Source organism: Punica granatum, chromosome 5 (assembly GCF_007655135.1).
Source record: "Punica granatum isolate Tunisia-2019 chromosome 5, ASM765513v2, whole genome shotgun sequence".
In the NCBI taxonomy this organism is placed as follows: Eukaryota; Viridiplantae; Streptophyta; class Magnoliopsida; order Myrtales; family Lythraceae; genus Punica; species Punica granatum.
The window spans coordinates 6,330,418-6,391,365 of NC_045131.1; the positions used below are offsets into that span (position 1 = coordinate 6,330,418).

Consider the following 60,948-nt stretch of genomic DNA (forward strand, 5'->3'; position numbering starts at 1 on the left):
AATCATTAATAATTAACTTGGACTGCACATATCCAAAGCGAATATATTATGTGAAATATTATAAAATATGCAGTAGAAAGCCCTCTGAGTTCCGAGAATATGATTCTATAGTAAGTTGAGGTTTCCATTGGCGGACTTTTTTTTTGAAAGTTTGAAGCCCATAAAAAGACATAAAATATACCGTATTTATATTATATTTGGTAACAAAAATAAGTTTAACTCGAGAAAATGAAGATAAAAGTAGTTGAGAAAAATATGTGAGAGAATTTGAAGAAAAATATTAAAAAAATAATAATTGTGTTGTTGAATTGAAAAAAAAAATTTTGAAATTGAGAAAAAAAATATTGTATAGTTGAGATAATTTAATATTAATAAATTATTTTAAATAATAAATAAATAAAAATATGAAAAAAAAAGATAATAAAATAATAATTGTGTCGTTAAATTAAAAAAAAAGTTAAGTTAAATGTTATTTTTTAAAATAAACAAAATAAGAATCCAGTCGATCGCCGAGCAAGATTAATTTTAATTAATAATTTTGAAATTTTTCTTTATCTTTAGGAAAAACTACTGGACCCCACTTTCCACCCTCCACCGCCACTCACAATTGTCCTTCGCTTTCATTCTCTCACCAAAAACAACCTTCCAACTCTGAACTTTGTGCTCTCCACTCTCTCCTCTCTTATATGTTCTAATGGACATGTCCTCTGCACTGTCCAAAACCTTGCCAAAGATATTGAAAACAGCTTCACAACCCGACCACAAAAAATAAAATAAAATAAAATAAAAAAACCCTTCCTGTGCTTTCTTGCTAAATTTATTGCATATTCCTATAGCAAATATCCTCATAATTAAAATTTAATCTCATTATCAATATAGATTGGATCAAGCGGTTCGACGTTCACTCTTTTTAAACAAAATCTCGAGTTTGAATATTGTGAATGAAGAAATTTCATGCTGAAATAGTTTTATCCCCTTAATGGTCGACCCAACTCGAATTGGAGTAATCGAGACGCGATAATCTTTCGAGGACAATGATATACACCGAAAAAATGGATCTAATTTACATAAATAAAGTATTTCGAACTCGGTAGACTTCATCAAAATCAATACGTAAACTCGACAAGCATGGAGGAGTAGTACAAACAATGTTTAGATAAATTTAAGTAGCTCAACTTTTTTTTATATATATGACTGGAGTGTCTTATCTTCACCCGACTAATTTCTAAACCTCGTGCACATCATGCGACATACGAAACTAGTAAACAGAGCATTAAGTCATGGTAGGAGACTTTGAGGGAATTAGAACATGTGATCTGGTGAATACTTTGCACTCTTTCTTACTATTAGGTCAACCTCCTTGAAGTTTAAGGGACTCGGTTTTTGCTTATGGTGGTTCGATCCGGTGAACGGGACAAACATATTAGCAGCAAGTACCACAAGAGTTACCCAACGCTTAGTGGCAGTAATTCATAACTTCACACTATGATAAAAAACAGTAAATATATATGTGTATATATATATATATATATATATATTTTTTTTTTTTTCGGTAATACTTATATTTCTATATGTGCATATATAAGCGCAGAGAACTGCAACGGGAACAGGGCCTTCTTTTCCCCCCCTCTGACTCTCTCTCTCCCCACAGCTCAGAGAGATCGGTCTCTCTCCCCAACAAAGAGAAAAATAAAAATCATAATAATAAAATAATTCTTCGAAGAACAGAGCAGAGGGAGGAGAGAAAAATACAAAGATGAGGGATTCACGGCGGAGATGTGGGCCGGCGGCGAAGAAGCTGGCCCTCCTCCTGCTCGCCGCCGTTCTACTCCTCCACGGGACGCGATCGGATCCGGAGGACGAGCGGTGCCTGACAGGGCTGGCCCAGTCCCTGGAGGACCCGGGGGGACGCCTCGTGAACTGGACGAAGACCAACTTCGCCGCCCCCTGCAGCGGGTTCACCTCCTACCTCGGCGGCGCCACCTGCAACAACGGCCGCATCTACAAGCTCTCTCTCTCCAACCTCTCCCTCAGGGGCTCCATCTCCCCCACCCTCTCCAACTGCACCAACCTCCAGGCCCTCGACCTCTCCTCTAACGCCCTCACCGGCACAATCCCGCCGGACATCCAGTCCCTCGTCAACCTCGCCGTCCTCAACCTCTCCGCCAACCGGCTCTCCGGCGAGATCCCCCCGCAGCTCGCCCTTTGCGCCTACCTCAACGTCATCGATCTCCACGACAACCAGCTCTCCGGGCAGGTCCCCCCCATTTTCCGTTTCTTCCCCCTTTCTTTTTATATATATATAAAAAAAAAGAAGAAGCTAATTTCAATTCAATTTCCCCCTTTTTTCTGTCTTTATTAGTTACCTCTTCAATCCTAATTTCCCAATTCCCCCCCCCCTTTTCTACCATTTTATTATTTTCATTTATTTAGAGCATATTTTTGTTTTCCTCTCGATTTTCCTGCCCAATCCAACCTTTTCAAAAATCCAATTCTGCCCCCTGCCCTCGATCATATATGAACGAAATGTGACCAATGAGGGAAAAAAATTTCAATTTTTGCAAAAGGCCCCAAAATTCAGATCCTAACTTTTGGTTGTATAAAGTCGGAGGGAGCAGTGTCGAAAGTAACGGTTTCCTGCTCACTGCTATCATTTTCTGTCCGCCCTACATCCTCAGTCTGGCCAATGAAATAAATAAAGTTCAAATTTTTATATTCACGGTACGAAAATATCAACTTTGTGTTGTTCTTTATTCTCATTTATTGATACCATTTTCGTATCAAGGGATGGATCGAGGAGGGCAGTTAAGTCGGGAAAAGTTCATTTACATCTCGACATTTTGCTCCTTTTTGTGTGTAACCTCGTCAAATATCACGTGCGCAATGAGATTTATTGAAAGGAAACGGAATGCCATTTTACATGACGCCGACATTCGCTTCTCCTTATACTGACATGACCGAGGTTGTCTTGTATTGAGCTCTATGCTGTGCATCACATGTAAAACTGATACGATCAGTATCGATTAAATTGACCGAATTTTTTGGGTTTCTGTGCATCGGCAGATTCCGCAGCAGCTCGGTCTCCTGGTCCGGCTGTCGGCCTTCGACGTCTCGAACAACAGGCTCTCGGGCCCAATCCCGGCCTCGCTAGGGAACCGGAGTGGGAACCTGCCCCGGTTCAACGCATCCTCGTTCGAGGGCAACAAGGACCTCTACGGCTACCCGCTGCCCCAGATGAAGGGCAAAGGGCTGTCCATATTGGCCATCGTCGGGATTGGGCTGGGCAGCGGGCTGGCGAGCCTCATCCTCAGCTTCACCGGGGTCTGCATTTGGCTCAAGATCACGGACCGGAAAATAGCCCTCGAAGAAGGCAAGATCAGTCAGCTAATGCCTGACTACTGAGCCCTCATGGATTGTTGCACTGACCTTAGCTTGAGGTAAATAAATTTGGTGGGGCATTGATGATTATTGCTATTGTTCTTGAAGATTTGCAGATTTCTCAGCTGGAATTTGGAAAAAGAGGGTTGAGCTCATCTCATCATTTTTGTCTTTTTCTTTCTCCTTTTTCTTTTTCTTTTTCTTTTTCTTTTTCTTTTTCTTTTTTTTGGGGGTAAAATTACAATAGAAATGCGGGCAATTTCTAGCAATTTAGCTGTTTTTCTCCACTAATTTTGGCACTTTTCTGCCTTTTTTTTGTGTGTCATTTTCTGTATCTTTTAGGCGGCATTTGTTCCCAACGATCAACAGTGTAAATTTCCAAATACTAGGTTATATATGGAACATAGTTTATTACGGATTTCCTTTTGCTTGCACAAAAATCATGTGATGTGTTTTATTCGATTCCTCGCTCCACAACCGGATACTCATCGATGCATCCGTGAAAATGTGGTCAGATTCACCGTGTAGATTAGCGGGGTTCGTAATTTTCTATTGTGTGATCGGCGTGAATAATTTAATGCGATTTGTTCAGTTCGTGAGTTGCCAATGCCAATGCAACCACATTGGGGGACAATGAGCACACCTACCGTGTACGAACATTTGCTTTTCTGTAGATGAGAGATTTGTTTTTGGAAGAATTTATTATTATTATTTTTAGCATTATTTACTGTAGACACTAGACAGTGGTTTCTTCCAATTTTTTAAAAAATGAAAAATCGATTTTATTAATTTTGTATTTAGAAAATTATTTAAGTAGACACAGAGTTTCATTTGAAATGACTTGAAAGTAGCTGTCCCAACATTCCACCGGTTTGCTGTTGATCCATGCCTGGGATTCCTATCGGGAATCTATCGGCTTGGGCACAATTATTAATTAATGAAAATGCTTCAAAATTTTAATACATAACTTTTACTCTAATTAAAAATGTATTTTCGAAAAATTATCCACTCCCGCATTCGGGCCGTAAAACTTTCCAGTCTTTTATCAGATTAGATAAACAAGAAATTGAAATCTCATGCCGACAATTCAGATTAACGGCTAATTAATTTCCGAAGCATCTTTTTTCTCAATTGTTGCAGAGAGTTGAGAATAGTGATAAAAAAGTAATAAAGCAAATTACACAATTAGTTAATTAATTAAAGGAGTATTATTACATATATGTGGCCCCAGCCTACGGTCCATCTCATGCTTTCTCCGGCCAGGGTGCATTGTCACTGTGGCGTGGCAGAGTCTGTCTCCATAATTATGGTAACTTGGTTTTCCTTTATTTAATTTAATGACACTATGTAATCTTGTCTTGATAATTCAAAACTAAATTAAAAAGAACAGTAGATTAAGAATGATGAATGTATATCCCTAGATATACATATTGTTTGCAATTTCTTCATGAATTAACTCGCGTCGTGCGTTTTATTATCTTTATTGGTGAAATTAGGCGACGAAAGAAAACGCTTAAGAACACGTTTTATTTTATTATAAATAGAATTATTATTCATTAATGAAAGGTGGTCTTTGGCAGATGCGAGTTGGTGCGTTTGGAATCAAAATCGAATTTTACTAAACTTGACTTTATTTTTCCTTAATTTAACAACACAATCATTACTTTTTTATTTTTTTCTTCAAATTCTCTCTCATACCTTTTCTTATCTATTATTTAAATTAAATTTTTAATACTAAATTCTCTTAACTATTCAACACTTTTTACTCAATTCAACAGCACAATCATTATTTTTTATTTTTTATCTTTTTCTCCAAATTCTCTTATACATCATTTCCAATTACTTTTGTTTTCATCTCTTCAAATAAAATTAAATCAAATTTAATTTTATTACCAAATGTTGTGTGAAAAGTTTTATTTATATCGGATCCTTGGAGATGGGTGATCTGGTGGGGCACATGACATGTGGGATTAAGATGGATTTGATATACCCAAAGGTTGGAATTAGGTAGGTAGGATTAGAATTTTGATACTACTTCCTTTTTCTCCAAAAGCAAGCACGTCTCGTTAACATTCCTTAGTTTTTACAAATGTCCAAACTCAAATAAAATGAAATCAAATTTAACTTCGTTACCAAATATTATGTAAGAAGTTTTATTTATATCGGATCCTTGGAGATGGGTGAACTGATGGGACACATGATGTATGGGATTAAGATGGATTTGAGATATCCGAAGGTTGGGATTAGGTAGGTAGGATTAGAATTTTGATACTTCTTCCTTTTTCTCCGAAAGCAAGCACGTCTCGTTAACATTCCTTAGTTTTCAAAAATGTCCAAACTCAAAAGATCAAACTTTTCGGCCCGGTGGCCTTAACTAGCTTCGAACAACCTATGTCCACCAATGCAAAGGGAGCCGAAATTGCTTCAACGTCATTCAGGTGAATTGTGCCCGATGAAGCAGACCTCTCAGCACGGAGCAATCCCAACGGCAATGCTGGGATCGTTTTCTTCACCTCCATAAGGCCATTCAATTAACCACCTCTTCTTCATTCGGCGTTGCTAGGCATTTGCCTCCGGGATTTCAGAACATCTTCTTCACTTGCCTTCTGTATAATTTTATATACGATAACTCGGTCGGCCGCCAGAGCATATATACACTCAGACAGCCCACAATCACTGCTGTAAGGGGCAGATACAAGATTTTAACTAAGGGGAGGCAGGGTTCTTATTAGGATGGGGATTAGGAGCAAAAATTATCGGAGTTAAAAAGGGCCAAAATACATAATTTACGTTGAGCGACAAGATCTTAGAGGAAGCGACGACCGCCTCCCTCCTCCCTCGGTCCATCTCTGACCACTGTGGCATTGGAACCGAAAAATAGTTGGCCAATGAATGTTTTTGGTTTATGTCGTCCTTAAAGCTAGGGAATACTGTTATCTACAGACACATCTGTGGCGGGCCATGGTGAAATATAAAATTATTGGTGCCGTAGAACAGTGGGCTGTACATATACATATGTGTGTGTGTGTGTGTGTGTGTGTGTGTGAGGGTAGGCAGCAGCTGTGTGCTGATGGGGTTAAAAAGCTGATCGATTGGTCAGGAGAGATAGGAAGGTGAGATCTCTTAACAGGACTCGCACAATCTCTCCCCGCAGAATATACGGCTGGAAGAAGATGAACCAAGGAAATATACTGTTGGGCTGAGCATTACGTTCTTACTGCTTTAGGTCACATATTGGCAAAATCTTAGGAAATTACTGTATGTAACTATTTCATGGGACAATCTCAGTACTGCTGATGAATATTCCTTTGTCATAGAATTCAGCTCCGTTAAGTCCTTCCTACTCATCGAAATCATGCCGGACACCATGATCCTTTCGGTCACGACTAGTGTACATTCATGAATTTTCCTTTTTTTCCCTTTTTGAGAGTTTCACATAGGAAAAAACAGGGTGGTAAAATATGGGTGAGATCGTATTATAGGTACTAGTCCTTTTTTACTTAGAAGAGGACAAGACTTCTACACTAGTGTAGCCTCACGGCACCGGAAGAGATGATCCATTTAACACTCGATATGAAGTCCGAAAATTACGGTTCATACTGATCATTACCGTTAACTTTACGAGAAATTCAAAGTGTAAGTGAAAAAAACAGAGAGGATAATTAGACAAAATACTTTTTACGTGGATCCAATGTTCAAATCAAAGGAAAATGAAAAGGCCCCACTAACAGGTTTTGCGAGTCTAATCAACATTCATGATCTCTTCTCATGGATGGTTCGTGGTGGGCTGCAAACTGAATATATTATTCAAAAACGAAAAAAAGGAAACTTTATTTATGTGCAGGCTCAGATGACACATGCACCGAAAGAAGAAAAGGAAGTAGAAGAAGAAGAAGAAGAAGAAATAAATCAAAAGGCAATCGAAACCGAGTGTCGAGTAGTGACGTTTATCCTGATCTGTTGATTTAGAGGTCACAAGTTTGATATTTAATAGGATTATTTGTGCCGATTTTTTAGTTATTTAAGATTTATCTTTCATTGCACAAGGCCTTGAACTTCTTTTGTAATAAAAAAAATCAAAAGGTAAGGTGAGTAATATAGATTGGTTCAAATGATTCGACACTTATTTCTTTTAAGTGAAATATCTGATTCCAATTTTATAAAAATAGAAATTCACGCAGGTAGAGAATTTTATTTCATAATGAATCGATTTTTCTCGAACTAAACTAGTGGAATCCAATTGGATTCTTAATTTATAGGATGCACACTGAAAAAAAAAAAGACATGATAAAAGAAAATTGATGATGAGCTTTTTCTTTCCTTCATCAGTCATCTCATCACCCCATCGATCAATTTGGCTCATCCAAGAATTGGCATGCATGTCATCATTAGGGCATGGAGACTCCTCTCTGGGCCATTTCCCCCTCCAACATTCTTAATTATTGTGTCCTCCATTATTAGTTGATTTGATCGAGAGTTGTTCTGTTGGACTATATATGAATTTGAAATGGACCTATTTCTCTTATTTTCTTGTTAATCTATGTTACTGCCAGAAAATACTCCTTATCTTTTCGGTCTCCAAAAACTCAAAAAAATCGAGAAGAACTAGTAATTTTACTGTGAAAATTAAATCTAAAATCTCTCAATTTCTAAACGAAAACATGTGTCATTACATTTGGCTAGCATTAATAAGTTGCGTTAGATATCCTTCTGGGTTATTCTCGGCAGTTCTTTTCATTAGGTCAGAAGGGACATGTTTTCTTCATTAACATCCATCATCTACCTCCAACTAATAAAGTCGTGGGAATCATCAAAGATAAAAGAAATCGATGACCGCATCCAATGAAAATAGGACATATATTACAATGATATTTTCCGACATTATGCTCTTGATCCTCTTGCTGTTAAATTCACTATGAGATAGATTATGTCACGCATATATCATATTTAAGACGGAAAAAAAGGTGCAAAACGGGAGATATAGTAATCGTATTTCTCGTAATAATTTATATTGTACACGAAGGGTGGGTACGTACGTACCTCGTGTTATTCATGTATAGTGTATATATAAAATAATTTAGGGAAAAAAAAGGTCCTGAATATAGAACACATATACGGGTTTGTCACGATAAGATGATTCTAAAACATCATTGCAATGGAAGATCTAGCTAGATTTTACAAGCTCTAGCTTTTTTTCCTACACAAATATATTGTGATGAAATTTGAAAGTGAAAATCGCATAAAATTGATGAATTAGCAATGGATCGGGACGGCTCTCGTCTCGTTGTAATGTACATATATATCCAGCCCATTGGGCCTACACATCTTGTTCCTAAAACCCAAATGGAAAGGCCTATGAGGCTCATCAGCTCAGTAATGGATCTATCGGCCAAAACTAGCTAGGCCCGCCAACTTGTGAGAGAATGTTTACCATCTTTCTTCTCAGTTTTCCCTGCCAATGGCAACGGTAGCTCACTGTCATAAGCTCGGCTCTTCTCCAGTTGTGTAATTGTACAATGTTTGAGGTCTTCAATTAAAGACTTTGCCAACAACAACAAAAAAAGAAGAACCTTTGAATTTGTTGTGATTGCATGTATATATACCGTTGAAAACTCGAGTCCAATTTTGTACTGACCGGAGAGATACTGGATCGACCCCACTATTACTGCGTCAAGGTTGATAAACTTACATGTTAGGCTCACTCTATCAGTGCTGCTCGGAATTATAAGCCTCTAACTGAAGAGGTGCCTACCAAATTTATGGGAATCCCCAAAGTACAAATCGTCCAATCTATATGCTAAGCTATTGCAAAATTTGTTTTTAGCTGGAAAACTTGCATGCAGTCCCCACGACATGAGACGTGCTTGTTCTTTCTACGATGATGCATGTGGACAGGAATTTGTTCGACTGTCTACCTAAGAAAACTTCATTTCAAGTTTGATTCAGATCGATACTTATATATCAAGATTCAGCCGTGAAATGGTGCGAAATGATCAATTCTATGTAAATTACATCGATTGGGTTTGGAGCAAGCTTCGTTATATATTTTGCAGGTTTGGAATGTACTCCTACCAATAACAGAGGTCGAGACGAATTTGAAGTTAAAAAGTTACGTGATGATGATGATGATAATGGTTTTTTTTCCTTTTTTTTTTTCTTTTGTTCTGGTAAAGAGAGTGCAACAAAGACGATAGACTACTGGGTGCTCATGATGTGAAGGACATTTACCTTTTCATGCATGCACAAAAGCAATTTAGATCACGGCCCTAGATAAAGGTAAAACCTTTGCTTTTCCATTAATCTTTGCTTTCCATTAATCTATTTATCTATCATAATACATGCACAGGGTGCTCGATTACTGCCTGTGTGGCCATCCTTAGTTCTGATTTTTATCATCTATAATTCTTCGATTGAGTCCCAAACATGTCCTTGACCATGAGAGTTACATGTTAGTTTCTCAATTCTTGTGATGTCAACAGATATATTTCAAATATGTGAAAATAATGTTTGCGGTCATGCAATGGTTTGCGTCAATAATAATTACGAAAAAGAAAAAAGATACAAAAACAATGGAAAATACCCTAGGTAGCACACTAGAAACAGACCCTTCGAGTCTCTGCTGGGCCAGTCTCCGGTCATTTTTTTCCCTCAATCAGATCGATCGAGATATCAATGATCAATTCCAAGAGCACTATACCTTTTTTGAGTTATGAACTATGTACCTTTTTTGAGTTATGAACTCTCATGAAACATCCATTCAGTGGGCTGCAGAATTTTGGCACATTCTCCTATTGCCGACCTTCATTTTCACAACTAAAGAACGATCGAGCTCTAGTTGAATGCGCAAAAGCAAATTACATCGCGACCTTGGGATAAAGATAAAACCTTTGCTTTCAATTGATCTCTATATATCTTAATACATGCACAGGGTGCTCGATTACGGCCTGGGCCATCCTTAGTTCTGATTTTTCTCTTGAATATTTCTTCGATTGAGTCCTCGACACGTCCCTGACTATGAGAGCTACATGTTAATTTATCTGTTTCCGTGACGTCGGCAGATATATTTTGGTATATGAAAAGGATGTCTGCGATTAGGGCATTACTTGTAGAAGGATTAAGAAATGAAAAAAGGATACAAACACAACCAGAAATTTCCATGGCAGCACACTGAATATAGACCCTTTGAGTCTTTGAGGCCGGGCAAGTCTCCGGTCGTCTTTTCCATCAATCAGATCGATCAATATATCAACGGTCCATCAAGAATGGGCTGTAGAATTTTGGCACTGGCTCCTAGTACCAACCTAAATTTTCACAACTAAAGAAAGAGCGAGATTTGCTATATTGCTTCTACCTGTGAATGCAACAAATATTTTTTCGGTGTGTACCTTGGTATTCAGAAATTCAATGGGGTCTGATTAATTCAGTCGAGAGATCGAACATTAAAGATTATTCTTCCTCCCAACAAGTGTACTTTTCGAAATTTGAACTTGTATTTTTCTCCTTACAGAAGTGAGCTGAATGGAACGAATATTATCATAGGCTTTTGGGATTCAGTGGGACCACTCAGGGGCATTTGGTTTCTAAAATCTGATCATGAAATCAAAGAGGCCCTTAATTTCTTTAAACCAACCAGGCCCCAGTTGGACACGGTGTCATACTACGGACCAGTAGATCCAAAGTCCTGATTTTTGAAATCAGCGAAACTTCGTTCACCAACAAAAGAGAAGGCCTACTCTTGCAACATTTATGTATGAGTAATGAGTATGAACTACGATCATAAATGGCATTTATTCCCCACCTTCCTCAAGAGTTGTCCTCTCCTCTCAACCCCGTGTATTTGGCTATGTCCACACGATGATTCCAACCAGCAAAGCATTTTTGGTTAGTGCACGCAACTATTCCACACAAGCAACTACGCCAGCCAACAAACGTTGGTTTAGGTAGTTTGGCACATTAAGTGAGATCTCAAATTTGAATCTACTCAATGGTAAAATCCATGATTGGCAAAACTTTATCACTCAATGGATTAATCTGGCTCGAATCTAAATTAATTGGGATTCATTGAATTTTCGAATATTAAATGATGCATATTATAAATGAAAAAAAGTCAAGGTGTGGAGAGTTGTTGTAAGTTCGTGAAATTTGAATTTAGTAAACCGGTCCAGTATATCTTTTTTACAAATAGATCTATTGGATATAACTTATAAGATATGTGATTGAAACCAAGTATATCGTGTGCTAAAAGATTTTTCTCACGAAAAGTGGTAGGATTGAACTCGGTAAATGGCCGTCCAACATTTGCCATGAAAGTTACTAATTACAGAAATTCGGTTGATCCTTCATGTTACTATCACGAGACGAAATGGTCAATGATGTTCTTTTAAGGGAAAGCCATGGCCCCTGCTTTAGGTAAGTAAGACTCCATTAATGGCCGGCTGCAACTTCCCCCCTCATTCTATGATTCCCACCCTGTCCTCATTCCCCTTCCTCCTCAATTTCCCCAAAAACGATTAAAAAACCGATCTTTAATCCTTCCACTGTCACAGTCATCAAATCAATCATCCATCTTCACCCCATCAAAGAGGGCAGGATCCCAGTCCTGTCGCCAGTCAAAAGGCAGAGAAAAAAGGGGGGTTTTTTTTTTTGTGCATTTTGATGAGCCTAATTTTACCCAAAAATGCTGCGGGCGTCACCTGTCAGTACAAGCTTGGGTTCGCCCCCTTCTTCTTCCTATAAATGCCCCTCGGCTCCGACAATTTCTCTCAACCTCTACAAACCCACACATAAGTCCTTCAAATCCACTCCAACCGCCCACAGGGTAAGCTCGAGAACCGCAAGGAGTAGAGGAAGAAGAAGAAGCTCCGATCCCAGTCAGGCATCGTTCTCTTCTCTTGTCGGGTCCTACAGTTCCTGCATTTCTTGGAACAAGGGGAGGGAGATGGTTGGAGATCAGTGCTACATTGTTGGCGGGACCCTTCTCTTGGGATCCCTGCTGGGTCTGCTCTTCTACAGCGTCCTCCGTCAGGGAAGAAAGAACGGGAAGAAGGGAGAGAAGGGAGTGAACGAGACGCGCGGTCCGGAGATTCTGAGCCCCCGGAAGAGCGGCTCCGGCCCTGCCGACGTCATCATTGTCGGCGCCGGTGTCGCCGGCTCCGCCCTCGCTCACACCCTCGGCAAGGTAGGCGGATCGGACCCATTTCTCCTTCCTCTGTTTTCTTTGGGATTTGTTTGGTTTGATATTCTTTTTCTTAATCTGTAAGGAAATGTCTTTCTGGGCAATCTCCTTCATGTGGTTTAACACTACAAGTTTGTGTCTTTGCGTACGTTAGCCATGTGGTTTTGTCGTGTCTCTTCACTATGGGATCTACAGTATCGTATTGATAATTTTTGTGATGATTCATGATTCGTCCAACATTGTTTGATTGTGACATGACCGATTTGCTTGCAAAACTTTGGTGATAATCTTTCATGGGGAATGAATGCAGGATGGAAGGAGGGTTCATGTCATAGAGAGAGACTTGACCCAACCCGACCGCATCGTCGGGGAACTCTTGCAGCCCGGAGGCTACCTGAAGCTAATCGAATTGGGTCTTGAGGGTAAGCGCGAATGCAATCCCATTTTCTGAACGAACTTTTGAACTGATTGTTTAGCTCTAATGGGATGACCTATCATCATTGTCGTTATTGGCTCTTGTAGATTGCGTTGAGGAAATCGATGCCCAGAGGGTGTTTGGATATGCTCTGTTCAAGGATGGGAAGAACACTCGACTCTCCTATCCACTGGAGAAGTTCGATGCCGATGTGTCTGGAAGGAGTTTCCACCACGGGCGGTTCATTCAGAGGATGAGGCAAAAAGCCACCACTCTTCCCAAGTATAGCTCCGCTCTTCTTTACTTCGATAAATTTCTGTACTGATTTTGCTATGATGTGCATTCACCATGCGGTTCTTCAATGGGACACCGATTTTACTTTGTTCTCTCTTTTTTCGGCTTAGTGTGAGAATGGAACAAGGAACTGTTACTTCTCTGATCGAAGAGAATGGAAGTATCAAGGGAGTGCATTACAAAACCCAGTCAGGGCAAGAGGTGGACGCATACGCTCCCCTGACGATCGTATGTGATGGTTGCTTCTCGAACCTGCGCCGCTCACTTTGCAAACCCAAGGTGATGACCCATAGATTAATCCTTTTGATTCGTCTTATCGCCTTGTCAGTTTTGCATTTTCTGATTCTGAATTACTGCAAACACCACATTCCTACAGGTGGATATTCCTTCACACTTTGTTGGTCTAATCCTTGAGAACTGTCAACTTCCATACTCGAACCACGGGCATGTAATTCTAGCCGATCCTTCTCCAATCTTGTTCTACCCGATTAGCAGCACTGAGGTCCGGTGCTTGGTGGATGTGCCTGGACAGAAGTTGCCTTCCATTGGTGGTGGTGAAATGGCCAATTACCTGAAGACTGCAGTGGCTCCACAGGTATTAGATCAATTGCACTCGGTTGCAGTATGATAAGAGTTCAAGCAGTATTTGAATCTATGCTACTCGGGACTTCTAATTTACTGATCACACATCCATTTTAGGTGCCGCAAGAACTTCGGGAAGCCTTCATTGCAGCAATTGAGAAAGGCAACATAAGAACTATGCCGAACAGGAGCATGCCTGCTGATCCGCAACCCACGCCCGGAGCCCTTCTTCTAGGAGATGCTTTCAACATGCGCCATCCTTTGACGGGTGGTGGAATGACAGTGGCTCTCTCCGATATCGTCGTTCTCAGGGATCTCCTCAAGCCATTGCGCGACCTCAACGATGCGGAGGCTCTGTGCAATTATCTTGAATCCTTCTATACTTTGCGTAAGGTGAGTTGGTTTTATCTGCTGGGCATGTTATTGCTTACTAATACACATAATTTTGAAAACTGGACCAGTTTATGGTTGCTTATATTAGAAGAGAAAGTTGATGGTCATTCTTCGATACAGCCGGTGGCGTCGACAATTAATACATTGGCGGGTGCCCTGTACAAGGTTTTCTCGGCTTCTCCGGATCAAGCAAGGACGGAAATGCGCCAAGCATGTTTTGACTACTTAAGCCTCGGTGGAGTTTTCTCAAATGGGCCCATGTCCTTGCTCTCGGGTCTCAATCCCAAGCCATTGAGCTTAGTCCTCCACTTCTTCGCGGTGGCCATATATGGAGTTGGTCGCCTGCTTCTTCCTTTCCCTTCACCTAAGCGCCTCTTGATTGGGGCCAGATTAATCTCGGTGAGTGTCTAATAGTCGGTGCAAATAAGGAAGCTTCAATTCATATTCGCTCGCCCTGGATAAAATAAGAAATAGCCTATTGAATTCTCACTGATTCTTTCCCTCGTTTCTTCTGCAGAGTGCATCGAGCATCATTTTCCCGATTATAAAGGCTGAAGGGCTGAGGCAGATGTTCTTCCCCCTGACGGTTCCATCTTATTACAGAGCCGCTTCAGTCAAGAGAGAGTGAGGCACATTGAAAGAATTTCTTGATTAGTTGAGAAAATTGTGGTGATAATCAACATCTTCATTGTTTCTCTTCGACTGCAGAAGCACCCTCTGTAAAATTATTGTTTGATTCTAAATATTAGTTAGCAAAGACTGTTCATTCCTTCGTGCTTGCCAAAAGAGAAATATTCTATTACCGGTTTGGAACCCACTTTATTGTCATGTGTTCGAGAAAAGATGGCTGTCCCTACACTCTCAAGTTGCAACTGAGCGATGATCCTTTCACCCTTTGCAAGCACGGAGAACATCCGTAAAGATGCTTGCCTCTCACTGCACTTTCTGCACGATCAAGATATCCACCTCGACAACTAAGGTGGAACAACTTCTGGATCGGTGCCGGACTAAATATTCGAGAGAATAGAATACCTTGGAAGCTGTCACTTGTCCTTTTGATGGCTTCTAGCCATGGTAGGATTGCTTTGAAAAAGGGCTTTTGTCTGATAAAATGATCGGAGACTTTAACTATTATTAATATGAAGAAAAATAAAAGGGTGTAAAAATTCTTTTTGTAAAGGAGGTGTGAAATTTTCAAGGAGAGGTAATAGTACAATATAATTTAAATTGAACGGAAAAGAATCGAGACAAGTCTTGGTATCATGGTTGGGATTGACTCCAACTATGGAGACAATGGATCGAGACAGACCATTAGCAATGATTTGATGAATGTTGAAATTACCCAATTGCAGGGTTCAATAATATAGTGGTTCGAGATGAATCATTAACAATAAGGTATTCAATTTTATTTTTATTTTTTTTAATTATGAGCAAACTCACTGCCCAAACTGGAGGATAACAGAAGGAAGAATTAACTTGGAGGATGAACATGCTAATCAACTTTTACCGAGTACATTTTTTCACCCCGTACAAAAGTGTTTAACATTTCAAATCAAAGACAACAAAATGCGAAGAGAACAATTACGGAAACCGACTCTCGTAGTATGCGATCGAAGATGCATAAATATTATAAATTCGTAGACAGATTGGAAGAAAAAAGAAGAGAGAAGATCAAATCTTCTTTTGGCTGAATTTGCAGCAGATGATTCTAGAAACAAGTTGTGGTCCATGAATTCCACTTGCAGGGAAAGAAAGCATCACATTATTGAGCTTCTGTCACCACACAAGAATCATGCTTTTCCTTTTTGATGGAAATAACTTATATATGAGCGGAAGAACAAAGTACACGAGGGTATACAGAACAAGAAACGGGAGTTTGTCTCGATTTATTCCACGAATGTCTCCTGGATGGACTGGACAACCCAGGACGAATTCGAGATATCGCATCAGAGTGGAATATGACCCCACCTGTAATCCCAAGTAAAGCTCATTTGATTTTGATGTCATCTTTCCAACTTCCAAGCACTACAGCTTTAGAAGTGGGTGCTCAATGAAACTTACCACTTACAACTCGGATTCATAGCTCACAACTCCGTCTGTCAGCCGAATCTACGCAATTCCAATTTGGTTATATCATCCTTTCCTTAGAGCTAGGGCATACTTTTTTTTTTCTTTTTTTCTTTTTTTTTTTTGCAGAAAGCGGTATGACAAATGCATTGACTGCCAGATTCTATTCACCTCATAAGTTAGAAAAAAAGTACATCGATTTTGTTGTACAAACTGATGTATCACTGCCTCCATCAAATTCACTTTGCTATAATATTGCTACGTGAATCCTTATGACCCAATCCAGCTACACCCGAGTTGCTTCACCACTCCGTTTTTCTTCAAGTCTTCTCTCACATCAGCTGCTTCCTTCCACTGCCCAGCGGCTGCATATATGTTGGACAAAAGAACATATACCGATGGGTCACCTTTTTCACTTCCAAGCAGCAGCTGAGCTACAACCCTTCCCAACCTTAAATTCCCATGAGCAGCACAAGCACTGAACAAAGTCCACAACGAGCTCCGACTTCCTTTAAGATGGTCACTGCTAATTGCCCTTTCCACCTCATCAAGATATCCCGCTCGGCCAACAAGGTCAAGCAGACAGGATACATGGTCCTCCTGAGGGATGATGCCATAGGAGTTCACCATAGTGTTGAAAACCTCAGCGCCCTCGTTCAACAAACCTGAGCGGCTGCAAGCAGAAATTAAGGCTGTAAAAGTGGCCTCATCAGGTCTGCAGGAAGCTTCCTTTCTCATGTCCTCGAATAATTCCACCGCTTCTTTCCCTTTCCCATGCTGAGCCAAAGCTGAGATTGCAGAGTTCCACGATACTTTGTCTCTCTCAACCATGACGTCGAAAACTCGCAATGAATGATTAAAATCTCCACATTTTGAGTACATAGCAATCAGGGAGTTTCCTAATAATGAATGTAACGAGAAACCATTTCTAAGGATGTAGGAGTGCATCTGCCTTCCGTGTCCCAAAGAACAAATATTTGCACAAATGCTCAAAGCAATAGTTAGGGTATATACATTTGGTCTTAGTCCAGAAATCAGTAATTGTGAGAAACCCTCTAAGCCCTGGAAAAGAAACCCATTGAACATTAATCCTGAAATGAGAGTATTCCATGTGATCAAATTCTTATGAGGCATTCCCTGGAATATTTCGAGTGCCTGGTCAACATATCCATTCTTAAAGTACGAAGAAACTAATGCATTGCATACTTGTACCTTTTCAATTAGCCCATTTTTCAATAATAGTGCTCGTACCGTCTCCACAATTTCCACCGAGTCCGAGCTAGCTAGTAAGCTTCCAAAACTGTACTCATCTGGGCTAATTCCTAGCCACCTCATCTGTAAGAAGGCTGAGATTGCCGATTTACAAAGGTTCCCCCGTGCATAGCAAGATATAATTGTGTTCCAAGAGACAAGATCCTTCTCCTCCAACTGGTCGAAAATCATGTGAGCTGTGCAAAGATCTTCACAGCTCGAGTACATTGACATTGCTGCATTACTCACAGATGTGTAGCTTTCCAGTCCTCTCTTGACGGCTTGAGAATGTAGCTGCCCAGCAGATTCTTTGGACAAATCCAGGCACATGAGGGATACGAAGGTGAGCTCAGTGGGTCCCAGACACGCCTCTAGTATTTTCCGGAAAATCACCAATGCTTCCTCGCCTCTGTTCAAGCCCACAAGCCCATTGATCATGGCATTAAATGTAATCTCATCGCGAACTCCTGCTTCATTAAACACAGCACAGGCCTCCGAGTGATACTCACAGTTGAAATACAGAGTAAGCAAGGCGTTAATCACCACAACTCTGGCTAAAAGCCCGGTCTTGATGATCAAACAATGGACTTGCTTCCCGATATCAACCGTCCCCAAAGAGCACACGCTCAAGACACTAGCGAAACTGTAATTGTCATGCCCAACGCCTAATCTATGCATCTCCGAGAACATCCAAAACACCATCTCTTCGTGCCCAATCTCCGCAAAGCCCGTGATCATCGCATTCCACACGGCGAGTTCTTTCTCGGGCATTTCGTTGAACACTTGATAAGCGTAGCCCAGATGTCCCAGCTTAACACAAGCAGAGAGAAAAGTAGTCCGAGAGTACACATCTGGGTTCTCAATCTCATCGAAAACCCGTCTCACGGAATCGATATCATCGGCCCTCTCGTACAGGGAGAGGAGGGAGTTGGACACATGGAGGTAGGTCGTGAGGCCAGTGCGGACAGAGAGCGCATGGAGTTGGGCACCGAATGTGGTGTTGCGGCTGCGAGCTGTGGCGGATAGGGCGGTGGAGAGGGTGCAGTGGTCGGGCCTGAGGTGGCAGCGGGCTCGAGCAAACAGGCCGAGGCAGTCGGAGTGGCGCCGGGAGCGGGTTAGGGCGGCGAGAAGACGGTTGAGCTTGTAGAGCTGATTGGCGGGATTTTCAGTTGAAAGGATTTCAGTGAGAGACAGCATCGGAGCTTCCATCAGTTATTCATCGACCATCTATATATATATCATCAATGGTTATTATATATATATATATATATATTTATGTGTATATCAGTTTAGAGTTGCTCCAGCTGAGAACTGTGGTTCTATACGAATTATTAACAACATTTTCTTTTTTGGTGTGAACCCTACTGTCCATAAATCCAATTAAGTTTCGATTAATCCAATTGAGTAAGGTTACCATTAAATGGTGAAGCTGAATTTTCTACATTCACAAGTATTCGAATCCGATAACTTACTTAAACAAATCAAGTATCAAATCACTTGAACTAACCACATTGGTTATTGTTAACAACATTTAAATATGCAACGGAAGGGGAACCCGTTTCTCACAAATTAGAGCAAAGGTATTATTTTAAAATACCTCCTTGTTTTCTATTATTATATCTTATCAGTAGCAACCTTATATGTTAATTGCCTTCTCCTCGTAGGGGTTGGAAACTTTAATTTTTAAAAAATATATTGTAATAAATCCTTTGATGACATAAGATTTATTTATGTATAAATCAGTTTAGAGTTGCTCCAGCTGAGAGCTGTGATTTTATACGAATTATTAACAACATTTTTATATTTGATGTAAACTCTGGTGTTCAGAAATTTAATTGAGTTTCGACTAATCTAGTCGAGTAGGGTTGACTCATTAAAGGGTGAAACTAAATTTTCTGTATTTACAAAGACTAGAATCTAATACCCTACTTAAGCGGATCAAATGTCAAACCGCTTCAACCAATCATGTTGGTTATTATTAACTACATGGAACGAAAAGGAACCCGTTTCTCGCAAATTATAGCAAAGGTATTATTTTAAAATACCTCCTTTTTTCTATTATTATATCTTTTCACTATCAACCTAATATGTTAATTGCTTTCTTCTTATAGGGGTTGGAAACTTTAATTTTAAAAAAGACATCGTAATAAATCCATTGACGACATAAGATTTTAAGCTGAATGAATAATTTAATAACATTCCAGAATAAGTGACAAGTAAATCTGAGGTGACGTACTATAATTATTATCGTGAAATTCGTGCATTGTACGGGATATAACTTGAACTTGTATTCTATCCGTATAGGTTTGTATTGATTACTACACAATTATCATTAAAGGTTTAGGAGAGAAAAAATATTATGTTGGAAAGGAAAAATACAAAGCGGAACTACAATTTAGGGTTTGGAGAGAGAAATTGTTGTGTTAATGAGACAAAGCGGAATAGAATGCGGAACTGCCATTTATGGTTTATGAGAGAAAATGTGTTATGTAAAAGAGAGAGCGGGACAACAATTTAGGATTTAGAAGATAGAAAGTGTCATGTTAGAGAGATAATGTGGAATAGGCAATGAAACTAATATTTATTGTTTAAGATAAAAAAAATATCATGTTAGAGAGAGAAAATATAATAAAGAGAACAACAACTTTTAAGTTTAGGAGAGAGAGTGAGATTGAAGCTACCATTTAGGACTTAAAAAAGAGAAAGTAACATGTAAAAGAGAGAACATAATTACTATTCAAGTTTTAGGAGAGAGAAAATATTATATTAGGAAGAGAATGTGGAATAGACAAAGAAACTACCATTTATGGTTAAGAAGAGAGAGTGTCATGTTATAGAGAGAGCGTAGCTACTATTTGGAGTTTATAAGAGAGAAAATGTCATGTAAGAAATCGAATGGAACTACCATTGAGCGTTTAGGAGAGAGTTAAATAGATAACGCAATTATCTATTCCACTTTATTTTTTAGCATGACTTGTTCTCTCTCCTATACCTCGAATGATAATTTCATTATCTCTTGCATGACACTTTCTCTATGATATACCATTAAATAGTAGTTGCATTCTATATTCCAATTTCTCTCTCTAACATGATATTTTTTTTCTAGCCTAAACTTTAAATGGTAGTTTTATTATCTATTCACACATTCTCTCTCTAAAACTCAAAATGATAGTTGCTCTATATTCCTTTTTATTTTCCTCTAACATGACAATTTCTCTACATATGAAACGACATCTATAATCAATAAATATTTTGCTAGAGTATATTAGTAGTTGTAGAGACCATGTGTTGCACGTGATCGTATATGTTCGATTTTTATGCTTTTTAATATTATTAGCGTGTTTTGAAATTTATAAATCATAATTTACCATAACTAAAACTATATGTATTAGATATATATGCGTGACGTGGTAGAAAATATTTTCTATTTTTATTGAAAGATACGATAACAAATCATATATATATATATATAATTATTGTTTGATTTATTATTTTGAAAAGCAAATATGACATTGGATCTTTGAAATACAAATATGATCTATTTGTAACGATAAAATCCTACCCAAATTTAATATACATAATAGTTTATGTGACTTACAGCTAATGAAATCATACAAAATATGTAACACATCATATCTTGAACGTCTTATATAGAATATCTATATTTATTATATTTTGTGTAGATCGTGCAAATCTATTTCCATATGTTAAAAATTTTAAAATAAAAAATTCTAAAAAATGCTGAAAAATCTAGAAAAGAACAACCAATCCCACAAATTTTCAATTTTAAAAATATTTAAAATTTAAACAATTATTTTTTAAAGAAAGTTAAAATGAAAAAGATAATAAGCGGCCCCGTAAATCGGATTTGATCATACCATATATTTTAAAAGATTAAAATAAAATGATTTTTATTAAAAATTTAATATATAAAAAACTCAAAAATTCAAAAAAAATTCATTCATCAATCCGTTCGTTTTCAAGCTATCTAACCAGGCCCACCATAACTCCATTTTATATTATATATAGATTTTCTTTTCTTTTCAATAAGATACGAACCTGAGTATGATATTATGATTAGATTGCTCATTAAGAAAAATACTATGATTAGATTGATCTTCTTCTTGAAGAAGTGGGCAATATGTTAATGTTAATATAGTTAAAAGATGAGATGTAATTATAAAAGAAAATAAATTTGAACTTCTACTTGGTAATGCATTAATATAACTTAAAAATGAAATCTATGCCACCAAGATTAGTCTTGGTATTACGGTATGGCCGCATAATTTAATAAATTATTGTGATCATGGTTCGACACGGACCAAGGTATAATAATATACCCTTTTTTTTTCTTTTTATTTTTTCCAATTATAGAGACCTTTAGAGATATGGCTATAAAGTCATATACAGATTTCCTATCAGAATGAGAAAGAGGAAGAGGATCTGCCAATTGAAAACCTTAGAGATATGGCTATAAAGTCATATACAGATTTCCAATCAGAATGAGAAAGAGGAAGAGGATCTGCCAATCACAAATGCTCATTCCTGTGATCCGTCTCGTCAAAGATCTCCTCCTGCACGAGCAATCATTGTATGATCCCGGCGCCATTCTTATAGTTCACTTGGATGGTAATAAGAAACGATGTTGGAATAAGGAAAAGGGTGTAGGATTGCATACTTGGAGTAACTCTTCAATGACATCCTCGAGCGTAATGATGCCGATGGCCTCATTTCCTTCTGTTAGCTTTAGGTGCTGATCCTCATCGAGATGCAACACTTCGGAAGGCATGTCTTTCGCCCATCTCATACTCTTGGAACTTCGTTTCTGCAACTTCTTGTTAGCATCTGACTGCAACTTCTTGAGCGGCTGCTTTCTCTTCAGGCAGTTGCCGTGGCAGTTTTCCTCTCCGTGAATGTCCAACCTCACATCCCTCACTGATCGATCACGTGAAAGTTTTTCGAGTAACAAGATATGTTTCTGGGAACAAGCGTGTTGAATAAGAGTGAAGGAGCATGTTCAGGAATCGTATCGTTCTACCTTCATGCTGACGATCACCTGCACCTTGCTCTTGCTCTTTGAGCTCTTTCACAACAACGGCCATATGGCTGTGCCCTTTCTGGAACTCATTCAGTATATCATACAGTGGCATTCTATCGGAGACCCTAGCAAAATAACAGGCTCGGTTTACTTGCATAACCTCAATACTCAGGAATTTTTTGAAGCTACCATGAGAATCCTATAGGAGAATCTTGTTTCAGGAACTGAATGTTGAAGACGGATAAAAACGATTGAATTCACATCAAAGGAGAGGCAGCAGTAGTCAGCGCTACGTGCATGCGTGTATGGCAATAATTTTTTTCTGCAGAAATGATCATAGTACCTCGGGATCTTCCTGATTGTGACATTCTTTACTGGCACTTCGTCTTCCGGATGAATTGTTAATAAGTTCTTCACCTGCAGCATAAGCGGTAAATTGCAAGCGAAATTGAATATTTCAAATTAAAATAGATTATGCCAATAATGTACACATTGGTTGATCAATCATTTGTGCTAAAAGATTAAAATTCCGATTCAAAGAAGAAGAGGAGTTCTTACTAATATAAGTCCGATGATATTCGTGGGCTGCTCATAGTAGACTGGAACTCTGCTGTGCCCTTTTTCTAGAATCAACTTCATCAAATTCCTGAGGAATATGGATTTACACCGATGTAGCACTCAATCAATCAACAAGTTGTGTCCTATTACAAGCAAATAGAGTTGCAACGCCAATCATACCAATTGAGTTTGGCATTAACGTCTATTGAAAATATTTCGGAGATGGGAGTCATGGCATCTCCTGCAGTTTTGTCAGAGAGTTCAAGTGCCCCAGCAATGATAGTCGTCTCATCACGAGTCAGTTCTCCTCCTTTACCCGCCTGTAAATTCCATAACGATTCAATATATTGTGAAACCATGAAAAACTAAAGTTACTACGAAGAACTTCAGATTTTATTCGTATATTTGAACTTATAGATTATCAGAGAATCCAAGATGTGCACCTCGTCACCGTGCAAATCAACTAGTGTTTTCAACTCAGCACGACGGAATAGAGCTTCGTGTCCTGCTCCCAACAAGAAATCCAGCAGCTGCAGAATGATCATACACAGCATCCTCTTGTCCATCAGTTAATAAATCTGACTTCCAAAATGTTACGTGAAAAGTTCGATTCTCGAGTATGTGAACCTTGCTTATGGGATATGCTATGGGGAAACAGATGCAAACAAGAATTCGGACTAGTGGTGCCACTGCTGCACCAACTGCTAGGCCATGCCTTGAACAGACAGCCTGGGGTATTATCTGAATAATGAAGAAGTTTGGATCCATATCAGCAGAATCAAGCGAGGGGCACAGGCATCCGAAGTGAAAGGTAACTCGAATTGAAGAAACTGACCTCTCCAAACAGAAGTATCAGAGTGACTGAAATAAGAATCGCAACCCAAGCTGTCACCAAGCTGTCTAGAAAGATAGGAAGTGCCTGCAAGACCGACAAGCTTCGGGAAATTAATGACTTCTTGCTCCTCGACTAGAACTCGAAAACAAAGAAGAAGAAGAAGAAGAAGAAGAAGAAGAAGAAGAAGAAGACAGAAATTGTTCTTTCACTGACCTCCATAGCAGCGGCATTGCAGATCAGAAGGGTGCATAACAGCAGATGCTGTCTTTTAACAACTGGCAGCATCTTTTCTGCAGGCAAAAGCAAAGCCGCGGCTTTAAACCAAAGCAATACGAGGCCCTAAATCCGTAAATATGTCCATAAGATCACAAATATCATTCTGATGATGCAGTTTTGGCTTGTCATAATTTTAATGCTAACCTAAACGGCATGCAGAATCAAGCAATAAATCCTTCTTGTAAGCTGTTTGTAATCCATTTATTGTTCGTTTCTTGACTCTGTTTGCAGGAAACAGGACTCTTGATAGTACTTCCGCCGAATCGTATCGAATGTGTAACACTTGTTTCGAATTGATATAAATGCTTCCAATGACAGGTCACCCGATGAATGAGGACTAGTACTTCTTGACATAAACTAACACGACCTGAACTTGACTCCAAACATATTTATCCTGAATTCTGAAACTAATCTGTCACCCGAGGTCGAGCATGAACAGCCAGAACATCCACTATTACGAGCTGATTTTGATCACTCTGTTGGAATCTTACTTGTAACTCATAATCAACCAAACTCCGACCATCCACTAAGTCATCGACTAAGCTCGCAATCGGAGAACAAACAATCACTCAAAATCAATTAATAAATCTTTACCGGCATGTTTACGGTCCGAGGGGGTTCCGGATTTCGCAAGAACTTCAAGATCCACCAGGCTCATGGACATCAACCCCAACGTCAGCCCAGACATCAGACCGGCGAACCCGACCAGAAATACGATGATCCCGATGTGGATGAAGAACCCTGTGCCACAGCACCTATACTCTATTCCCATTTCACACCAATCTCTCTCCTCTCCTCCTCCTCCTCCTCCTCCTCCTCCTCCTCCTCGTTGAGTGTGTTCGAGCGAAATGAGAAGCAAATGGACTGCGAGGAAAGGTCTTCATTCCGAAGTTATTCGGGATGGGATGACAAGAGTGGAGTGGAATAATAATCGGATTCTGCGTCACTGTGTCTTTCCTTTTTGGGGGGGAGCAGAAGCTTTACTTTCGGTTGAAACGCCCCGAAAGTCTTTGCCTTTACGTTTCGCATTCGCGTCAGAGTGAGGAACAGAGCAGAGCAGAGTTGACGAAGAGAGGATTGTGCGAATGTTCAATGCACTGTCCAGTAAGTTCTTGACGATGGAAGAAGGAAGAGGAGGACAAGAGGCAGACAAAAGATTCGAGCAATCCCACGTAAATACACAACAGAAAGCCGCTTTCGGTGTGTTTATATTCGCGGGAGAAACAACGGAAATTTAAGCATGCTTACATTAATTTTTCTTATGTTGCACAATGCGCATACCCAATACTGGTTTTGCATTATTTTGCCTATGTCGATTAGTTAGTTCGAACTTCATATCATCGCGTCCCGCTACTATTATTACATTCAACCAACTCTTTCGATAAACTACATTCAACTAAAATCAAATCTATTCCTGCGCAGCACGAAAAGCAAATCTATCTAATATGTTTGGACATTTCTCCGGATCTATTACGCGAGAAACTTTAGAATTAAAGTGGGAAAACCTACATTGAATTTATCTTCTAAAAATTGGCTGTTTTGGGGGGGGTGGTTTGTGGGACCTACATTATTTTATTACATTAGAATCAAATAATTTATATTTAAACCACCGAAAAGAAATTATATTTAATATTTAGAGGAAATAAAAAATAATAATTTATTGTGAATAGTAGCATATTCATGTCTTTGACATATTGCAAGATCTCCTCAAGCTGTCCCACCGCCGACAGAGGGGCTGGTCTCTATCCTTAAAATTGGAAAATAAAAATAAATAAATAAATAATAATTTTTTTGTGTCCAACACGCGGTACCTGGGAGCCTTATACTTATTAATTTAGGATCGAACCAAGTCTTCTTCACAAGAAATATATTTCTTTCGATAGAAATTTTTTACGTTCACAAAACTAGAGGCCGATAACTTACGGAAGAAAACAAGTGTCGAATGCGAATCACTTCAACTAATCCATTTAAAGAAAGAAAAATAGAACCGGTTTTGAAATACTTGATGGTGCATTGGTCCCACAACGCGCGTTTTGGCCCCATGCACAGCTCCCATCGGACCCTCTCTCCCCTCCCTTCACAAAGCTGAAAGCACAGCATTCGCTTTATATCTTCTCTCTCTTTCTTCCTCTGTTCTTCCTTCCCTCCCCTGTGTCGCTGGAAGCAACAAAAATGCAGATCTAAGATCCACAACAAGGCCCTCGCCAATTCCCGTGAGAAGATCCATTCCCCATTTGGCAATCAATCCTCAAATGCGGGCTTCCCTCCTCCCGATCTGATACACAGGTAACAACAACTTTGGATCCTCTGCCTCGGGACAGCAACCGCCAAGATTTCTCGCTCTCCCATTCCTGCTCTTTTCTTGCTGCGGGCAGATGTTAAAATTTCATGTTCGTGTCGGATGCGTTGTCGGGTTCCGAGATTTGATGTTGTCTCGGCTCATTTCTGCGTGAAAGTTGAGATTTTGCCTCATGTTCTTCTTTTGCACGGTTGTCGAATGTTTGTCCTTGGCATGTTCTTGTTGAGCTGACAATGGATCCTTGCTCAATCCGAAACATGCTCAATATGACTTGTTTGGAAGCCTTCTCAATTAATTGTCGGCAAATGGAAGCTCAAGATGTACCGATGCATAGGATTCAGCTGCACATTTCTGGGCCACACTCTTATCTGTCGTAGCATTCTTTTACTTGATTCATCCTCATTTCGGAGGTTATCGTTTGCTTAGGTGATTAGGATGTAAGATTCACTTTAATTTTCTTCCACTTCTTAGGACTGCTTCATTGTATTGTCTCATTTCCCCGGTGCATCCAGTGATCTGCTATTTGTTATGATATTCGATGAACTATTTAATGCTCCAAATAGTACTCGTGCTGTCATAGAACGTAATATGACCCTTCATCTTAAAAAGGAATGTTGATGTTCGAGTTTTTCCGGCAATGCAACAGTTATTCTGTGTTCTAGTAATTTTCTAGTAGTAGTTAACATTAGAGAGAACAGAATTACGATAATAAAAATTATGTCTTGGAACAAAGTAACCTAGTGAAAGGGGAGTATTTTGGTATATATGCATCGATACTATAGCTTCAAAGTTCTTGAAGTCACATTTTTTGGGCTATTCATCGGGGAGGGAAAAAAAACATAAGAAAGATTCCCTGGCGCACCAGAGATGAATCAATTCATCAAAGTTTACGAGGACAAGAACGAGATGAGTAGTACAGATGTGCAATTTTTGATACTTGCATCGTCTTCACTGATTGGCTTTGTCACGTTCTTCTGTTTTCGTGTCTGTGTCTATTTATTTCTGTCCCTGGAAATGATTAACAAGTTCTTGTATTAGTTAATCCGATAGCTTACAAAAGACTAATGATCATGGCCGTGTTGCAGTATTACAAACTTGACCATACAATTGATCATGTCGAGAAGGCAAGCAGGTTCCACACGTCGGTATGCGGATAGCGGAGGCTTTCTTGGAGGATCATTGCATTCGAAGTCCCGGTCTTCTCCACTGCTATCCGTCGGCCTAGTCCTTCTTGTACTCTTCCTCTAATTACTGAAAGCGTCACTTTTAGTAGTCTGCATGGCTTGATAGCATCTGTTGCTCTCTTGATTTCTCACCTGACTTGCTTCAACTTCCAGGGAGGAGGCCTTCTTATATGCCTTGCTTACAGTGGCTCAGGTCGGTAATTTGACTTCCTTCGATGTCATTATCTGTTACAGTACAAGATTCATCGAGGATCCCAATCACGTCTTCTTTTTTCTTTCTTTTTCGGTCATGGGCTTTGCTCGATGATGCTTTACTAGGGCCTTAATATCTTGATTTATCATTCCTTTATTATGATTCTGTATGGTCAGTTCCCATCATTAATCTGATTGAAGTGATCCTTTCAAATTTCAGGCCTATTTGGAAGTACCAGATCGGTAGTTAGCAAGATCGAAGGTAAATCACTTTGCTGCAAGTTCAGACTATCTCAGCTGTGTCTCATTACTCGCCAAGCGATTTGCAGTTTGTTCTGACTGACTTGCTTTTCAGGAGACTTCTCATGCACTGCCGAGGCCATAAGAGCAATTCCTGTCCTCAAGAAAGCGTATGGTGATAGCATGCGCAAGGTCATGCACGTTGGCCCCGAGACCTGCTCGGTGGTATCCAAGTTGCTCACTGAAGAAGAGAGAGAAGCTTGGGGCGTGGAACCATACGATTTGGAAGATGCTCATGGACACTGCAAGGCCCTTGTTCGTAGAGGCATCGTTCGTGTGGCAGACATCAAGTTCCCCCTCCCCTACCGGCCAAAGTCGTTTAACCTTGTTATGGTATCCGATGCGCTTGATTATCTGTCCCCAAGATACCTCAATAAGACTCTTCCTGATCTAGCACGAGTCGCGAGTGACGGAGTCATTGTCTTTGCAGGTATAGCTGTCAGGACGCTCATGGTTTCTCATATTTTCTCTTAACTACTTTCCCAGTGACCTTCTGCCGAGAAATAGGCTATTTTCATAGTTTCCCTTTCACTTGTGCTAGGTTCTCCCGGTCAACAAAGGGCCAAGGTTGCTGAGTTATCCAAATTTGGAAGGCCGGTAAGTTCACTCATTATTAGATTTCTAAGAAACATAGATAACCGATAGTTCATTAAGGAGCTACTTCAGAGAAATAACCTTCGTATCATTGCTTACGAAGATCATAGAGAAATGAGGTCTTGCTTACAATGACAGAGTTTCCATTACCTATGCATCGTAAGGGAGTCATTTGAGGATTTACATAGTTATCGGAAAGGTTATGCTGAGAAAAGGCTAACCACGAGGCTGAATTGTTCGAGTTGGTTGCACAACATAGCTACACTTATATTTCTCGACAATATAGTGCCAAACTTTGAGGTGTAGAGTTTACACGAAATTGACTTCCATTTCCTTGTGAAGGCGAAAATGCGGAGCAGGTCCTGGTGGGGGAAGTACTTTATGCAGATGAACTCGGAAGAGAATGAGGCTGTCGCTAAGAAGTTCGAGCAAGCTTCGTCGAAGATGACATTCCAGCCAAGCTGTCAAATTTTCCACTTGAAACCATACCATTGATAGCTTACACAATTAGATTCTCGAAATCTCTCTCCCTCTCCCGTTTGAAATCATTCTGCCAAAACGACTAAGGGAACATCCTTCAATTACATCATTTTTGTTCTCAACATTGTTCACATAATATTGATTTGATTATTTGTGGAATCCGCAGTTACATTGTATCGCCCAATATCATTCGCATTTCTCTTTCATTTCCGGGTCCCTTTCTTTCTCGATTCCAGTACTTCATGATCTCCAAACTGTAAAATCTACCAGCATTCAGTGAATCGAACAGGTACTGACATCAAGAACCGTTTTGAACAGATAAGCTGATCAATTTTGATCAAAGAACAAAATCTGAACAGAACGTTCTGACTCTTCAGTTTTTCTATCTTCTGGCTTTAGGTTGATGGTAAAGGGAAAGACAGCATTTCAACAATTCTACCTGATTTATGTTGCCTCGACATGCTCTACAACAATCCAGTCTAACTTCAGGTTCCCCTCATTCTCGGACTATGAAGTCGATCATGTGTCGTTCAGTCGAAAAAATAGAAGTTCTTCCCCCGATCACAATCATTGCTCCGGTCACCAATAATCCCCACAGGAGCAGCGTCCCTCCTTGAAGCAGTGAAACCGGTGTGTGTCCCGGACAGTAATTTCTCTCTTGGTAATTTCTGAAATAAACTTGAAAGCATTGTGACAATCTCCACAAATCCTAAGGTTCTTAAGAACCAATATAGGCTCCCCTTCCTTAGTAGACATCAGCCCGAAAGCCACAGCTAGCTTCTCGCTGTGATGCCCTAACTTCATCTCCATTTCCCTTTGCCCGATATCACCACCATCCTTCACGAGGGCCCACCTCACATCCGGAACGTACCCAGCCCATTTAATTTTCTCCAACATCTCCTCCAAGTACCCATGGATCTCCTTTATCATAGGGTGTGAAGCATCCTCGGCAACAAACACGTGAGTCCGTCGGTCGACCTCGATCCAGCTGCATCCAGGCTTCTTCTTCACACCTCGGTCTCTCATGAGCCTCCGGATTGCAGCCATATCTTGCCACCTCCCAGCAGCTGCATAGATGTTTGAGAGAATCACATAGGGAGTGGCATTCAGAGGTTCTAGCTCAAGGAAGCAGAGGGCCGCCTTTAAGGCCGTGTCTACATTTCCATGGGTCCTACAGGCCCCAAGTAAAGTTGCCCACCCAACTGCATCCGGACTTAAGGGCATTATCTCGATGAGCCTCTCAGCTTGATCCAGCTTCCCAGCCCGACCCAAAAGATCGATCATGCACGAGTAGTGCTCTGGCTCAGGCTTGATTCTGAATCTCTCCTTCATCATCTCGAAATACTTTTTCCCCTCATGGACTCTTCCCGTGTGGGCGCACGCAGAGAGGACGGAGATGAAGGTTATACTAGTTGGGGTGAGGTCGCTCTCAAGCATTTGCTGGAAGAGAAGCAACGAATCCTCTCCTCTCCCATGCTGTGCATACCCACCAATCATCGAATTTAATGAGACAGTGTTGTGCTCAGGCATCCTATCGAAAACCTGCCTCGCAACATGCAAATTCCCGCACTTAGAGTACATCGTGATCAGGGAGTTATTCACTGAGACCTGGTTGGAAGGGATCTCTGACTTTATTGCTAGAGCATGGATCTGTTTTCCCTGAGAAGGGGACGAGAGGTTGGAGGATGCACTGATCACACAGACGAAACTACAATCATCAGGCCCATGCCCCGCTCGTTGCATTTCCCGGAAACAACTGAGAGCCTCCTCGGAAAAATCCTCATATTGGGAATACCCTGAGATCATCGTGTTCCAGAGAACCAAGTCTGGTCCTGGAATCTCCTCAAACAATTTTTTGCAATCCAACATCCCTCCCCCACATTTGGAGTAAAGGTCAATCAAACCGCTGCCGACATGTGAGTTCCTCTGGAAACCACTCTTGATCAGCTTGGCGTGGAACTGCTTTCCGCCCGAAAGATCCCCGACACAAGTAAATGCTGTCAACACGCTCGCTAGAGTATACATGTCAACAGACATCTCTCTCTTCAGCATTTCCTGGAACAAACTGAGCGCCTTAATTCCTTCTCGATGCTGCCCATACGCAACAATCATAGAGTTCCACGAGACCTCGTCTCTAAAGTCATCATCCATCTCGTGAAAGACGCGCTTCGCCTCATTCAAGAGCCGGTTCTTGCCGTAGTACGTGAGGAGGGCGTTGTTCACGGAGACAAAAGAATCAAGGCCACTGCAAATGGCAAAGCAATGCAGCAGCCTGATTAGCCCGACATTATTACTGGACGCGGTGACAGCAGCGGAGAGAGTGAACCCGTCGATGCCGAGACCTGACCGCCTGGCCTCGTCAAAGAGGGAGAGAGCGGGCCCGGTGTCCCCCCTATCGGCATAGGCGAATATGAGGGTGTTGTAAGAAACGATATCCGGCTCGGGAATTTGGTCGAACAGGTTGTGGGCATCGTTGATGTGGGACTCCTTAGCATATGCTGCGATGAGGGCGTTGAAGGAGAAGACATTGGGATGACGGGTGAGGTCGAAGGCGGCGCGGGCGGCGGAGAGGCGGCGGCACTTGGAGTAGAGGAGGACGAAGTGGTTGGAGAGGTAGGTGGAAGGCGGGACGAGGGACTTGAAGTAGAAGGCGTGGAGGGCTTTGCCGGTGGAGAGATCCTTGTGGGCTATGGAGGTCTTGAGGAGGTGTCGGAAGTTGTGGAGGGTCCATGAGATTTGGTTCATCAAACTGACAGAACTCTGTGTCTTGGCGGTCTCATCTGAAGTCTCGACAGGAGACAGCGGTGAAGAGACCTACGTAAAGACCAATAACGACCTCCCTTTTTTAAGGTATAGCTTAATAATTCACAATATAAAAATTGTAGGGGAATGATCGATATAAGTTAGATTCTTAAATTTCTATCTTGGATCTTGTAAAGAAAAAAAAATATCTATAATTATCAACAATGATTGATTCAAGCGATTTTACATTTGTTTCAAAATTTCATATTTGAGTCTTGTGAATAGAAAAAATATACGCAGTAATAATTTTACCTTTTAGTGGACCAAATCTAGCTCGACTGGATTAGTCGGAACTTATTGCGTTTCTGCATATCATGTTTCACTCCGAAAAAAATTATGATTGAAAAAGTTTTATCTCTTATGACCAAATAAAAAAATATGATCGGAAAATTTTTATTTCTTATAAGACAGACCTAATTAGAATTAGATTAGTTGAACTCGTTCGATTTTCTAATATTGGTGCACAGTAAAAAATAAATAAAATAAAAAAAGAGGGGAAACGATTTACATGAGGTAAAGGATACCTTGTGGCTACTTGTACTTTAGGGATCTAACTCATCTTTGAATTCGAGAAACAAGCTGAGACCATTCCTTATTACTAATGATTCATATCAAATATAATTATCATCATTGTAGCCGATATGACTCCAGCCTATAATATTAGGACTAGCTCCAATACCTAATTCCTTTTTTTTCCCAATAATTTTTTTTAACTCAAAAGTAATGAGGATCTTTGTCATCAATTAAAAACGAGTAGATGGTAAGAATGTCCAGAAAATTTTAACACGAACAGAAAACATCAGAGAGATACTCCTTTAACTCCTTCAATTCAGTAGTTACATGTGCATGTGAATGTGATGATAAGTTATATTTATATATTTTTATCAATGCCTAAAAATATCCGATGCAAATCTAACAAGTTAATCTTATATGCGTGCACCAAGTTAGGATTTATCAACAAAAACACAAAAAAGTTTTTGCCATATGTTTGATAGTTAATATGAAATAAATAAAATCTAATAGATCTGAATATACATAAAAGACAAAATCCTCGTTTTCATTTTCGGAATGCACCGCTTAATAGTATTGGGAGATTCCAAGAGTCCCAAGTAATACATGATCGAACTAAGTCAACCCACTAATTAAAGGGGTAAAACATAAAAATGTAATTAAATATTGAACTACTTAAATCAACTTTCATGGATATAAAATCATTTTATTTTATGCCAGGTTTTGTTACTTGGGAAAATTTTTTAAAAACTCCACTATATTCTTTCTTTCTTTTTTTCGTGGCAAAGTACTGTGCAATCATAAATCATTAGCGGATCAAAACAGTAGATTTTTGTTATCCTGATTTTTTTGGCCACTTTTTTTTTTGCCTGATCAATGATAAATTATAAAGCACTCAAACTATTTATGTTGGAGGAGTAATTTGTGGAGAAGTCGACAATTCAATTTTATGGTACCATAATAACTAGATCCACAATTAAAGCAAAAAGGATAAAAATTCATTCTCGAAAGGAAAAAAAAAAATACTTTTAGTCCATATGTTTAGTCACTTTTCTATTTTTATCTTATTTATATTTTCTTTTCTATTTCCATCATTTACCTTTTGTTGTTTTTTTATTTTGATCCTTTCGATACTTTCACTGTTAATTCTACTGACTTGGATTCCAATTAGATGCCTACCTAGGAGAAATTAAGACATGTCGACAATGCTAAAGTAAAAAGAAAGCCTAAATTAGCAAATGAATATTTAAAATAAATATAGAAAATAAATTTTTCTGTCATCTTCTTCCTACTCGGCTCTTCCTTATTCTTCTTCCCCAACTGATTTGTCCCTTCTCGTAGCCGACGAACATAACAAAGGACGTGAGAAGAACTTTCCTACTTCATACCGAGCAAATGGAGGATCATATCAACCACCACAGAGCAGCATCCAGTGCTCTCGCTGCTCATGGTTGTTGGTGTTGTTCTCCCTCCTCCGGCGGCATAGCCCCTTCTGTCTCCCGTCGTCAATTCTATGTTGCTCAGTTCCCCAATCAATGCTTCCTCATAGCCTTCCAATGGATCCACAACTACATATCTCTCTCCCATTCTCTTTTGAAACTCGTGAATTGGGTTTCTCCCCCATAGAATCTCGATATAATATCAGTCTGATTGTGTCTGTTGGTTCTAACCCGCTTTCTTGGCTGAAATCTAAAACTTATATGCTGATTTGTTCCAATAATTAAGCCGAATTTTATCCAAAAATTCCCCAATTTGGGTTTTGTTTTTTCAAGTCCTTTCACCATTTGTAGCAACGCACATTAGGATTTTTGAATGTAAAACCTCCCTCTCCCTTTATGGTAGTACTTAAGGGGACAGATTGAAAATGATGGTCCTTAAATGAACTAACAACAATGAGAAGATTAGGATTTATGGGACTCATATGGCAATCACTCTAGCGAAATCATCGAAGATTTGCTTTTCTTGGACATCTCGGTATTCTCTCCCCCTCCCTCTCTATCTCTCACTCTCTATTATGCTCTGCCTCTTGGACCTTCTATGCTCTTACCTCCTGCTTGCTATGGTGATTCATAGAGGCAAAGGAAAAGATGAGCAGTGGCATCCAGTTCCACGAATATCTTGCTTTTTTTTTTTCCTATAATATATTCATCTCCTGATATTTTTCTTTTATTTTCTTTGATTTGAGAAGAGGGTGTTCCAACAGGAGAAAAAAAAATAAAGATGATGGTGTGGCCTCAATGTGTCGATGAATTGGGCATTTAATCAAATGCAATGTCTGTGGCTCTAACAATTAAAGTAACGGAAGAATAAAAATAGAAATAAAATGATAGATAGAGGACAAAAATAGAAAAAAAAATGACTAAAACTATACTTTTTTCTCATAAACCACATCCACCTCTTTACACCAGAAACCAACGTGGGTTAATTCCAGTGGTTCGGTACTTGTTTCGCTTAAACAAGGTATCGGCTTCGAGTCCTTGCGATAAGAGAGTTTTACCCTTAGTAGGCCGACCCGGTTCGACTGGATTAGTCGGGACTCAATTGGGCTTTCGAGTAACAGGGTTTACACCGAAAAAAATAATAATAATAATAAAAACTACATAACAGATATAGTACAATGGCACGTTCTTGAAGGAGGGAAAAAAAGATTCTTTTCGATGAGAAAAATTTAAACTTGAAAAATCAAATATTAATCTGAAAAAATTTGCATCTAAAACCATTAATTATTTTCTCCTTTAACATTTTCACATAGAAAATTTCCATGCCATCACTCAACAAGTCCTCTCTCTTGGAACGGGAGCTGCAAAGTCCATTTCTTCCTTGAACAGCAATCCTTCGAATTCGTGGTTTTCTTGGAGACATTTGCATAGTTTGCACTTAGAAATGTCTTGAGCCTTGTTATGGAGATGGTGAGAGTCTCTTCGGAGATATTAGCAAAGCAAACCCTAAACCAGCCGGGCTCGGCGCAGTGGCATGAAGAACCTGGTGATATATTCAGCTTAACCTCATATAGGATCCGCCTCCAGAGATCCATCTCAGCCTGGAATGTGTTTGCGTGCAGCAAATGCCTCATGTCGACCCAACAAAAGAGCCCTGAGTTGCTCTCAAGGCAGCTGATCCCACAACCGTGGAGCCCCGAGACCAGCATCTTGTGCCTTTTCTTCAGCCTCTTTCGATTCTCAGAGATGTAGTTCCTTGTGAAGGTCTTGTCGGAGAGAATTGAGGCCAGGAGATGCTGAGTCTGAGAAGAAATAAGCCCGAAACTTGACATCTTTGTGGCGGCAGAGATGACAGTCTCGTTGCTTGAATATATTGCGCCAACCCGAAACCCTGGGAGGCCTAAATCTTTTGAGAGGCTCTGGACCACTTGGACCCTGTCACAGACTTTCTCATTTTTACACTTTCGCTCGTCCAGGGTTTCCAGGATGCTTACAAACTCTGGGGAGCTGAACACAGTGCCCGAGTATATCTCGTCGCTCACGAGATGGATCTGTTTAAGGGTGATGAAGCGGATTAGGAGGTTGAGTTCGCCCTGGGTCATTGTTGTGCCTAGCGGATTCGAGGGGTTGGTGATCCAAATTGCCTTGACCTCTAGGTTGAGTATCCGAGCAGTTTCATAGGCTTCTTCAAGAGCGGCCGTGGTAATTTTGAAGCCATTACAACTACTGCATTGTACGGGCACAATCTCAACCCCAGTACGCCATTTGAGGTCCCTATCAAATCTGAAATTTAACATAACAGTACCAGAAATAGCAATCAATCATAAATCAAAATTCATGTGAGAACTAAACTTATAGTACAGTATATTTCATATTATTTGTACAGACTCGTGAGGTTATCCATTGAGCTTGCACGATAAATCGTGCTAAGTATAAATGTGCTACTGTCATTTACCTATATCTCAGTTGGCTTTTTTCTTTGTTTCTTCTTTCGGGGAGATGAAAATGGGCATGCATTTCTACAACAAAATTAAAGATACGTACGTAGAGAAGGCATTAACATACCCCGGATAGTAAGGGGCAGGAACAAGAATAGCGTCGCCGGGCTCAGCCAAGCAAAACATGAGAGTCTCATTGGCTGAAGTTGCACCAGCTGTAAGTACTATCTTATTTGGATCGATGCTCACTTTGTTTCTCCGAGTTTCGGCCATAAAATCTGCTAATGCCTGCGAAGAGTTGAATGTAAAAAATTATACACGTCATGCTAGAGTATTAGATAGGGAAAGGAGAACTCTCCTTAAATGATCAATAATTGACATGAAGAAAAAGTTCAGGTTATTATTTGCTAAATCTCCTTCATTACTTTCTTAAATGCGGGAAGCCCGTGATAATCTTGGAATAGAGCAAGTTCTTTGAAGAACGAGGTGCCGTTTCTCTTGAATGAAGCTGCATCCCGGTTCTTGGCCAGCCACGACTCAAGAAGATCAAATGAAAGCTAAATGAAAACAAAACAAAAGCAAATCAATTTAAGGTTATTACTACATATACATAGTATAAAAGAACGTGATAAATTTGAGAAAACAAATGCTGACTTGGTTCTCGGCAAGACCCATCTGAATGATGCCGGTAGGATTTTGGATTTGGTCGTATGGGTTCTTCTCGTACTCTTGCCATCCCAGGAAGTACGAGGAGTCTTGCCCATGAGAATTGCACGAGGCTTTTCGAGACAACGCCATCGTTTGTCAGCTTATTCTAAACCAATGGCTGCAATACCAAACGGAACAGAGACAGGAGGGAGGGAGAGGGGGGGTGGTGAGAGAGAGAGAGAGAGAAGGGATTTAGAGGTGTTTGGTGAAGGGAAGATTTTGATGTTGGGGGAGGGAGGTGGCCAATGGTAATGGAGAGGTCTCTCTCCGTCGCATTCCGACATGCATATGTGCATCCATATTTATATACTTGCTAGGGTTTGTCTTATTAAATTTGGAAACACATATTATATAAGCGGGGTACAGTTTGTGATTTTACGAAAAAGAAGTATATTTTTTTCGATTACAAAAAAGGCCCGACACCTAGTACAGTGAAAAAAAATCCTAAATAATTATAAAAGAGTACGGGTAGTTTCAATAGGTATCGAACCTGCGATCTCTAAGTGAATAGATGAGGGTGTGCGCTATTACACTACACTCTCTTTTGATAAAAAAAAAGTGTATTAATTCACCCAAAAAAGAACCATATCAATCATTTATATATGTGAACATATAATTTTTCAATTATTAAAAACTCTAAATGCACATGAAAAAAAAAACAGAATTTACACATGATAATTAAGTTTTCTAGATATTTATGTTCTTCGAATCCTTATATATATAATCAAGTCAAAACCAGAATTAGAAAGTGATTTCAAACCGACTAATCTTAAAATTCAACAAGTTATAATCAGTCTTGGGACATCCTTAATGTAACCCATGAGCAGAAGTGGATTACCATTTGACAAACTTTAAGAAAAACTAGAAAATTCCCCCTTTTTATTTTTATTTTTCTTTTTATACTTTTACTCCCGCGAAACCGAGAAGCCGCGATCAAAAGTGCTAAACGCCGACTCATGGAACCCGCACTGCACCTGCCGAAGTGTTCCACGGTCAACGGCAGAGATTTGGTTTATATTATTCATTACTGCTCCTTGCACAAATTAAACAAAAGGAAAACCAAAAACGTATTTTGACAAATTCATGAAAAGAGGTTGTATATGTAGTGTTCTTCAGACAGCACTCACCGACAACGAATTAGGATAAGGAAGATCTCGGGTCCACATGCTCTTTTCCAATTCATTATATATAGTTGTCAAACTAGACCTGCAATTTTTCAATTTATGTATCCTACCACTGCATTTCAGATCATGTAACGGTTTTTACATACTATATGTTTGATTACTGACCATGGGGTCTAATGTTTTGTGTCATCTCCTTGACGATGACAAGTTTCCATAGTGCATCTCGCATTTGGTGTTATCAGCCATTTTTACGACCATTCTGGCAAAGCTAATCTGGAATCTCTCAAGAGAATAAAGAAATTAAAATTTGGCCATCGGTCACTACTTGCAATGTTCAACCTCATGAAGTGATAACCATCTTGCATTATGCATAAACACACGCCTTCATCACCCGAAACACATTCGCTATATATGTATCACGATACATGTTACCCAGGACAAAAAGGTACATATGTACATCATCAAAATTTGTAGAGGATGTATTATGATACATGTAGTCAGTATATATATATATTAACCTTTCCTTTTTTACAAAACCGGAAAGTAAGGAAAATTTGAAGAGGCATGCTTGACATCTAACACAAAAACCTTTCTTGTCTGATTTCAATCCCACGGTCGGCCCTTTGTTTTAGTCCACCGAATTTCTAGAGTTGGGCTTCTCTCTGGAACAACTACAACAACAACAAATAAGGAATTTGGTAGAAACTAATAATTACTAAACACTAGGTAAAACTTAAAAGGAAAAGAATATTCGACTACCACTAGGGAAAAGAAAAAAAAAAGTGCTGTGACTTGAATTTTCTCACTACAAAGATCAATAGTGGTACGATAATCCTATCACCAGGTCGCATGAAAAAGTACTATAGGGAATTTAACTAATAGATGAGGTGGATTTCACAAGAGAGTTGTGGCCCTTGAGGGTCATAAATTAGTGCAAAATATAGCTTTATTGATTTTTCTGTACGTCGTTATTGTGAAGGATCGGTTAACATTTTCTCTTATGGAAAATCTCGGCGGAAGGCAATTTCAGTATTTATTGTTGTACTACTGATGAAGATGGTCGTAGAACACATTCCGGTCCTAGAATGTTGAACATAGGAATTCCTAAAAAAGATAACCAAAGAAGAAAAAACCTATGTGGAACAGCGCCCCAGCTAAAGGGGACGGACAGAGCCATTAGATCTTGAGTCAAATGCTATGATGAGCAGGGACGCACGCGTGATTTGAACTAAGTAAAGGTAAAGATCTTTAAAGGGACAAATAGGAAGATATATTTTTAAAATTAAAGAGATAATTATAAGTAATTTTATTAAATTTTGAGGAATACATAAGAGTGGCTGCCCCCTCGTCTGCCCATCCCTAATGTAGAGCTTGTAACCGACCACACATACCATACATGGTTCCTATCATGCAGTGTTGTTATAGCAAGACACATATACTCTTGTGATATTTTTTTCCCCCCAAAAAAAGGATGTTTAGACTTCACCCGACTAATCTCACGGTCCACACAAACACCCTGCAAGCCAACAGCACAGGTCAGTATAGCCACATGCCGTGCATGTGGCCTAATAGCTAGAGTAATTCTCTTGTGGTCATTAATGTTTCAATTACAAATATAACAATAAATTCGGAATTTATTAAGGAGGGAGTAACATGCAGTGATGCACCTCACCTGATAACTACAATGTTCTGGATTCGATACTCGTAGTGAAACTATCCACGCCCATTTATTAGTTATTAATATTTCTATTTTATTGTTCTAAACTCATGTGCCTCATTTGAAACGAAAAAAAAAAAAAAAAAAAAGAACTTACACTATAATGATCATTTGTCCTTAATGGAATTTTACTCCATTCAATTATTTAGTTGCACTCGTAAAACTTGAAAATAATATAATGATCATTTGTCCTTAATTTAATGGATGAACATTCCATCAAAATATTTAAACAATGTTCATTACGCTAACCGAACAAAGTCAAACAACAAAACGAAAAAGATGAATATGCATGTTTTACTATTTAGCAGAACAATCTTCTTAAAAAGGTGCAAGGTTTTACTTATATTTTATCACGTGTGCCACACAAACCCAAAAATCATAATTTTCTCCTAAACTCATCGTATTTCATTTTATTAAGCACAATCCATTCCAATCAATGCGGATTGATTTGGGTGCTTCAATGTCTCTTCTCTTCAAATAAGATCAAATGTTTTAATTTCGTAAATGAAAAAAATTCACGATTGAGAGCGTTTTATCTTTAATTGATTTACATGAGTCAAACCTTAAAAAAAAAAAATTGACTCCATTCTGTTCCACCATATCAAGCGAGACTTTTCGGTCCCTGCATTGTATATAGAAAGATTTGCATGTACAGACGAGGAGGAGACCGCCACAGAGACAATAATGTTTGTTTCTCCCATGCACAGAGATAGGCTGACAAAGTAACATGAATTTCACGTTCCCTACTCAAAACAAACATTGAGTGTGCTGAGGCCTCACTTGTAAGTGTTCGCACACATGGAATTTATTGCACCATGCCTCAACCATCATCTGCTAAAAATAAATTTCCATCGATCTTTTTTCCTTAATTTGTTTCTTTTCATATCCATTTAACAGATGTAGTTTGGTCACTGAATTTGCGATATATAAGCTACGTCCCGATACAGGCCACACCAAAACCAATGAGAACTTTTTGTTCTCTCTGTTAAATGGAGTCGATCATGAAATAAATGAAAACCTTAGAAAGAAGGGGAAAAAAGAGAGTATATTGTACGTTATATATACTTTGCTAGTTACAAGAAGTTTCTCCGATATAACATATCCACAGTTGATGGCTTGATCTAAATGGGTCGTATTTGCTTTGTCATGGTCTCTAATCGTACCTACATCAGAGGACAGCATAGGGACAGAGCACTGATGCAAAATGTCGACCATGGAGATATTTTTTCTTTTTTAGTAGAAAGAGCTTAATTGGGAAGAAAAGTGTCGACCAAAAGTTCGTCATTCTCCAATATGTCGTACACTTTTGCTGAAGCAAATATTAATGGTATCTCGAGGCCGATAATAAAGTAGAGCACCGCAAATAAGATTGAGACCTCTTCTCATTGATCGTGTCTGAAGGGCAAGATTTTGTGGGAATTACACGCTTTGTCAATTCCATCCTAATCTAAGAACTTTGCAAATGTCTTGAGTGGAAACTTACCAGTGATTCAGCTAACTAGCTAGTTGAACATTTGTAGAAGGCCAATTCGAATATAGAATTCCTGATAATCGATCACCATGTACTGCTGGTGAACGGTAGGTAATATAAGTTCATATATAACTAATAATAACAGTGTTTTCTCGTGTAAATTGTGATTCTATTCCTCCTATGTACATATGGCAAGGTTGGTTCCCCAAAAAAATATATTAATATATATAATATGGTAGGTTGAGCATAAAAAAATAAGTGTCTATTTATTTCACGCAGGTCCATCAAGTACTAAATTCTTTCATGTCCGACGGGGCCCAGGCCCAATGGTCCATTCCATTCGTTATGGGCTTAGGGGTTCTCTTCTCTATGTCCTCACAAGTTCCATCAGGTTTGGAAAATAAAACCCTAAAAATAAATAAATTAATTGATAAAAGTAACTAAAATAATGACAGGGATTCACCCAAAAAATATAATAATAATAGGAAAAAGGGGGTGTATGTGTGTGTCCTCGGAAGAGCATAAATTCAACGTCTCTTGGACAAAGAAATTTCGATGGGTATCCTATAAAGAAATTAAATTTATCATAAACAATAATTAAATTAAAGTGAGTGAGATAATATATTTTATCCTGGTTAAAAAAAATTGAAAGAAAACAACAAATTGCACAGGTTTGAGGAAGGGTCGTCTCGAGGCTGTTGTCCTTTGCTTGACGGCGTTGAAAGAAATGCTCTTAGCTAATTCTCTTTTTAAAATTTTAATTAATTAATTGTTACGTATCTATAATATCTAGTTATTCTGGCACTAAAGCTTAGACCTTTTCTCATTAATTAATTATATTTGCATGTCCTACATATATGTATTAATGTAATTCCCTTTCCACATTACAGAAAATTACAACCCATCATCATCATCAGTTAGGTTTGGTACTGGACATAATTTTTAAGTTGTTCATACCGCCCCTTGATTTCAGGTGACTGTTTTATCAATTTAATTTTCCTTCCTTTTTTTTTTAATTTGAGTTATGCACAGGGTGAAAGACCAGATGTATGGATGCATCAGATGTTTCAGACTTGAAGTTGACCATAAAGTGCAGCCATGTTGCCAACTTTTGCTTCCACCACTAGAACAACTTGTGAAAATATAACATTATATATGTATATAATATATATGTCTAATATATATTAGTAGATACATCTTTCTGAAAGAGGTTGGGTTGAATAATTAGAAGCTTGACAGACACAAAATTAAAATGTTCATATCTAGCTATGTATTACTAACATAAGCATAGAACTATGATCTGTATCTCAAGCCGATCGAGTCTTTATTTACGCCGAAAGCACATACAGTCACCAATTATCATATACATTAGCTATCACAATATCACAAAGTGTTGAACACGATCCCTATTCAACGTTATTAATTATGAACTGTTATAAGCATATCCAGACTATCCAGTTATATGATGTTATTAGTTTACTGATTTATAACAATTAAACAAGGACAAACAGATGCTTGACTGGTTTCGCGTGCACGCAAGCATCAGATGTTGACGCATTCTACTGAAAATTCTTATTCATGGCGAACTACATGGTGATGAATTTTGCCCATAAGGTCACGCGGATTGAAGAGAGTTCCTTGTAATCTATATTCCGTTTTTCTCATAAGAAAAGGCACATATCATAATACTATAATTGGAAATTTGGATTTTTTTTCCAGTGTACGAAATTTGGATATTATTAGTCAGTACCAAAACTGACTCTAGATCAGTTTGATTTTCTGAAATTTTTTCTTATCTATCAGCAATTCTGTATGCATGATTGGTACTGATGATTCGTGTAGGCTAAAAAAAGGGGTCAGCAAAAGTTTTCGCTTTTGGATATGTTTGCTCATATATAGATATCTGAACTTTTTGTTTCTCTTTCAGATGTAAGCCTCTCAACATGCACACAATGCGTGCCCTTTCCCTTTTTGTTTCTTAGGATAAAAAAAAATAGAAATCTCGAGTTTAAACTCGGGGTAATTAAGTAAGTCATCAACACGTCCATAAGAATCGCGTTATACTTCCTGAGAACATCCAAGTTATAATTGTTAAGACTCAAAATGCATGATTTTTCATAATAAACCGAAGAATTCTTATACAGACGTTGCACATACTTATGGTTGTTGTTCCACATCCAATTTGTCTGTCTCAAGTCCCACAACCACTGATGGACGACATCGAACATTTAGAGGTAGCATGAATTATTATTAGCTTATATATGATACTACTATCCCTGAAGTGTTGATAAGAAGAATATCCGAATGGAGTGAGGCTAGCTAAAATATATTATCCAAAAAGTTAATTAAGAAAAGACAAACAAAATAGATAATCCCACTAGGGTTTGCCAACAAAGTGCCGACACCAAATAAACATATATCTCCATATATGTTGTATGTATATAATTTAACAACGTACCACATCTAATTACTCCCATAGGATTCCGTTAACTATGCCCCACAGGCACATACAACCTCGGCTGATCCTCAAAACAAGAATCTTCCGGCCCTCTCCAGCCTCCTTCGAGTGATTGATAATGAGCTTCATAGTCACACAGCAATGGAGGACGACAAGTGCTGTTATCTGCAAGAAGGGAGCTTATTTCTTCCCAGATAATGTTGCTCCCTTCATAGTTGTTACTAAGAGCGCTACTACATATGCTTCCGTTCATCATCCCGTCGGTGCCATAATTGTTGCTCGTATTCAGCCCGTCTGATAGCAGGTTCAGCCGACCATGGTACTTATCGACTTCACTCATCGAGAAATCTTGGAGCATATTGGGGTCGAGAACAACTGTAGAGTTAACGTTATCCAACCCGCTCGTGTCGTATAGGGTAGGTAGAGCCCCGGTGAGGGAGTTGCCCAAAGGCTGTGAAGAGGCAAGAAGCATGTTTCTTTCAAAGGGGTTATAATAACTTGAATGGGGAATAATATCGTTTCGGTTTTGGACCATATTGGTGTTTGTCGGGACAGGTTCTTGATTGTAGTTCGGAGAAAATCTTCCTCCGAGCTGCACGAGCAACTCCCATACAGATGACTGGTCACTGGTCGTCAGGTTAGGGTTCTGGTTCATATTTGCCAATGGCGCCTTAGTCACTTCTTGTTGAAGCTCAGACCAGTCACTTGCTGTCCCAGAAATTACCGAGAAATTGTCGTTCTCTGATGATATATTCGTACTTCCCCTCTTGGAGTTATTTTTCCGAGCATGATGTTCCTTGTTACGTTGCTTGCCCCAGAGCTTCTTCTTCAACTTCGTGTTCCAGTAGTTCTTGATATCATTATCAGTTCGTCCTGGCAATTGCGCGGCTATAATAGACCACCTGCACATTAAGTGATTATGCACGCAGGTCATTTGTATAGTGTATTTAGACCATCAGCTATCACGATTCATGCTCACGTACTATGTGATTTTACTTGGATTCGTTTCCAGATCTAGAGTTATGCAAGATATATACTTTTCACAAGTTGAGAACGAAGAATACGGTCCTATGATATGGAACTTTCTCAACTATTAATTCTTTCCAACCGGCCTAAATTACAGACAATTCAGTAATTCGTACCTGCTTCCGATATTTATGTAGAGGCTGCAAATGATTTTGTCCTCCTCCTCGGAGAACCCTCCATGCTTGATGTTCGGCCTAAGGTAATTCAACCATCGAAGCCGGCAGCTCTTGCCACATCTCTTGAGGCCTAAAAACAGAAAAAAAGTGCTCCAAAAACTTACAAATACATAAATTACACGTAGATCCTGATAGATAAATCATAGAATGGCTATTGCTTAATTACCGATCTTTTGTGGCAGGGCGATCCAATTGCCAACGGGGCCATGTTCTTCAATGTAGGACTTGAGGGTCGCGTCTTCCTCAGGGGACCACGGGCCTTTCTTGACATTGGCTTTGTCACAGCAGGGAGCTCTCCCCATAGGTCTTGTTTATTTAATTCTTCAGAGAAAGAGATCAGTGAACAACTTCTTGACAATTTCTCCTGTGGAGCTCTCTATATTTCTCTCTCTCTCTATTATTGCCAGTGGATGATGATAATGAATGGTGAATGATTGTGATATTGTTGCTATATATATATATATATAAGAGAATAGACAGACAGGGAGAGAGAGAGAGAGAGTAATGGCTGGAGGAGAGAAAGCATGGAGAGGATTTCAAAAAGGAGGGAGGGAGAAAAGCAGAAAAGATTGAAACTTTATGCATAATATAATGTGGAAAAAAGAGAAATGACAGAACAGGAGACTCAAGGTTTTCTCGTCGTCTTTGCCACTGGAGAATCTCTCCATAATTTTTATTAATGTATGAATTATATGATATCCAAATCCGTTAGAGCACCCGACCGATGAATGGTCACGATTACAAGTGACCTAACTGAATTACGCTTTAATTACTTGGTAGATGTTCATGGCTATATATCACCAACTGCCAGCAGCGTGCTGAATGCTGGTGACCGCTAATTCATGTTGGCATGGACCGATTGATCGATAGAGAAATCCCATGTTTTGAGCAAGAATTGGTAGGGATATGTCATCTATGTTATATATCACCGGTATAGGATGTTCTTTGTCAAGTTCCAAATGCCCTCAATTCGCTATATGGGGATTTAATACTTTACCCCGCTTTTGTATTGTATGATTCCTTTTCTATAAAGTTTGGCACTTCGGCCGGACTCTCATCCAAAAAAGCTAGCCTTTAATGCGAAATAGCGTGTATATGACAGATCAATCAGAGCAAACAACCAATAAGATCTAAATAGAGATATCTAGGCGACTCAAGGAATAGCATAGACCAATCATCTGCTAGCATAAAGATAAATCATACATCAATGCAAGTAAACAATATTCATGCATAACTGAAATTATACTACTCGAGGCAGCTAGGTAGGGGAAGGATAGAAACAATCCTGTGATTGATCCTTCCATACAGGTCAGGTAACCTCCTGGAAAAAGTCCTCTGCTTGAGGCGTTGTGGATGATGAGCTCATTACGCAATTCAAAGTACAAATAGAAGTCAGACATCTGACGACTGGGCTTTGAATCGTTCCAATGGCCTCCCTACGGTTACACACGATTTTGACCCTTCTTCTGGAATATCAGTTCAATCGTCTATATGTCACCATACCTCTATATCGGGAAAATTATCGGTCCTGCTTTTGAGCATTTGATGCTATCAATCCCGAACATCCACTCCATCGGGATGGTTGCCATGGAATTCCATGAGATTTATACATGCTCGACAGGCTCTTCAGCCAGTCGTCGCAGGTCAACACGAAAGGAGCTTCTGTATGTTCCCCTTAATTACTTATTACTCGTGAGATCAATATTAGCTAGTGATTGACTGGACTGAACAAGTAATAGTCATCATTCACATTAAATTCCCCTCGTCGATTTGAAACAACTGTTATTCAAATAACCTTCTGGAAGAACATTTTTCTTTGTTTTGGGGAATGCCAATTAAATTTATTATTTTTTTCTGTGTATATTTTTATATCTAGAAGTCAAATCGACTCTGGTTAATCGAGTTCGGGCCGAGTTGGTCCATTAAGAGATAACGCGCTCATAACATGAATTTTCTTATTCACAAGAGTTGAATACGAGACTTTACTTTAGGAAAACAAACGTCAAGCTGCTTGAATCAATTCACGTTTATTATTCAGTAAATAAGAAATTATTGAGATTTGTCGATCACATATCGAAAAAACAGAAAGAGATCCCAAGACGTATAAGAGATTATGTATAAGAACCTATTAGCTCGAGTTTTTTTTTTTATTTGAAATTGACTCAAATGGAATTTTATATGATATCAGAGCGAGTTATATATTCGTATGGATGTGGAGGCTCACATCATGCCATGCCCAGCCTATTGTCAATGCAGCCAACATGCGCCTCATTCTAATCAAGGCTGAGTGTTGAAATTCGTGGTCGTCAATCAGTTCGAGTGCAAAAAGAAAACTCATCTTGCCCGATCGTGGAATAAGAAAGGGGACCCGTGATTATAAGTCCTGATGCGGGAGTTCAAGCCCAGCTCAAAATCATTCTTGAGAGTAGGTGTTCAAATTCATACGTGATACCCATAGGTAAAGTGTCAAGTCACAAATTGCCTCATGAAGATAGCTCTAGCTTTTGAGTCTAATATTGACTCAACCAATCGCTTATATAACTAATGGAATTTTATTTGCGGAAACAAAGAGGTAAAAGAGAAAAGAAAGAAATCTAGAAGCTTGGAGCAATGTCAAATATTTACAATTAACAAATGCAAGAGCTTTAGCGTAAGGCTGATATCATTAATACATATGATCTTGGCATATAATTGAGGATCAAAAGTGAATTAATGATTAGGCTGCCTGTCTTTTAAGTCTTTCTTTTCATTTTTTGGATGGATGGGTAGATGTCCGCTTTTAACTCGTTCACATGAAAATTTTGCATTTTTGGGATGATTGACGCTCTGTCTTTGCTCGAGACAAAAGTTGAACGACATGACATGTCCTAAAAGGGACAGGTTTTTGTTATGCTTTGCATTTTATTGTACAACAAAGCAAACGCAAAAGCACGGGAGAATTTTGCATCATCAAAAATAAAAAATGAAATTTTCTCATATTGTTACGTCATCGATTTATATTAAAAAAATTATCATATTTTTATAAATGAAAGAAATCGCTTACACTAAGGAAATTTTTATATTCTTATTAAGGAAATTTAATTAATTAATTATATCGTAAATATATAAATTTTATATATAAGGCACAACCAAATACATATAAGGGAATAAGTATGACATAAGGCACACTGAAATATATATAATTAAACAAAACATGTAATAGAATATATAGATTATACATATACATCTCTCAATATTTAGATTATAATAGAATATAGCTCAATAAAGGCATTGGAATAATTTGTATTGCTATATATATATATATAATATAAAAAATGTAGTTGTCGCAACAAAATATATATAGATGGGATATATATATATATAGTTGTCACTTCAATTAAATATATATAGATTATAATGGTTAGTATATATAGGCTAAATATATAAAATATATAATTATTATTTTCTGATAAATTCAACCTTTGTGTATATGTATAGTCCTCTGTCAAGCCGAGAATCGATTAAAGGAGAACAATATTATGTACATAATTCCAAATCTCCTTTTAACTTTCTTCTCCAAATTGTTCTTTTTCATGGTTGAATTTGGATTCATAGAAAGAAATTTTTTAGTATAAATTTCAAAATTATTACTATGATATTTTGATTGTTTTAATAATCTTCTGCAAAATTTCCTTTTTTCTTGATTGAATTTTGATTTGTTGAATGAACTTTATCCGAAATTGATTGTTTCGATATTGATCGTTTTGACTGGATTTCTATTAGGTTATCTTATGGACGTCGCTTCTGTAACGGTAAGACTATTTTGTTTTACATACCTTGAATATTTCTTTTTTATTTTTGTTTCGCAATTTGATAGAAATATTTTCTCCATTAACTTTCAGTAATTTTATTTATTTATTCTTATTCTTTAGTTGAATTTGAGTTTGTAGAATGAATTTTTAAAATTAATTTTTTCGATATTGATTATTCTAATAAAATATTTATTCTATTTTAATTAACAATACGAATAAGTTTTGATATTTCAAAATTTCTATATAAAATTACTTACTAATCGTTCGTGCAACGTGCGAGTTTTCATCTAGTTTTTATTAATTTCATTAACTTTCTTTTTTTACTTTTTTTTATGGATAACTTTTTTTTTCCTCTTAGATATATTAAATTCAGTGCTTTGTGGGGGCTAATTCAATGGAACTTTCGGGTCAACGATGGATTATTTGGAGAAGGTACATCATCGTATTTTGCTCCTAATTTTACTAGAAAAGACAGAAGACTTTTTCTTACAAATAAAGCCGTAAAGACCGAGGTAGATTAAAGAATGGAATAATGCAGTAAAACGCGTCTTCTAATCTATATATTAGATTTAACTTTTACTAATAAGACTAACTGCGTCCTTTTAGTTAAATTTTTCTTTTTTCGTATCAGACTTATAAGATTCTTTTGTAATTAAAAAAAATGAATTATCCTTCCAAAAGAATTATATATTTAATAAGACTGAGATTTACGGGTAACAAAGGTCAAAGATGGGCTGTTGCCCAAAATCTCCCATTGAATTTCACTTCGTTCACATTAGTCTCCGAAGAAATATTCCACCTTAGTGCTCGTAAAAAGTTTGGAGAAAGAAAGAAGTACACACACAACTTTTCATATGCGCAGGAGAGAAATGGTCTTCCCAGTAGGCCATACCAACACAAAAACCTTTCTTTATCTCGGTTCCCTAAATATTGACACACAAATTCTCACCGTGAACCTCGAGTTATACTCGGTATAGTTGGCATCAACTTGCTCCGTCGTCAACGGTCGATATCGGGCTGCCTCCACCTCTTCGATTCGTTCGCTTGTTTTGTCATCCCGATGAGTGTCGAAGCCGAGCCTTTTTAGTCCCCCTAAATTGGGGTGTGGTTAAATTTACTCCTTCTAGAACTTTTAGTAATTGTTATAATGAAATATTAATATATATATATATATATATATATATATGTTTGTGTACAAAAGTGTTTTGACAAATTGAATGAAGGATGATTGATCTCTCTCAAGGTTGCAATGTCCTCAAGGCACTTTCCCTCTGATCTCTTGTTTTACTCTTAAAAGGGAGATGGCTATAATTTCTTGGGCATTGTATCCATTTGACTATTTATAATTCTTTTGCCTTTTATTGGCGGTAATTATAGAAAGATGATCATTATTGAGAGAAATGATCGATCATCACTTTATGTCCTCACATGTTTGTGGGCTCTCCAAATGACACCTACATCACCATAGTACTGGTGTCCCTCCAACGTTATCAACAGTTCATCGAATTATGTTGTTCTTATCGGAGCCTTTAATTTGTTATGCACGGATACTATTGTATCGAATTTCCGTACATGTATAGAGTTCATCGAGGTTAATCTAGTTTATTAGTTTAACTTGGTCTATATCTGGGCTGATAATGATGAATTATTGACATCATAGTTAGTTCTGATAAGAAACGAGTCCTTTCCACACCAAGTTTTCTTCAAGCAATTAATGTAAAGCAGAGATTCACGGCACGTTTGATTGCATCAGATGATATCGGAAATAAACACCGTTAGTTCTTGGAGCTGGGGATTGGTGAATGAATATTCAAGAGTAAATATCATTACAAGATTAATCAATATACTTGGACATCTATCTTGATCTTGCCCTGAAGTAAATACAACGCATAAAATTAAGGACAATATGCAGTCCAATCATGTAATGACTCGATGTCATGCTTTACGTACGACACTATTGCTTGCTTTTGGAATTTTGCTAGGTCGCAGAAGACTCAACAAAAAGTATTGTTTTTTTTTTTCCTTAAACAAATGAACAGAAAGAAAATACGGGTAATTGAGATATCTAATTAATGGAATTGACTTTTACGCATGCATGCGTTTCCCCGTTTTGAATTGATTTGTCTAGACGATGAAAAGGCAGTCATAATGACTCCATTGATAAAGTAGGAAATATGTAAAATAAAACAAAATTAGTGAAATTAATAGGACGCGGATGAGTAGATTGATTGCAAAATGGGTCAAATGGATAATTTGCGGGCGACCACTAATTTTTTCTTTTAAAAAAGTGACAAGAACAAAAGACATTTTACCGAAATTTCAACGCATACTCACCAAGTCAAACATGTCGTCTAGCATGACGGGCATTGACTCCTAGTGACTCTAGAAAAACCTTTCCTAAGACATTTCAAAATGAATTATAACTATAGTGTCTCAACCACGAGATGTGAAATAATTAGCGGAACAAATTTTATCCACAAAGCAGGTATTCAAAATTAGTTGAAAGCACCTTATAATCAGGACTAAATTATTATTCTAACAGGGATTAATTTCAACTATAGATGAGACTTGAGTTAGTTGCCTTCATATCTTAAGTTTGAGTATCTCCCGTAATAATTGCGGCTTTCTTTAGGTAAAAATTCCTCCTATAATCTACAAGGTCTAAAAGGGTCCACTCGAACTTAGGGAAGTTCGTGTAATCACTTCGCATTATAGAAAGTTAGCTGTGATTACAATCCAAAATGTGTTGGGAAACTATTGGCCCTATTTCTGGCTGGATGTCAGTGCCCGGAGTTTACATCCCGAGTTCAAGCAAGGTGATTATGTTCACTCCTTGTACCATCGAGGATTGCATGAACTCGCATGAGCGCTCTTCTCGGGAATATCGGGTGCCGGAAGAGAGGTCCATAAATCGAAAGAAGCTGCTGGGTCGAGCACTTCTAGTTCTACTACCAAGCTGAAAGTTCTATCCCTTTAAGGGATGAACGAATTGCGCCTTGCATATAGAGTTTCACTGTGAGTGGAGTCACAATCGGGCGAACAGCTGTGGTACAGCCTCAGATCGCAAGAGACGAGGATGTGCTCGAGGTTTCACATAGCTGTACATAATCGGGAATACCAGTTGAGACAACTAAGCATGAACATTGTGGACACAAAACTCTTTTCATCTTCCTCGATATCAAAAGGTGGAGGAGATAACACCATCTGCTTTGGCATCCTGTACCGTCCGATATCGACAGCATGCAGACAAGACGAGCTGAGAAGGTGGTGGTCGTGTATATACCTAACCTCGCAAATTGTTTTTTGACCAAATAGTGTCATCATTGATAATGACCAAGATAAAGAATTCAATCATTCTTCGGAATGAGGACGGAAAGCAAGTCTTATATCTGCCGTTGGAAGACGCAATTGCCGAATTAGCAGGTCGCGACTTAAAGCACCAACGAGAAATTAGATTATAGATTTCAAGACATATCCTAGTCGTTGTCACAACACAACCAGAAACATTGGGCAGATCTTACGGACAAGTCCTTAAGTGGACACTGCAAAAATCTCATCTACATCAATCAACTGGTGCTAGATAATTTTAATGGAGGAAACGGCATCCCCCTTACTACAAGAGAGCGATATAACTCGATCGATCACTTCAGATTCCTTACCTCAACTCAACAGTCCAACTCATCTTGTCCTCGATGAGACCCATCTGTAGTCTGGTGAGCGTCGAATATAATTGCTGCGCCACTGGGCCAAAACCTCCCTCTACATAAGGCACTCTGCAACCAATATAAAATATCGATTACTTCGGTACGTCCTGATTCCTTTAAAGAGAAATCATTACCTTCCTCCTATAAGTACTGGGACTGCGTTCCGTATGGAGGAATTGAATGGAATTGCACACCACAATGATTTTTTTGTAAGTCAGTTCCCCTAATCCTCGATAAAACATGGCCAAAATTGGAGAGCTACCCGATTGACCTTACAAAGGATGCATTGTGACACACGAAGGGAAATCCTAAATATAGTACACATGTCCTGGCTGCCTTGTAGTATCTAGAAGATCACTAGAATTCAGCTTCCACTATATGTCACAGGTTTCCTACCATACAAATTCCCAATTCTTACCTTGTACCACGGTAAGTGATGCTTCCCACTGGTGATATGACCACAGCTGTTCCTGTGCAGAAAACTTCATCAGCTTCGAGCAATTCATCCACTGCTACAAGCCGCTCCTCAACCTGCAATTTTTGCCAGATGAGCACAGAGGACATGAACAAGAACTAATTCACGCAATTTTGCTTTCTTTTGCATAAAGTTACAAGTCCAAATACACAGGAAAATATAAGAGGAATAATGTATTCACGCCCCATCGGGAAGAAACTCAAAAGCCGAGGAGAATCTAAAGGGTTTTTCTAGCTCAGTTTATTTGGCCTGCCATTCACCCTTGACATCTATATTTCTATATCCCAGCTATTGTATAAAAGCTAGCTTCAGTGGCTCTAAGAGAAAATGGACAGCTTTACCAAACAAAAAGCCATAAAATGTCATTAATTTGTGAATACTACAACGATGGCCTCCACACAGAGGTTCAAAAATTCAATGTCCCAAGTTATAGCAGCAGCTGGATTGCTCGACTCCCCGAGAGTGATGTTAAACCTTAAAGAATACCAACACATGATGTACAAAGATGTTTAATGACCAGATGAAGCATGGCACTGTTCGGAAGAATAAAATTTTTAAGGTAAACATCTTTCTAAGATGATACTGTCAAACTGCATGAGAGTAGTTGTAGACCTGGACATAGACTAGCACCTTGAATTAAATTACCTGGAAACCTTGACCACGAGCAACATCAATTATGCTCTTCCTCGTAATGCCAGGTAAGATCGTCCCTTTTATTGCTGGAGTTGATATAACATTACCCTATAAAGTCACGGTAATGGAAAGAACCTTAACTCTACAATGAGACTGTATTTTCATAATTAAAAAGGGAAACTACTTCATCAATACAAGTACCTTTGCAACAAAGACATTACATGAGGAGACTTCCTCCAGGTACTTCTTATGTACACAGTCCAGGTAAAGAACATCAGAATAGCCTTGGGCTTTTGCAACAGACTGCGCCTTAAGAACCTAAAACAAGCCAGGTAATATAAGGGACTGTTAGTCATCATAACCCATTACTAAAAGCTAAACCATCTGTCTCCTCCCCGAGTAACCAAATAAGCTCATAATAGAACAGAAGAGTGATTATTAGCTAGGAATAAGAGTAACAGAGTTAAAAGTATTTACTCTTCCAGGCTTAATTTAAAAGCTTCATACTTGAAAAAGTTGATTTCATCAAGTTGTAAGAATCTCATCTCCCAAAAGTTAAAATAACGGTAACTAAGCAAAGCCTGATATATGCCATAAAATTCTGCACTTCTCGTGATCTCTAAAGTATTATACAGACTAAGCAACATTTTTACTTGAAAATCTTAGCTATTTTTTTACCTATTTAAACTTAAACCCTTGATCTTTGAAGCTCAGTATTACAAATTATTGAAGTCTAGGAATTAGGAAAGAAACAAGAATATCTGTTCAGTTAACAAGATGCAGCACTTACAGCAGCATAGTTTCCAATAGTTTTGACTCCTCCGGTACCACCTGGAGTTGCCCTATGTAATTCATGTTCCACCACCAAGCTTATTGGTGCTACACCTTCCTGCATTAAGTATATTGAATTGTCACTAATGTTTGATTTGAACTTGGCTGGGAACTACGTATTCATTATCAAACGAAAGCTTAAAGGAGCTACAAGTAGTAAACTTCTTGATGGTTAAAATAAAGAAAACACAATGACTCCCTGGTGTGGGAATCAGTAAAATTACAAATCAAAGCTACACAAGTAAAAGGGTTCTCTGTTTATAAAGAACTAGAGACAGTTGCTATTTCCCAAACCAAAAAGAACAAACAATAGACTTGCTTTTCCCATTCCTCAGAAAATGAAAGCCTTGCTTTACTTCTGTTAACAGGCAGAAAACTCTCACTCTATTCTACCTATCTTATTCAGTAATCATTAGAATGAAAAACCTGCTGCATTTAGTACTTTTAACAAATAATCCTTTTTTTTTTAAACAAACATGAATAAAGATGAATTTCTAGGCGCATAGTTCATAGGATGACAACAAAAATATGACACTACAGTTATGAAAAGGATGTGCACAGGTTTCTCTTCATACTACAAATGTGGTTACTATCAAAGGGAACATCTTTCTGAAGGATAAAAGAATAAGATATTTACTTCCCAAATTGGTGGCATAAGACAGCCCTAGTTAGCAGCATAAGAAAACTTAAGAATGGTTAAGGAAAAAGTATGAGTGAAAATGTATTATTAAAAGAAAGGAAAAAAACAAAACAGTAATTATCATATTGTCAAATTTTGGAAAGAATAGAGTTGAGTTGAGTAAAGTTGGATTATTAAGTAATCCAATAGCTACTTATTCATTCAGCTCTATTTTTGCTGACTCGCTCAGCAGGGGCAACTTTTGGCTTATTTGCAACTGTGCCCCTGAACTTTTTTTATTTTGCAATCTGGTTCCATTTCCCAAATCTTGGGCAGAGTGTTAGAGAGAGATAGGGGCACATAAGGGTTCGAAGCTCGATTGAAGCAAGGGGCAGTGGTGGCCCCGATCCCAGCCACCACTGCCCCTTGCCTTCGATCGAGCTCTGCGCCATTCAAATTTTTTTTTTTCCTTTCTGAACTTCTTCGATCTAGAGATCAGGTGGTGGGGGCTCCAATGCCGGTCCCCGCTCCAATCACCTTTGGCTCAAACCCTTTTTTCAAAAAAAATTTCAGAAATTGTAAAAAAAATTAAAGGTTGGGGCAAAAGTGAAAAGGAAAGAAAATATAGGGTTGACACGTTAATTCAATCCTAAAATTTTTCAAATTTTCAGAATTTGCTTTCCCAAACAATTTTGACTTAATCTATTAACCACTTATTGCACTTATTTCATTGAGTGCTTAAAATTTAAGCACTTAATTTTCAGCAGTCCAAACAAACACAACCTAAGTTACAACTGTGGCCTTTACATCTCTAAACTGAGTATTGCCCGATGAAAGTTTCATTAGAAGCATGAACAAGGCAATGCATGATAATCATTCCAATCAGCAAAATTGATAATGGAATATTCAAAATCATGTGACCAGCTAAAACATGTAAATAAACAACATATATAAATCCAACGAGTCCTTAATATCAATCGCTGCAAGTAAATATTTTGCTTTTACTCATCCACATTTTTTTATGTTGATATTTTTTGAATTCACCCAGCAAGATAAACAAGTTGACCTGGCATCTTATAGCCAATGAGTAGACAATCTTATGTCCAATGCTCAGTAAAGCTAATAACTGGAATAAAAGCATACGTCACATTACAGTATGGAATCCAAAAGGAACAACAAACCTTAAAATAGTTCCCGACGGGTGAAACGTAAATGAGGAAGGTGTACTCAGGAGCGGGAGCAAGACCAAGAACAGCGCCTGTTCCCATCAGCAATGGCCTTATATATAGGGAACCCTTTCCTGTCGGGGGAATCTAAAAGAAGAGAATTGCTATCATAAGACAGACAGCCAGCTTAAACAAGAAATGGAACTCCACATCTATTGTCTTTCCATTACCCAGCGTTTGTTTGCCAGAACAGTAGCCTTTACAGCTTCCACAAATTGCTCAACAGTCGGCGCTGGCATGCACATGCGCTCTGCCCCCATCCTCATGCGCAGAGCATTTTCTTCAGGACGAAATAATAGGATGTTACCGTCTTCCTTCCTGTATGCTTTCAGACCCTCAAACAATCCCTAGACATACAAATGAAAAGGCCAGTGAAGTGAATTGTAAAAAGCAACCAACAACACGATGCATGTGGTCCCCAAGCCATCATTATTATCGAAGAAAATGCTAGAGCATGTAAAAAGCTTTAGCATTTCTTGCTCTCCATGAATACTTTTAAGGGAAAGATCTCAGTGAAGCCTTCCAGAATGGTGGAACTCTAACCTGGCCATAATTTAGCACCCCTGCCGAAGGGCTCAACTCAATATTCCCAAAACGCTGCAGTTCGCCATTGGCAAATTTTCCACCTCGATCACATTTCATCGTGTACATATAATCAGTTGGAATGAAGCCAAATCCAAGGTTATCCCAGTCTAAGTCGGCTAATTCAGTTACATCGCTGTTTCGGCAAGAAAAACATATCAGCAGATGAAAAGAGAAAACAGGATAGAAACATCAGCCCAACAGTTTTGCATCGAATATGCCCGATAACATTCCACGATATCCACGGAACCATGAAGGGTCAAATCAGCATCCCAATACTCTACTTTAAGCAAAAGTCAGATTTATTATTTATTTATTTATTTTCCAAAAGATTTCACTCGTCCCATCAAAAATCCACGTTCAGCAACTAGAATCAAAACATGAGGCCAACACAAACATCACCACCCTCCTGGCACCAGTGAAACGAAGTCCCTCCCTAGTGATGAGCAGCATACAATACAACTATTCGGGCTAACTGCAGATATAGCAGGAAGCAAATGCAATGAAATCACAGGCCTCAAAAGCATTTCGCACCTGTAAGTCTCGGATAATGTGGCGTCTCGTCTTAAGTGGGATGCCCGCGGCCGCCCGGCATTGCTGCTCAAAAGAAGGGACTGCCTATACGGTACCTTGAGGGATGGAGCAGGGGAGAGGAGTTTCCTCTCCCAAGAGGAGGCGGACGAAGGAGTGAATGAAGGGAAGAGGCCGAGAGTGTGAGGTTGACGAGAGGGGTAGATTAGGGAATTGGGCTGAAGCCCCGCTAACAAAGCCGTGCTCTCCATCTCTGTTGCGGGGCTGCTGCTGCCGCCTGCTCGGCCGCCTTCGTCGTCTCCTCCTTCCTCCCTTGTTTGTGGCTGCTCTGCTCAGCTGTGGGAATCGGAGAGCCCCCTCTCCACTTATATTCGATTTGATTCGTCGATGTAACTTCTCCTCTTTCCCCTCTCTCACTCCCTGCTGTCTCTGTAAAGTTTACCCTAGGAGGGAATGAATATTCATCGGTCGCCACACAAGAATGACTCTAATTTCTATTTTTTTAATAATTTATTTATTTTAATATATTTTTCATGAGTTATTAAAACTTCTTATTCACCAAAAGAAATATTTACTTTTTATTAATTATAAATAAATATGATGACTTTTTTTATTTGCTGTCGCTTGATATTCGAAAATCCAATAAGTACCAAATAATTCGTAATCGAGTTGAATCAATCAACTAAGAAGTAAATTCTTTCAGCGCGAATTGATCAATTTACAAATCAAATTAGAGATCTTACTTAATAAGAAAAATAAATGTCAAATCGCTTGTACTAATTAATGTTGATTTATAATGGCATAATTTAAATATGGTAAATCAAACCATCCCTTTCTTGCAATCGACAAATACCTTGCACTTGGCACTGAGTTTAGTGATGCCATCACGCAACGATGATTGACCTTAGTCGATATTAATCAAATCACAAGTTGTCTTCCCTTGAAAGGATAGCGGAAGCTCTATACGTTCCTTACCTCAGGTTTAGTGCAGTGTTGAATTCTTTATACACACACACACACATATATAAGAGATTTGTATTTGCAGAAAAACTTCAAAAAATTTGGTTTATTTACTTGAATGTCTTAAGATTGGTAAATATTTAAAATTTCTCTATAAATACGAAGATAACTATGGAGCTGACGAAGAAATCGAAGTTTATAATAATAATAATAATAATAATAATAATAAAGGTTTTTAGATTTTAGATAACTATCAACCTGACGATAGAAATTGAAGTTTATAATAATGGAGACTAATTAATGCATACCAAACCCTTTTAAAAGCCGAAAGTGGGTCCAAATGCGGCTGAGTTTCTCAATGTTGAAAACGTTTTACTGCTTTTCTGGGCATATCTAAAGGGTATCAATATTATTTTAATAATTTAATTTAAATATATATTTTTTATGTTGACTACATGTTTAATGTTTTTCAGCTGATTATTCCGTTATCACAAAATTATTGCAAAATTGGCATTATGCGAATATGTAATATTGGACGTGATTGGACACAGACTGAAAAGTCTGAAATCTTAGAGTTGAAATTGTATTACTTTGTTTATTAACTTGAAAAGGAATATTTTTTGTTGGCCAAACTTACAGAAGAAAGGTTTTTTTTTGCCCCTTTTTATTAGGCGAACAAACTGAGAGGTTATCATCATACTCCATAAGTTGGCAAGCGCTATGGTACATGAAATGAGATAACACATATTATGATCCGCTGCAATATGAAAGATCAAAATAAATATGATTAATTCTGGACCTCACAATTGATCTTTTAATACTACATTTTGATTTTAATTACAATTTTATCAATTATTATTACTCGTTCTCATGCTAGTTAAGAGGGTAAATATCTATTAATAGAATAAAAAAAATCTAATATATAATCTATTTAATTTAATTTAATATTATTATTCAAGGAAGAGTTTGATTTTGTATTCACCAAATAATTTTCTTAAATTTTAGCTTATTTTAAAAGGATAAAAAATTTCCTATCTCTATAAATCGACCATAAAAAAAATTAAAAAAATTTCAAGTCACTTTTCCACAAATATCATAAACTTAAAAAATTAAGCACGATAACCAACTCTTCCAAGTCATACCTCCTGAGATAGGTATATATATATGTATATACCTCCTGAGATATTTTCAATTTAATTAGTAGGGTCATAATTATATTATTCATTTACGCCATAATTTACATTTTTAATTTCATTTAACTTTCATTTTAATTAATTGTACTGTATAGTATAACTCATTCTCATATTAATTACTGGCTAATTAAAAGTAAAGGGTATATATATTACTGTATTTTACAAATTAAGTAAAACATAATTTAATAAATTTTAACATATCTAGAGGGAATTTAAATAAGAAATCATTGTGCTGTGACTTCTCAAAAATAAAAGCTCATTCACCAAGTTATAAAATTCATTTACTTTTAAACTTATGTTAACAAATTTAGTGTAGGAGTTATAATGTAAATTACATGTAACTAATAGTTCTTGAGCTTCTTATATAAATTTACAATAAATATTTATTTCCTTTGGAATTTGGATCTATAATTTTCAAAATCTATATTATTTGGAATAAAAAACTCTACTGTATTTGTAAAACCTAACAATCAAATCTTACTCTAAAGTTTCAATAAATTTTCATGCAAAAATTACAATACAACGCACAAGCAAAAGAAAGCTAACGTGTTATATCCTGACCATTAAGTTATTTTAAGTAATGACTTTGGCAACAATCCCTATTAAGCGCGATCTTATGGGTTCTACTAGGAACTGGGCCTAGGAGGAGACCGCATCATGGGCCCTTGGTCTGAAAATCACTACTAAATACATGGGATAATGCATTATTCTGATCCATCCTGATAATAAATAGAGTAAACTAACAATTTGGTCAGGATAAATCGATTTAGAAAATCCATTTGGGCCAAGAAAAAATGACCAAAGTTTGCTTGGGCCAAGTAAATTGCCCAAAATCCATCTTCTTTCCATTTTGGTTATGCAATTTCAATGAACTAGATGATCCGCTCTGATTAATAGGAACTCGATCTAAAATCGAAAGTTATTCCCGGTGAACAAACACATTTTTTGCCACGACTCGTCAACGATTTCATTAGTTCGGCAAGAAAACCTGAGCCGAGCCGAACCGAACCACCTACTTGTTCACTATTTTCCCCTTTGTATTCCCATTTTTTTTTTGGGTAAATGGTATAACTTCATTGATAACAAAAGGAATTTACATCAGAGACCAGTGCCAATTACCCCTGTACAGATCAGTAATCTAAAATACTCAAAATCACCCCCCCAAAATCAACTAAGGGTAGTATCAAAATGGCGAAACAAATGCCCCACTAGAGTAGAATGTA

At 38.3% G+C, this 60,948-nt stretch overlaps 9 protein-coding genes across 10 annotated transcripts; 3 read left to right on the forward strand and 6 right to left on the reverse strand.

Annotated features, from left to right (window-relative positions):
- Positions 1–1,604: 1,604 nt before the first annotated feature.
- Positions 1,605–3,800, forward strand: LOC116209655 (receptor-like protein 44). Its single transcript, XM_031543369.1, has 2 exons — positions 1,605–2,257; positions 3,064–3,800. The coding sequence occupies exons 1-2, from the start codon at positions 1,757–1,759 to the stop codon at positions 3,400–3,402; spliced, it is 840 nt and encodes a 279-aa protein (XP_031399229.1). The 5' UTR covers positions 1,605–1,756; the 3' UTR covers positions 3,403–3,800.
- An 8,017-nt stretch (positions 3,801–11,817) lies between these two features.
- Positions 11,818–15,054, forward strand: LOC116209678 (squalene epoxidase 3-like). Its single transcript, XM_031543405.1, has 8 exons — positions 11,818–12,556; positions 12,864–12,975; positions 13,076–13,250; positions 13,373–13,541; positions 13,639–13,857; positions 13,962–14,237; positions 14,358–14,636; positions 14,755–15,054. Exons 1-8 carry the CDS (start codon positions 12,056–12,058, stop codon positions 14,863–14,865), a joined length of 1,842 nt encoding a protein of 613 aa, XP_031399265.1. The 5' UTR covers positions 11,818–12,055; the 3' UTR covers positions 14,866–15,054.
- A 1,282-nt stretch (positions 15,055–16,336) lies between these two features.
- On the reverse strand, positions 16,337–18,847 carry LOC116206725 (pentatricopeptide repeat-containing protein At3g49740). The gene has a single exon (XM_031539519.1). It carries the CDS (start codon positions 18,762–18,764, stop codon positions 16,575–16,577), a length of 2,190 nt encoding a protein of 729 aa, XP_031395379.1. The 5' UTR covers positions 18,765–18,847; the 3' UTR covers positions 16,337–16,574.
- Positions 18,848–21,865: 3,018 nt separating this feature from the next.
- Positions 21,866–25,378, reverse strand: LOC116206657 (DUF21 domain-containing protein At2g14520-like). 2 transcript variants are annotated; one of them, XM_031539448.1, is made up of 11 exons: positions 24,857–25,378; positions 24,200–24,276; positions 23,987–24,070; positions 23,779–23,892; positions 23,595–23,681; positions 23,332–23,471; positions 23,152–23,239; positions 22,937–23,010; positions 22,541–22,718; positions 22,234–22,497; positions 21,866–22,129 (listed from the first exon to the last, which is right to left on the reverse strand). In XM_031539448.1, exons 1-11 carry the CDS (start codon positions 25,032–25,034, stop codon positions 22,085–22,087), a joined length of 1,329 nt encoding a protein of 442 aa, XP_031395308.1. In that variant the 5' UTR covers positions 25,035–25,378; the 3' UTR covers positions 21,866–22,084. The 2 variants fall into 2 exon arrangements, with proteins under 2 accessions (XP_031395308.1, XP_031395307.1); XM_031539447.1 differs by having other exon boundaries at positions 22,234–22,490; positions 22,594–22,718; positions 24,857–25,369.
- A 962-nt stretch (positions 25,379–26,340) lies between these two features.
- LOC116207838 (probable pectin methylesterase CGR2) lies at positions 26,341–29,488 on the forward strand. Its single transcript, XM_031540932.1, has 7 exons — positions 26,341–26,548; positions 27,647–27,794; positions 27,899–27,938; positions 28,158–28,199; positions 28,293–28,667; positions 28,779–28,834; positions 29,174–29,488. Exons 2-7 carry the CDS (start codon positions 27,675–27,677, stop codon positions 29,324–29,326), a joined length of 786 nt encoding a protein of 261 aa, XP_031396792.1. The 5' UTR covers positions 26,341–26,548; positions 27,647–27,674; the 3' UTR covers positions 29,327–29,488.
- Positions 29,421–32,155, reverse strand: LOC116207837 (pentatricopeptide repeat-containing protein At3g49710). The gene is made up of 2 exons (XM_031540931.1): positions 29,751–32,155; positions 29,421–29,565 (listed from the first exon to the last, which is right to left on the reverse strand). Exon 1 carries the CDS (start codon positions 32,054–32,056, stop codon positions 29,891–29,893), a length of 2,166 nt encoding a protein of 721 aa, XP_031396791.1. The 5' UTR covers positions 32,057–32,155; the 3' UTR covers positions 29,421–29,565; positions 29,751–29,890.
- A 3,235-nt stretch (positions 32,156–35,390) lies between these two features.
- LOC116207944 (1-aminocyclopropane-1-carboxylate synthase 8-like) lies at positions 35,391–37,298 on the reverse strand. Its single transcript, XM_031541086.1, has 4 exons — positions 37,155–37,298; positions 36,926–37,057; positions 36,628–36,788; positions 35,391–36,345 (listed from the first exon to the last, which is right to left on the reverse strand). Exons 1-4 carry the CDS (start codon positions 37,296–37,298, stop codon positions 35,391–35,393), a joined length of 1,392 nt encoding a protein of 463 aa, XP_031396946.1.
- A 6,374-nt stretch (positions 37,299–43,672) lies between these two features.
- LOC116207288 (transcription factor RAX3-like) lies at positions 43,673–45,683 on the reverse strand. Its single transcript, XM_031540192.1, has 3 exons — positions 45,347–45,683; positions 45,121–45,250; positions 43,673–44,880 (listed from the first exon to the last, which is right to left on the reverse strand). The coding sequence occupies exons 1-3, from the start codon at positions 45,480–45,482 to the stop codon at positions 44,007–44,009; spliced, it is 1,140 nt and encodes a 379-aa protein (XP_031396052.1). The 5' UTR covers positions 45,483–45,683; the 3' UTR covers positions 43,673–44,006.
- Positions 45,684–52,335: 6,652 nt separating this feature from the next.
- LOC116208100 (branched-chain amino acid aminotransferase 2, chloroplastic) lies at positions 52,336–58,016 on the reverse strand. Its single transcript, XM_031541338.1, has 9 exons — positions 57,576–58,016; positions 57,003–57,177; positions 56,630–56,806; positions 56,415–56,546; positions 54,574–54,672; positions 53,985–54,101; positions 53,796–53,891; positions 53,094–53,206; positions 52,336–52,744 (listed from the first exon to the last, which is right to left on the reverse strand). The coding sequence occupies exons 1-9, from the start codon at positions 57,821–57,823 to the stop codon at positions 52,627–52,629; spliced, it is 1,275 nt and encodes a 424-aa protein (XP_031397198.1). The 5' UTR covers positions 57,824–58,016; the 3' UTR covers positions 52,336–52,626.
- Between the last annotated feature and the right edge of the window lie 2,932 nt (positions 58,017–60,948).

Coding starts and splice junctions, on each gene's coding strand:
- LOC116206657 (XM_031539448.1), bottom strand. CDS start 25,034: ATGGGAATAGAGTATAGGTGCTGTGGCACAGGGTTCTTCATCCACATC. Junction 24,277..24,856: donor CTCGGACCGTAAACATGCCG/GTAAAGATTTAT, acceptor TTTTGCCTGCAG/AAAAGATGCTGCCAGTTGTT. Junction 23,011..23,151: donor ATATCATCGGACTTATATTA/GTAAGAACTCCT, acceptor CTTATGCTGCAG/GTGAAGAACTTATTAACAAT.
- LOC116208100 (XM_031541338.1), bottom strand. CDS start 57,823: ATGGAGAGCACGGCTTTGTTAGCGGGGCTTCAGCCCAATTCCCTAATC. Junction 57,178..57,575: donor ACATTATCCGAGACTTACAG/GTGCGAAATGCT, acceptor TTGCCGAAACAG/CGATGTAACTGAATTAGCCG. Junction 56,547..56,629: donor TTCTGGCAAACAAACGCTGG/GTAATGGAAAGA, acceptor CTCTTCTTTTAG/ATTCCCCCGACAGGAAAGGG.
- LOC116207838 (XM_031540932.1), top strand. CDS start 27,675: ATGTCGAGAAGGCAAGCAGGTTCCACACGTCGGTATGCGGATAGCGGA. Junction 27,939..28,157: donor CCTTGCTTACAGTGGCTCAG/GTCGGTAATTTG, acceptor TTCAAATTTCAG/GCCTATTTGGAAGTACCAGA. Junction 28,835..29,173: donor TATCCAAATTTGGAAGGCCG/GTAAGTTCACTC, acceptor TTCCTTGTGAAG/GCGAAAATGCGGAGCAGGTC.
- LOC116209655 (XM_031543369.1), top strand. CDS start 1,757: ATGAGGGATTCACGGCGGAGATGTGGGCCGGCGGCGAAGAAGCTGGCC. Junction 2,258..3,063: donor ACAACCAGCTCTCCGGGCAG/GTCCCCCCCATT, acceptor GTGCATCGGCAG/ATTCCGCAGCAGCTCGGTCT.
- LOC116207288 (XM_031540192.1), bottom strand. CDS start 45,482: ATGGGGAGAGCTCCCTGCTGTGACAAAGCCAATGTCAAGAAAGGCCCG. Junction 45,251..45,346: donor CGCCCTGCCACAAAAGATCG/GTAATTAAGCAA, acceptor TTCTGTTTTTAG/GCCTCAAGAGATGTGGCAAG. Junction 44,881..45,120: donor TACATAAATATCGGAAGCAG/GTACGAATTACT, acceptor CTTAATGTGCAG/GTGGTCTATTATAGCCGCGC.
- LOC116207837 (XM_031540931.1), bottom strand. CDS start 32,056: ATGAACCAAATCTCATGGACCCTCCACAACTTCCGACACCTCCTCAAG.
- LOC116209678 (XM_031543405.1), top strand. CDS start 12,056: ATGCTGCGGGCGTCACCTGTCAGTACAAGCTTGGGTTCGCCCCCTTCT. Junction 12,976..13,075: donor AATCGAATTGGGTCTTGAGG/GTAAGCGCGAAT, acceptor TGGCTCTTGTAG/ATTGCGTTGAGGAAATCGAT. Junction 13,251..13,372: donor AAAGCCACCACTCTTCCCAA/GTATAGCTCCGC, acceptor TTTTCGGCTTAG/TGTGAGAATGGAACAAGGAA.
- LOC116207944 (XM_031541086.1), bottom strand. CDS start 37,298: ATGGCGTTGTCTCGAAAAGCCTCGTGCAATTCTCATGGGCAAGACTCC. Junction 36,789..36,925: donor GGCTTCCCGCATTTAAGAAA/GTAATGAAGGAG, acceptor AACTCTTCGCAG/GCATTAGCAGATTTTATGGC. Junction 36,346..36,627: donor CCTGCCCCTTACTATCCGGG/GTATGTTAATGC, acceptor GTTAAATTTCAG/ATTTGATAGGGACCTCAAAT.
- LOC116206725 (XM_031539519.1), bottom strand. CDS start 18,764: ATGGAAGCTCCGATGCTGTCTCTCACTGAAATCCTTTCAACTGAAAAT.